At 38.7% G+C, this 72,089-nt stretch overlaps 2 protein-coding genes and 3 non-coding genes across 8 annotated transcripts in view; 3 read left to right on the top strand and 2 right to left on the bottom strand.

Moving 5' to 3' along the window:
- The window catches only part of LOC102804054 (major facilitator superfamily domain-containing protein 6-like), a 19,003-nt gene extending 3,882 nt beyond the window's left edge, over nt 1-15,121 (top strand). The window contains exons 1-7 of one of the 2 annotated variants that reach the window (XM_085494566.1): nt 5,402-5,439; nt 7,416-8,428; nt 9,014-9,170; nt 10,871-11,024; nt 13,035-13,238; nt 13,793-14,028; nt 14,358-15,121. In XM_085494566.1, coding sequence (XP_085350692.1) covers nt 7,467-8,428; nt 9,014-9,170; nt 10,871-11,024; nt 13,035-13,238; nt 13,793-14,028; nt 14,358-14,468 — 1,824 coding nt within the window. In that variant the 5' untranslated portion in view covers nt 5,402-5,439; nt 7,416-7,466 and the 3' untranslated portion in view covers nt 14,469-15,121. Of the gene's footprint in view, nt 1-5,401; nt 5,440-7,415; nt 8,429-9,013; nt 9,171-10,870; nt 11,025-13,034; nt 13,239-13,792; nt 14,029-14,357 lie in introns of those variants that run through there. The other variant, XM_085494565.1, reaches the window with a different exon arrangement.
- A 9,480-nt stretch (nt 15,122-24,601) lies between these two features.
- Nucleotides 24,602-48,574, top strand: LOC100367832 (major facilitator superfamily domain-containing protein 6-like). Of its 3 annotated transcripts, none has more exons than XM_085494563.1 (7): nt 24,602-24,864; nt 40,338-41,160; nt 41,293-41,449; nt 42,391-42,541; nt 43,624-43,827; nt 44,611-44,846; nt 46,523-48,574. In XM_085494563.1, exons 2-7 carry the CDS (start codon nt 40,346-40,348, stop codon nt 46,865-46,867), a joined length of 1,908 nt encoding a protein of 635 aa, XP_085350689.1. In that variant the 5' UTR covers nt 24,602-24,864; nt 40,338-40,345; the 3' UTR covers nt 46,868-48,574. The 3 variants fall into 3 exon arrangements, with proteins under 3 accessions (XP_085350689.1, XP_085350690.1, XP_077866659.2); XM_085494564.1 differs by having other exon boundaries at nt 24,602-24,932; XM_078010533.2 differs by lacking the exon at nt 24,602-24,864 and adding an exon at nt 34,127-34,272.
- Nucleotides 48,575-53,319: 4,745 nt separating this feature from the next.
- On the bottom strand, nt 53,320-53,392 carry TRNAK-UUU (transfer RNA lysine (anticodon UUU)). Its single transcript has one exon. It is a non-coding gene; the product is annotated as a tRNA-Lys (tRNA).
- Nucleotides 53,393-55,445: 2,053 nt separating this feature from the next.
- Nucleotides 55,446-55,518, bottom strand: TRNAK-UUU (transfer RNA lysine (anticodon UUU)). Its single transcript has one exon. It is a non-coding gene; the product is annotated as a tRNA-Lys (tRNA).
- Nucleotides 55,519-67,664: 12,146 nt separating this feature from the next.
- On the top strand, nt 67,665-67,737 carry TRNAK-UUU (transfer RNA lysine (anticodon UUU)). Its single transcript has one exon. It is a non-coding gene; the product is annotated as a tRNA-Lys (tRNA).
- Nucleotides 67,738-72,089: the final 4,352 nt, after the last annotated feature.

Here is a 72,089-nt window from a genome sequence, read left to right as displayed (position 1 = left end):
TTATAGTGGCAAGTTGTTGTGCCCCGGCAGTGTGTGGTTGAATCACGTCTTTTTATGTTCGTAATACGACTGTGATTTATTTTCTATTCACGTTGGTTGATATCATGAGATTCATACAATCACCAAAAAAATAAAATTATTGTTTTAAATAGATTCACATTCTACATTATGTTAATAGCATAGCTGTGTACGCCCTGGCATAATATATATATATATAACGTTAAATTGTGTCATGAATTTGTTTTCGCGTATCTGTTAACTGACTTAATTAGCTGATTATTAGCGAATTGCTGTGTTATGTCCCTCATCGTTTAGGTCTATTTGAAGTTTTGGACGGAACTTGGCGCAGTGATTTGGAACTAATTACAAGATACCGTCGCTATTCTGACATCCGTAGTTATTAATGTAGTGAACGATTAATCAAAAGATATGACGTATTCAGTACTTAGTGTGATTGGCTTTATGATTGAAGGTTACGCCCTAGAGTCTTTTTACTGCTTTGTAATTGGTTAGAGTTTTGAAAATGAATAAAGAGAGTTTGAGCTGGTCTTGGCGAATACTCCACGACAGACGCAGTCGAGTGCAGTCCTGGGCAGTCGAAAGTCCGAGAGAGTCCAGGAGCGAGCCTTGAGGCAGTCCAGTCTTGGGCTAGTCTTGGGTCAGCCTTGCGAGAGTCTTGGGGAACTTTTCCCCAGGGCGCTGTGTCTGATAGAGTGCTCGATTGACCGACTAAGACGAGAGCTGAAACGTATTTCGTTGTGTGTGCCTTATTTGACTCTAAAGTTAAAGTGACTTTCCCGATCCCGTACCTCAAGGGGACGAGGTATAGAGACGAGACGAGTTCCCCCCCCCCCCTGACAAGTGTGGAGAACCCGAGAGAAAGAAGATTTACCCCTGATACGTGGTGGAGAACCCGGGCAGGTGTTTAACACACATTGACATCCTGTGAAGAAAAGTGAATGGCGAAGATGTGTCTTTCTTGTGAACCGAACTAACTGGCTCGATGGCAGAGACGAAACCGCGCTCGACGACTAACACCGTTAACAGTATGGCACCGATGAACGACGCTGAAGAGATGAAGACCTCTGAACCCCTTATGAAGGATGAGTACCGGATAGAACTGTATAATTAAGAATTGAGCGACATTAAAGACAAGAAGAAGATGAAAGAACGACCCAGAATAACGCGACAAGAGAAGAGACGCTTATAGACTTTGACTTTAGCTATCTGTGTATTGCTTAGAGAATCGCTCGCTGGACACTGTAAAGGACACTGTGTAACTCAAGGACGTTGAACTCTTTTCCAGAACCCTAACCCTATTGCTTAGTAATGTAATGTATTGTTTGCTTTTTCTATCTTTTTTCTTACCTTTTTTTTGTGATGTCGAATTGTATGTATGTAAGCGCCCAGATCTTTGTTTCGAAGTGATATTTAGTGACGTGCGAGGTCCTTTTTATAACGATTTAAGCGCGCCTCAGTGGACAAGTATTTGCAACACAGTGTTTTGAGTTTTGTGAAGTTTATGGAGTTTTAATGAGTTTATGAGTACGGAATATGATGGGGAAAGTAATGCCCCAATGAGTTTTTCAGAGTTTTGAGATTTGTCGAGTACAGAGATACCGACGTTTTAAGAGTTGTTTTTGTTTACGTGTTGTTTCCGGAATACTTCTGACGCTTTTTGAGTTGAGAGCGCCTTTGTAACGTTTTTTAATGTCTTTTTGAGATGAGAGTTTGGTGCGCTTATAGACGTATTGTTTGATATCGCAAGCTTTTGTTCATGATTGACAGGATTATATGTAACTCAGTAGTGTATATCGTTTTAGTCTTTTCCGTCATTTTGCCAGAGGAGTAATGTATTATGAAAGCGAATTTGTCTTTGCATTCTGTTTCCACGCCGTATGACTTTTGTTTAGATTAACGAATTGTGAGTTCAGTTGAAGTTTATAAGCGTATATGACAGGAGTTTGATTAATAGCTTTTTATTCATTGTTTATTAGTTACCGCTTTGCAATGCTTTAACCGAGAGACGCATCCCTGGTAATCACGTGATCATGCTGTCGACTGCAGCGATTGGCTGATCGCATGGTTACACCGCCACGCCTTAGTTTTTTTGACCTTTTGATATAGAGTTTGTAACCTTAGTAATAGAGACAGTGCAGCGACGGGTTACCTCAGCGAACCGTTTTGAGAAAAGTGAGTCGTTTGGTAGGCTTTCCCTTGTTTTTGATTTATAACCGTTGATATTTGTGACTTTATAACCATTGTATTTAGACTTTATAATCATTGTACTTAATTAGTGTGTTTTTCTCTTTTTGATTTATTCCTTTTATTAGTATTGTATTTAACCTGTATGACGATGAGTAGAGGACGGTATCTTTGATTTATGAACGTGTTATGCCGGGAGGCACAATCTCAGTTTGGGTGAAGGGATGTGTCATGAATTTGTTTTCGCGTATCTGTTAACTGACTTAATTAGCTGATTATTAGCGAATTGCTGTGTTATGTCTGTCATCGTTTAGGTCTATTTGAAGTTTTGGACGGAACTTGGCGCAGTGATTTGGAACTAATTACAAGATACCGTCGCTATTCTGACATCCGTAGTTATTAATGTAGTGAACGATTAATCAAAAGATATGACGTATTCAGTACTTAGTGTGATTGGCTTTATGATTGAAGGTTACGCCCTAGAGTCTTTTTACTGCTTTGTAATTGGTTAGAGTTTTGAAAATGAATAAAGAGAGTTTGAGCTGGTCTTGGCGAATACTCCACGACAGACGCAGTCGAGTGCAGTCCTGGGCAGTCGAAAGTCCGAGAGAGTCCAGGAGCGAGCCTTGAGGCAGTCCAGTCTTGGGCTAGTCTTGGGTCAGCCTTGCGAGAGTCTTGGGGAACTTTTCCCCAGGGCGCTGTGTCTGATAGAGTGCTCGATTGACCGACTAAGACGAGAGCTGAAACGTATTTCGTTGTGTGTGCCTTATTTGACTCTAAAGTTAAAGTGACTTTCCCGATCCCGTACCTCAAGGGGACGAGGTATAGAGACGAGACGAGTTCCCCCCCCCCCTGACAAGTGTGGAGAACCCGAGAGAAAGAAGATTTACCCCTGATACGCTCTGAACGTAAGTGTCGCACATTTAACATGAAATTTTGTATTTCTCGAAATGTTAGTGATTTATAGAAAACAATAATTTTTAATTTCATAAAATAGTCTGGAAAAGGTTCGAGTTTTATATAAATTCAGTGGAGACCCATCGTAAGGTAGAAGAACCTTTAGGCGGATTATCGTTGAGGGTATTCCACGTTGGATGGTAGTCGTGTATCATACAGCAGTTCGACAACGGGGACTTATAATTTTACCTCCGTGCGTGCGTGCGTGCGTGCGTGCGTGCGTGCGTCCGTCCGTCAATACCTGTATCTCAAACACACTTGGGTGGATTTCATCAAAACACACATCACATCATGGTCCAATTCAAGATGGCCGATGGACGGTCATTTTAGTGAATACAGTTTATCAAAATCAAGCACTTCTGCCATTTCGGAACCGGATCTCAGTCATGACATGAACATATTTCGTTCAAAGTGTTTATGTCCATCAAACTAATGGGTCATTGATGCACGTAATTTTTCCTCAAGATTTGATTCAAGTAAAATGGTGTGACTGATGGCCATTGTGTTTTGAAGTCATATTGGACTGGTCATGTTCATATTTACACATTTGCATATGCAACTGTTTCAGAAATTGATTCAAGATGAGTGATGGTCATTTTCATGTTACAAATGCATTATGAATATCATAGAATAAAGAAAGGAAATCACACAACTAAACTAGCTCCACATTGTGTCATGTAATTGGTGCACGCCATTTACCCCCAGAATTGATTCAAAATGACTGACTGATGACCATTTTGTCTGAAACGAATGTTGTTTTAAAGTCGTTTTGCTAACTTGTCCATACGTGCATCATGTAACACATTCGCACATGCAACTGTTTCAGATTCTGATTCAAAATGGCTGATTTTTCGTGCTAGAAATGTATTAAGAATACCATGGGAAGAATAAAAAGGGGATCACACAAAAACTGGCTCCACTTTGTATCAAGTCTGTCACATGAGTGTAAATAATTATTTTGCGCTAATGTCACTAAACACTGGGAGGAGACTTGTCATTGACAATAACTTTTCAAAATATCATATTAGATATATATGTATTTCAAGTTATATGTGCGAAGTTGCATGTATGGCATGGTACATCAGCCTTACTTACTCAGTTTTCTGCTTACCTTACTTAGAATGCGGCATTGCTGGGTACTTAATCCACGTGATAATTACAACTTGCATGTCCACGTTTTACTGACTCAATAGGTCTCACACACAAACGGCCGTCGAAATCTCGTTGAGAGCGAGAGAACCGCGAGACTTGCTTTTGCCCCTTATATAGTTTCCCATTCTCGTTCCCCTGATATATAACCATGGTATTTGGAACAATGGCGACATGCCGAGAAAGAATTAAATTGGGTGGGGGGGGGTGCGGGGTGCGTGGCTTTCTCGCTTTTAACGAGATCTCATAGACACGAACATCAGGCGCCACTGAAATTAGTCTTTGATTAAAAGGCGGTGGTCGTCGCGCAGTGCGTTTTCGAATTTCATGTAAACAAACACGCGTTGTATACGTCACTATGAGTTCCATATCGAACACGACGCGGCACGACGACCACCGCCCTTTAATACACTGTTTACATGAAAATCGAACAAGCGCAGCGCGACGACCACCGCCCTTTAAACATCACTGGTAGCTACAACATTTACATATCGTAACTGCATGCATTGTACATAGAAATTCAGAAATTGTGCACACCTTTAAATATTTTTCTAGAATATATATAATAATTTTTGACCAAAATGACATAATTTTCCATTTACTAGTAGAATTTATGAAAAAATTGGCAATAGTTGATTTTACTTCGCATAGAAGTTGTTTATTAACGTCATATGATACGCGAATCTCTTTCGATATTTGTTTTATTTTGCGTTGGGTAGTCCTGTAACAACTGTCACAGAAGGATTTGACCTTTGACCCGTCCTTTGCATATTTGAATATTATTCATATATTTATATCCACCGACATCGTGTGTAATCAAACGGAAGTAATAGCGAGCATTATACAGCTGTGGTACTTCGACAGAAACTGACCCAGGTTTCACCGACACGTTGGCAAGGATTTATCGAGTATTTATTGCTATTAGAGGTGTAAATTTTAAAGGAAATATCGATTAAGTACGTATGTCTTTCTTTGATTGCACACCGGAAGTATCAATTGAACCGTCCAAAATGCGATTTATCAAAGCCTGGTACGTATGATGGTAACAGAGATATGTGTGTTATTTTCGAGAGCAGCGCGTGATTTGCAGTCGGCTGCCACATGGATGGTATATGGGTGAGCACTGAGGTACGGAATGGTAGCACTATTTAGTTGTCTCGCCATATGCGTTAAATGTCCCTGTGCGATGCAGATACCTCAAAAAATACGTGTTTAAGAGAATTTTGATATGTGTATGATTATTGTTGAACATAATATCTACTGGCGGGGGCGTATTTGGTGTTCATACCAGTTTGCCATGTCCGTTCTCCTCCCATCTCACCTCCAGTAAAGTTCCTCCCATCTCACCTCCAGTAAAGTATTTTGATTACAGTGTCCCAGCCAGATCCAACCAGATTCTAGCCTAGCGACCCTACCCCAATCTGACAATACAAGACAATATGTATAATCGATTGTGCGACATCAGACAAATATTAATTTAATTTAATTTAATTTAATTTAATTTAATTTAATTTAATTTAATTTAATTTAATTTAATTTAATTTAATTTAATTTAATTTAATTTAATTTAATTTAATTTAATTTAATTTAATTTAATTTAATTTAATTTAATTTGGTAAATGTTATTCAACAATATTGGTCAACCAATGCAAGTACATATATGGTGTTGGATTTTTTTTTTGGACAGTTTAAGGCACAACTTATTTTTTTCCCAATTTCTAGTATACATTCGACGGTACTGTGATTTGTTTGATATGATGGTATATTCTCTATATTTTTTTTAATCTATTTATCTTGAATTGTGTTTGAAAGCAGCTGATTGTAAATAATGCAGTGTGCTTAACAACTCGTGTATGATTCAAATTATGATTTCACTTTCGAAAAAATGCCGAAGTTATTGTTTTTGTGCGCAAACGATATTCAGTCGTCAATTCAGTGAATTTACAAGTCAATGACACCAAACTAACTACGATGAATATGCATTTTACAATATAAAATCGTGTAATGTTGAAACCTGTTGCCATTCCATATAAACATCATATTGCCCATATCATGGTAACAAAACAACCACCTGCTGCAGATAGAACATGTAGTGTACAGACGTCAAGCACTGTGCATCCTGTGACGTGTCTAACTGTGTCCATACTAAAACGTAAAACACCAAGAAAGCAGGGCTACTTCACACGTACGATATAAAAAAAATGAAACCGTGGTTTTCCTATTCTCTATGCTAACAAGACAATTCCAAGGTGTGCTTACTCTAATATCATATTTAATATCCCCGAGGGTATTAACAGAATCTGTTACATAGGATAATCCATGATGTAAACTCAGTGCGTATGTCTTTATAATATGGTCACGTGGTTATATATCATGTCATCTTGTGTCGTTTTCTGCAATAATGGCTTACTGTAAAAGGGTTAATTATTCACTGGGTTTTAATTTTGCTTATTTCGCTGGCTGGAAAATGTGCTAAATTAAAACCCAGTGAATATGTCAAATTGAGCATAAAACACATTATCTAAATAATAAAACCGTGAATTTAAAACCCACTATATATACAACCCAATATGCCTGAAATGCTAAATCAGTGAAATTAGTCATTTTACTAGTAAGTTGCAACGGGACCGGAAGCATGCGGTGACGGTCGTACTTGTAATAAAAACCTGATTGTATTTTATTACTTGTGTCTATGTGACTGAATTGAGTCCCAAGCGACAATAACAACGCATGCTAAAGACGCACAGGCTCATGGGTAGACGCTTATTTGTGACACGCTATGGCCATCTGGTGCAGGCGACGACTCCCCCGCTTTAACTAACCACCATATAACCACTTTCCGTAGATTCAACCTGACGAGCCACCCAGTTATTACAACCATCATAGACAATTGTTTACAATAGTGACTTCTCTGTATCATGCAGATTCTCATTTTGCCTGGCTTGTCTACCATTATTAAGTTAGTTACCTACAAAGTTGCTGGTGTGACTATTAGACCCCCTATCTTCCTGATTCGTTTTCTTACAATTCATATGCCCTACGTGTATTTTGACCGTACACAAATTGAATGTAATTTCATTTATTTGTTTATTTTTTTTTCCTAGGTAACAAAATATGACGTTGCTGGTCACTGAAACCAAACCTTTATTCTGAAGATGTCTGCGACCATGGAAGAGAAGGTCCAGGAGGCCAGCAATGCAAATGAGCCACTAGGAGATACGACACAATCAACAAACAAACCTCGAACGCTGGCAGCCATGTTGCATGTATCTATGGGGTTGTTGCCCTACAAACTTTACTACCTCTGCATTGGGGGCGCACTTGGTGCCATTATTCCATACTACGGTGTTTATTTTAAACAGTTAGGCTTCACTGGGTTTGAAATTGGAATAATAATTGGTGCGAGAGCGTTAGTAGGTTTCATCTTCGGGCCTATAATATGTGGAACTGCGAATAAAATACAACAACAGAAAACATTTTTGATAATTTCCCTTCTCTCGCTTCTTGCCATGACAGCTCTTATAGGATTTCTGCCATCGGTGGACAGCATGAAATGTGCAGGAGAAACGTCGAGGCACACGAACTACACAAAAAATGTGACATTCCGCGCAGGGATACAAACACGACCGGTTAACAATACGCGCATTAATACATTGCATTTGGAGGACGTTTCTTTTCCAGGCACATTTGCAAATGAATCAAAATCCAAACGATCGCTGATTCCTAAATACAAAAACGCCGAGCATTACAGAAATGAAAATAATAATAATCTGGCAGCAAAGCTATCGCCGAGGAATTCACATAGGGCGAAGCTTGATATCAAAATAGTAGAATTTGGAGAAACGCATTCTCGAACAATTCAGGCCAGCAGATGGCCTGTTGGATTTAACGGTCTCATACAAGACCGATGGTTTTATGAGAAATCCTCACGGCTGTACGACAAAGCCAGTCTACACCACATTTTCGTCACCGTGTTGATTGTAATCGTAGTTGGAGAGTTGCTATCGAGTGCGCATTTGTGCTTGAGCGGGACAGCGACGCTGAGTCATCTTGGCGAGGAAAACTTTTATAAACTTGGACACCAACTTGTATGGCAAGAAATAATGGCATCTGTAATGTGAGTATATTACTTTATTATCGTATGGTACTAAATAATACAAGAAATATACAATATATTGCATATCACACGCGCTACCAGCCTGACGACACTTTCATGTTGGTGTAATCTTCCCGGCCTTTGATAAGCCAATTATATTTTTTCAGTAAATTACAAAACAAAACAAAAAGTTTCGCGTTACTCATACTGAACTGGATCGATTTCCGCGGGAATAAGTATTTAAAGAACAAAGTCACAATTACACAGCTGTTTAGTTGCCTTTCGTTATGAATTTTATTGGATTGTTCGACATCAACACTGTTTTCTCAATGAAATGTATTCGGACTTAGTAATGTCACCCCATGTCACCTTTTGCATCATCTTCAGAGTATTCAAAATAGCCGGTACGTGACATTTCTGGAACAAATCACGCGTGTTTCTCTCTAGATTCTTTGCTGCTTTTTCTCACGGTGTGCATGCGTCTTGTTGTATACACGATATCACGTCACGCGATGTACGAGTTCAGCACGTCTCCGCATGAGATCATGCAAATTTCTGATAACCTTATACAATTCACTTTTGATTTGACATATTTTTTCCTTTTAGGTCACTCGTGACCGGCGTATTTCTCCAAATAGTTACGTTTTACTGGTTGAAATGCGGAAATACTCTGATCTACACAGACTACAAGATCGCTTTCTACGTCGCCATTGCATGGAACGTGCTGGCGCTTATCATGGTCGTAATGGGTTTTGACTACACGGTAAGACAACGAAAACGAGGCCAACCTCGTTCACGTCAGTATTACTATAATTAATGCATCATCGACTCGATCGTTTAACTCTCGCGATATTGTGACGTCCCATGGCCTGCTCCTGCCCATTTGGGAGCTAATATATTACTAGGTTACACTCGGAAAATGATACATCAGAAATGACCTTAGAGGCGAATGACTTCCGAAATCTCGTTGAGAATGAGACTGTACTAGTTTTGCAAATTATGGAGTTCCTTTTTCTCTCGTCATTGCGCTTACTGATCCAAATGGTTCTGGTTATGGTTACATAAATCAGGCGAAGAATGGACAAATATTTGACGAAAAAAAAATAATCTCGTGACTCGTCCCGCTTTTGACGTTACTTTGGCGGCCATTTTAATCTGAGATCAATTGGTATTGTGGTACTATTATATGACATATTTAGCACAAAACCAATATTTGAAGTCATATGGATGAGTATGTGAAAGTTAAACTGTTAATTGAACATCGAGTTACAATTTGGGCGTGGTCAGTTTTTTAACTCGATGTTTTTCATAACTCCATGTCCGTAACTCGAACACTTCAGCACCTCATCAGAATATATCCCACCTTTTCCCGCTTGTTGACTTGAAAACACAAATAAACAAAAACACGTGTACGTCCGATAACACATACCAGCAACTCTCTCTAACCATCGTACTAAATGCCAGTTCACAAAATAAATAAACAAATAAATTGACCTGACATTCGTGTCATTATTGAAGCATTTTCGTGGCAATTACATCCAGTCACGGTCCAGTGGCTGCACGCTGACACCAAAACACCGATGTACACCTGAATGTATGCACTGTATTAAAATTTGTATTCAAGATCTCCGTTTCGATCCATCAGTCACGGAAATTTCAAACATAAATAGCTTAGATTTGGTTTTAACTATAAATGTTCGCACTGTGTAATTCACGTGTTTATCTGATTATGGGTTAAGTTTGATGTGACGATGATACACACACATCATAGAGTCGGAAGATCTCATAGGGACCAATACTATTTATGTTTGAACTTCTCTGTCCAACGGTAAATCATAAGCTGAGAATCTAATATACATAACCAGGCACACAGAGCAAATATGATGAAATTGTTTTAAATCTCACATAAACTGACCAATTACTGTTTTTATAAAATTTAATCACGGTAAATTAAACTGCATCGTTTTAAAAAAAAATTCATCACACTGCTTTGAAGATTATTTTCTGCGCATTATTTTAATATTTTAATATGCCCCGCTTGCGAATCAGCTCCAAAAGCGTAAACCCAGCACTGTCTAAATATACATGTATAACTTCAATATTATGTTCAACCTTTAAAAATAATTTTACCGGAACTACTTTTGATAAGTGATCTTCTTACATTTCACGGCTTAGCGTTCAATAGATCACATACTAATCCGCGAATATAAATATCAATCAATTGAAATATAATCTCAGCTCCAATATCCTAATTACGTAATAATCAAATGTAGTTTAATTGTTTTAACACTACGATAAAGACTTTCCGTTTTCGACATTGTGAAATTCTTTCGTTCTTTTAGGGAGGCAACAATGCCTGAAAAAGGCTGAATGAAATGTCGAAAACGGAAAGTCTTCAAGTTTATCGTAACGTGTTTTTTTGTAGATCCGCAATTAATAATCATAGATTTTTTTCTTTTCCAGCATGTAATGCCGATTAAATCTCTTCATAGTCTGAAAGCGGTGGCTGCATTTCTCATGTCATTTTATTATATGTCCATCTTGTTGACGTCATTTTTCATGGGTGCTTGTAACGGTGTCATAGTGAGCTTTCTGTACATGTACCTTGAGGATCTAGGTGAGTAATCATTTAACAAACAAACATACCTGACGTCACAATAAGTTGTGTGAATACGTGCAATGCGCGGTCGCATTTGTTATCCATTGGACACACAGACATAGTGAATCTTGTCGGCGTATTGACATTCAAAGGGGAAGATCAAACAGCTTTCCGTGACCCCTATACGAATGAACGTAATGGCGATGCCAGGTGTTCGAAATGGGATGTTGACAATTAGTTCATTGTCAGTTCTCTTTTTTGGGGAAAGACAATATTTCTGTTGGGATATGCTTTTTATATTTTAGTAATGATTATTTTATTTTACTTCCAAAATGTCCAGGTTTGTTATACGCATGTTTTTGTGTTTGTGTTTTAGGCTTTTGTTTTGACGCCCAATTTTCCCCACTGTAAAAATTGTTCTGTCCCTTATGGAATGATATTTCTTATAATTTAATGTAAGTAATTTTACCGAAAGGTTCCGCGGTATTCTGCTTTCAATCACACCCAGTTGAGCTGGATATATCCATATAAATATACATTGTATTTTATACGCGGTGATACGTCACAGAAATCGCAGAAATGCGTCACTTCCTGTGACAGATGAAACAGTATAACACCTCCGTTTGTGTGCCAATTTGATGAATGTGAATATGAAATAATTCGTGTAGTTAGGGCGCGCTAATAGTACAGTATGTTAAGGCAATTTATCAGTGATAATTCAGCGTCTGCTGTCACAACACGTAAAATAACCCATATTTCAATTAATGTTTGTGCCCTCTGTTTTATCGAGGACAATGAAAGCATTGTGCGTGGCGAGCATGTTGACTATTACTCAGTACAGACAGTATGACACGATGAGTTAACATATGTACGCGAAATCGAAGACAAAAGATGGATGTAGGGGGCGGCTATAATGCAAGACTTCACGCTCAACTCACGCGTCATGTAGCGACGGAAGATAACGTATTCATCGAACGATTTTTATTTTTTTTTGGGGGGGGGGTGGAAATCTCGTGCACGAGATTTCAAATAGCCGTGATTCAGAGCGTTTTTGGACTTTCAGAATTAAAACAGTAATAACATTCTTAGAATATAAGCACACTACTATTTTATCGAACTATTTTTGAGGAGTTGGCTGACTATTTCTCAAGTTAAAAACATCGATCATGACCTTGATTCTGGGTGACAGCAAACAATAATAAGGCAGGTATTTCGCGTCGGTTAATTAGTCCGAATTTTTCATTAGAATTGCTCAACCTTCAGTTGGAGATTATTTTATGAGTATTATTTGATTATTTCTAATTGTGACAAAGCTCCAAAATTATCAACCCAGCACTGTCTAAATATACATGTATACCTTCAAAATTATGTTCAACCTTTAAAAATAATTTTACCGGAACTACTTTTGATTAGTTATCTTCTTACATTTCACGGCTTACCGTACGAAAGGTCACATACTAATCCGCGAATATAAATATAAATCAATTGAAATATAATCTCAGCTCCAATTTCCTAATTACGAAATAATAAAAGGATTTTTAATGTTTTAACACAACGAGAAAGACTTTCCGTTTTCGGCATTGTGAATTTTTTTAGTTTTTTAGAGAGACAACTGATTTAAACCTAAAAATAAGAAATCTACATTAAGAAAAAATTATAACAAATTATATTTCATATCAGACATTCCGTTTTCGACATTGTGAATTTTTTTTTGGGGGGGGGGGTCTGAAAACAACTGATTTTAACAAGAAAATTCAGAAATATATGAAAAATAATTCACAACGAAATGTATTCCATATGCACATAAGTAATAATTTTTATAATTACACAAAAATATTGCAGAAAAAAATAATAATTTGCTATAGTCCCCTTTGTCCGAATTTTTCATTAGCATCGATTAAAATATGTTACAAATATGTTACACTTTACTATTTCGACGAGAGGGACTCTAAACAATATGGTCGCGTACGTATTTTCTAAATCACGCGCGATAAACAGGAAACACTGACGTCATATTCACTATTACAGGTGCGGTACCTTTACTGCTGGGAATCGCGAGCTTCATCAGCCTCTCCTCCAACGTGCTTATGTATATATTTGTGCATGACGTCATAGAGGTCATAGGTCACATATGGGTCATAATGTGCGGTCTGGGCGGATACACTGTACGATTCATTATATATTCACAAATTTACAACCCCTGGTTCGTCTTACCGGGAGAGTGTTTACAAGGTACTAGTAACGAACATTCTATTATCACTTCCTGTACCCATGATGCTTTGCAAGATGTGTTCCGGTTTGGAAAATGTCACCTTTACATATCAAATTATCGTATGTTATTGAAACCCGACTGAAAATGAAGGTTTTTTTCGTCTTTATTATACTAGAATGACCATACACAAGCGTGGTTTGGATACAAATAAGTATCTTCATTTATTCTACCCCACCTGAATTTTTATTAAAGCGGGGGAGTCGTCACCTGCGCATGCGTCAGATGGCCATAGTCATTGTTTACAAGCAAACGTCTACCCATGAGCCTTTGCGTTTTTGGCGTGTGTTGTTATCGTCGCTTTGGACTCAATTCCCGCGCTTGCGCAGGTGACGACCCTCCCGCTTTAAATGTTGTGTTGATTCGGATAGTGTGGTCATGGCATAACTACCTGAAACGAATGCTGCCCTCAAACATCAGTGACGTCATTATTTTTTACCATCGTAGAACATCAGCTATTACAACTCAATTTTGGAAAGTGAATCATAGAATCCGGTCATTATTTTTTGTCCTACAGGTATCTCATCGGCAGCTATCAGCATAGCTCTTACGTCATATTTTGCTGCGGATGTTCCTACAGTTTCCATGACAACCATTCAGGGAATTCTATACATGATGCACATGGGTCTTGGCACATTCGCTGGAAATCTTATTGGTGGCGCACTTTACGATCTGTACGGTGCACGAACGATGTTTCTTCTCTTTGGCATCACGAGTTGCACCGTGCTGGTTATTTTCTTCTTCGCACTGAGGGTAGGTGGCGTTGCCTACATTGGTCTATGATTACATTGGACATTACATTGTAGCTTATTTTCGATAGACCTTTGCATTGTGGAATCTTGAAATTTTTATTTCAGCGGCTTTCATCCATCCTAACTTCCGTTACCGGAAGTAATGCCCTCTAGCGACGAAGAACGACGAAATCTGTCGAAGCATTTTTATCGACGGGAAACTATAGATCACTGTGAACTGCTTTCAGACTTTTTACTTATTTACGTCACATCAGCCTTCATCGCTAGAGGGCGCTATTTTGGTGAAGAACTCTGAATAAATCAATTTGCATTGAACTCCGTATTTTACAGGTTACAGAGAAACCGAAGTTTCCGGAGCCTGATTGCAAAACTTACCTAGAGCTTGAAGGTATTAATACCAACAAAAAGAACGTTGGCAAGGAGACTAAAGAAGACAACTGAACAGCACATTTCAAACTGAAGGTCATTTGCATATTACACTGTCTGCAAATGTAGAGTAAATTTCTGATTGGCCACCCAAACTTAAGACTGAATAGTCTGGCCAATCAAAGAGCAGCTTACTTCTTGACAGTGTTTTTCGACGTATTAAATTCTGCCTTGTATCGGTGCTTCGACGCTGTCAGTTAATCTGATTGGTCCGTTGACCAAGGGTTGTATGAATATAAAATCACATCACGGTATGGATGGATGAAAGATATAATATCGTAAATTATTTTTAAATTCAAATTTCATTTACTTATCTTACTTAAATATAAACAATTTTAAATGGATGAATATTACATCGGCATTGTAAATTTAAAATAAAGGAAAGAAATTGGTGTAAATAGATAACATTTACATTTGTAAACATAATTAATACTGACCCCCTAGGTGCGCAATAATTTGTCACATATCCCAGAAAGGACCCTAAGTCTATAACTGTGTCTCCCGTGAACCTCGGTATATTCGTTGTGGCGGCAAAATTATTTCACTAACCTTATTTGGTTAAATGAAATATAGTATATTGGTGTATTTAAAATATACTTTATTAAGACATCAGTGACGTACATGTAATTATTTTGAGAATAAACGGCAGTTTCACGTTTCTGTTTAAACGAGTCATGCGCCCTCTGTTCTACACAAAGCTGATGGCAAATGCACTGTCACTGGAGGGCGCGATTGGAAAAGTGGGACTGTTTCAGCTTTCTCTGAATCACTTTTAGTATTTATAGTTCAATTTAGTAAGAACAATTCTTTTGTTTCAAATTGAATATGTATGTATGTGCGAACATTTAGAGACACGATATACCAGGATGTGTGAACATTTAGAGACACGATATACTAGGATGTGTGAACATTTAAGGTCACGATGTACCAGGATGTGTGAACATTTAGGGTCACGATGTACCAGGATGTGTGAACATTAAGGGTCACGATATACCCGGGTGTGTCAACATTTAGGGACACAATATACCAGGATGTGTGAATATTTAGAGACACGATATACCAGGATGTGTGAACATTTAGAGACACGATATACTAGGATGTGTGAACATTTAAGGTCACGATGTACCAGGATGTGTGAACATTTAGGGTCACGATGTACCAGGATGTGTGAACATTAAGGGTCACGATATACCCGGATGTGTCAACATTTAGGGACACGATATACCAGGATGTGTGAATATTTAGGTTCATGATATACCAGGATGTGTGAACATTTAGGGACACGATATACCAGGATGTGTGAACATTTAGAGACACAATATATCAGGATGTGTGAACATTTAGGAACACGATATACCAGGATATGTGAACAATAAGGAACACGATATACCAGGATGTGTGAACATTTAGGGACACGATGTACCAGGATGTGTGAACATTCAGGGACACGGTATACCAGGATGTGTGAACATTTAGAGTCACGATATACCAGGATGTGTGAACATTTAGGGTCACAATATACCAGGATGTGTGAACATTTAGGGACACGAAATACCAGGATGTGTGAACATTTAGGGACACGATATACCAGGATGTGTGAACATTTAGGGACACGATATACCAGGATGTGTGAACATTTAGGGACACGATGTACCAGGATGTGTGAACATTTAGGTTCACGATATACCAGGATGTGTGAACATTTAGGTTCACGATATACCAGGATGTGTGAACATTTAGGGACACGATATACCAGGATGTGTGAACATTTAGGAACACGATATACCAGGATGTGTGAACATTTAGAGACACGATATACCAGGATGTGTAAACATTTAGGGTCACAGTATATCAGGATGTATGAACATTTAGGGACACGAAATACCAGGATGTATGAACATTTAGGAACACGATATACCAGGATGTATGGACATTTAGGGACACGATATACCAGAATGTGTGAACATTTAGGGTCACAGTATAACAGGATGTATGAACATTTAGAGACACAATGTACAATGAACCAGTATCATGAACATAATACTGAGTAATTTCAACAATAAACGCAAGCAATTATTTTAGTGAAAAAGCAAAATTCGAAAAATTCAAAAATGGGATAACTTGAATGCCTGGTTACCCAAACTTGTCAATCATAATTGGACTTTCCTACCTCCATCCCATAATAGTATATCGTGTTCCAATGCGGCCACTCCTATATTAAATGCTAGCAAATCTGTTAATGTTGAATACTGAAATACATTTCTTTACAGATTCTCGAGTCGAAAAAGGGATAATATTTAGCCGAACATCTGTATACATGTACTCCATTTAGATAAAGGCACTTGCTCCTGACTTTGAACTCGTTGCCAAGGCAGCGTATCAACACATCTTCGTCGCTAGAGGGAGCAAAAGTGAATACTGTGAATGGTTGTTACCATGACTCATCAGTGGTGTTTGTATAAATAGCGCCCTCACACAGCGTGGTTCACTACATGTATCTGTCTTTATACATAATGGTGCCTTTGTGAATCGTAATCACAATAATAACTCTCTGAATCGTGATTAAAGATGGCGGTCGTTCAAGTGGTTGTCGGACAATCAACACAGTCTAATGGCCTTCAAAATGTTTGCAATTTCTACCTCGTGGCATGCAGATGAATTTTCTGATAACATTGTGTCTACTAATTTTGTGTATTTCATTAAAATTGTAAAATAGTCGGGGGGAAATGTTGAAGCCTTGATTTTAATAATGACGTCAAACTAATCATAATCATGTAAATCGCGTGCACCTTAGGTAAGTATAGTATGAATATGTCTAGTGAGGGCGCACTCTGTTAAACGCCACATGGCAGGCCCAATAAGTAGCGAGTTGACGACAGCATTATAAAATTAAATTAAGGGTACGCTTTTTAATTTAAAATTCAATTGATTAATCAGTCTCGGCAGCAGTTTGTTTTAATCCAGATCACACAACCACTAATGAGTTCGTGTTCTTTGTGCAAGTTGAATCGGGGAAGTAGTCACCTGCGCATACGTCAGTTGGCCATAGCGTGTCATTGTTTACAAACAAGCGTCTACCCATGAGCCTTTGCGTTTTTAGTGAGTGTTGTTATCGTCGCTTGGGACTCAACTCTCGCGCTTGCGCAGGTGACGACCCTCCCGCTTTAATTTGCCCAGCTATGCTCTAAAATCACTCACAATCCCCAAGACAAATTCCTTTATATATATATACATATATATATATTCCTCCGCACAAAATATCGAAGAACACATGTGTTTTTTTAACCAACAATCGTATCCGTTAGTAGCTTTGGCCTCCCCCATTAATATACTAGTAAATCCGGGGTAAACTCGCGAGGGTTCCGGTCGGCCTCTTCGTTTGGGATTTGAACTTGACGGTGCATCGTGGTAATAAATAACAGCCACGCTACATGTGTATATAAACCTGAAACAGTCATACTATTACAAATCACAACATTGTATTGAAAATAGTTCCGGTGTATTAATGATGCAGATAATTAAATGGACCAATCGCATCGGTTAAAGCTTTTCTGTTTTTCGTGGGGAAGATATACAAGGGAAGTAGTGGTCATCCTGTAGCGCATGTTCGAATTTCATGTAAATAAACAATGTAATTTACACGCGTTGTATACGTCGCTACGAGTCCCATATCGAACAGGACGCGGCACGACGACTGCCGCCTTATAAGTTCCCACCAATCGTGTGTTACATTCCATCACCATACACCATATCATGTTGATCTCACTCAGATTAGTTATGTGTCTTCACAAACTGTTACATGGGTAAATTATATATATATGAACAAAATCTATAAGCTCCCAACCCTTGACCTTTGATCTTATTTGCTAAAGAATGCCGCAGCTCTGATGGATTTTTTTACATGGCTTCATGTTTTATAGTACATGTATCCTTTATAGTCGGAACGTGGGTTTAAAGAAACGAACAACGTTGCACAATTGTGAATTGTATGCAAGAAAATTGAAAACGGAAACAATCGTGGCGAAATAAACGACACTAACAACAGCTGTGCATTTAAGTCGATTTTTCATATTCAGAATTTGACTTGTTTTAATTTCACAAGCTGTTACAGGAATTAGGGGTCGTCGATAAACTTCGTTCATGTTTAATGTTTACTACTCACATTCCTATGCTGTGCGCAGCTCCTAACAGCGCGTGGCCCGTTTTCGTGTCTCTATGATGAACATCCCGAAGAAGACACAACATTTGTTGCGATGTAGTGGTGAACAAAACACAGTGCATGGCTAATTTGAGTGCAGCGATTCGTAATAGGATTGCATCTCTTTGTTAATCCCGGATTGTTTCATTAAAATGATCCCCCTAAGTGGTCAAGGGTCAAGAGGTCACGATTACGTCGGTGTATTTACGTGTGTATCATACCATGGAGCTAAAATAGTCATACGAATATGCGTCCTGCGTTTGCCCAGGGAGCAATGAGTAAATATTACGTCCAGTAAATTAAATGGCACTCCACCTTCATTTCGTCTGAATATTGTATATGTAGTAAAAATAAGACTTTCGAATTGTTTATTACGTTCCGAGTTAGCACAACTTTTTTTTTTATCTAGTCTTGGTAGTATAAAGCTATCTTATTTGGTCGTAACTGGTTGCAGAATATCCCCGTTTTCGTGCAGCGCGTGCTTGTAAACTATTGGTGCAATACATGTCATATTTTATCTGTGTTTTTACCATTGTCGTTGCAACTTTTCAGTGGAGGAGATGCTGACTTGTTCGAGTTACGAAAAATATCGAGTTACAAAATGGCCACGCCCACTATTGTGAAACCACGCTCAAATTGTAACTTGATTGTCAATTAACAGTTAACCGAAATTCGAGTTACGGGCAGCTTAGATTTTTGTTGTATTGTTTCACGTCGTATATTTCCCGTATTCGAAGTTCGGTTACCTGATAATTAACATTTTATTTTTTTCTTTAGTGTGGCAGGGGGATGGTATTCTTTTAAGTGCTAACCGGTGTCATCGGCCTGCCTACGGGGTTTCAAGGTGTTTTTTACTGTTATGTGATCGTCTTTTATTTTATTTCACCGTAAACCAAAAAGCACAATAACGTATTACAAAGCACAATAAATTATAATAAAGTGCAAGGTACAATAAAATACAACAAAATACAATCAAGTGTAACAAAAACTCTTGATCATCGACCCCGGCTGGCAAAAGTAATAAAACAATCTGATCAAACTCCAGTAAAGATATAGGGTTGATTTTTTTTAGATATAAACAGAAACAAAAATTCGAATATTAGTTTTAAATCAGTTTGTGGAAAGTTGCGCGGGACCCCGGCATCAGGCGCATTAAAACTCATACAACATCCGGCTCTGAACTGGCAATATTTTATTCTGTGTTTGTTAACCTAGGCAATTAGAACTCAATCATGAGCGATTTTTTTCGTGACGTCATTTCAACAGAATAGTTTCCATCACTTCCATTTCAGAAGCAAACAAAACGTGTCCCATGGTACGGTCGCCTTTCTAGTGGCTAGTGCTGAGCCTGAAAATACATTCCCTAGTCGTGCTGCCGAGGGTTGAATCTCGGTAGCTAATATGACGTCACTAATACACCAGACTGTATATCGGCAACATCACTCGTCGCCATCAGTTAGAGATCGTAGCCCCATGATAGCCGAGTAAATTGGGTCATCATAATATATCGGGTCTACAACCGATCGTCAAATAGCATTATTATACATCTGTCACCGTAACGCCATAAGTTACAACGTGTCGTAATTTTGCGGCATTGCACTGGGTATTTTCATCCTACCATATTAGGAAACGCGAATTCCAAATATGGAATGATTATGCGCGTAAGGGTCCTCTAATAATAAAAAAACAAACATGGCTGCCAGAAGGTTTGACCGGACCCCACACAAAGCAGTTCGCTAAATCTGTTCTAAACTTTTTGAATTTCGGCATTCCCATGATGTATTCCTGGGAAGAAAAGATGTAATAATAAGGGTATTACGAGGATACCGCAAAGTATGCACTAAGACAGTACGCCGTGCAGCGACCGACGCGCAAACCTCCGTGGCGGATGCGTTTCTCCCAACGCCAGAGATTGGTATAGAAAGAAGAAATGTGTGAACAAAGGGCTCTATGGAAAAGATTTGAGCCCCCACCCACACCCCCCAAAAACTCCTTCTACAGTTCAATTTTCTAATCCCACAATCCTTTGCAAATCCAATATGGAGTTAACGCATTTATTCCCTATAGATTTCTGTGTGATAACCGCATTCCTTCATATCTACGCGCGACGTATTTTTAGCGGGGCGTCCCCTGTAAACCAAACCCTGGACACTTGTGAACATCTGTCACAGAGTACTCGATAAATAATCTCTTTGTCTATTTTCATTACAGTGTGGCATGTATTATAGATGATCGACATGGCATATGTATCCACGTCATTTTGACAATGCAACCAATCTTACAGAACATGGCTATGCATTAGGAAATGTCTCAATATCTTCTGTTGTTGTTTGTGAAACAGTTTTGCTCTTACTATAGTTGCATGTGCAAATCGCCCTAAAAGGCGCAAACGTTCGCGGAGATCTCGTTCAGAATGAGACAACCACGCGACTTGCTTCGAAATAATTCCTTAGACCAACAAGTGCCTTGTGGGTACGTGATAGTTTAGCGATTTCTATGCAAAATAATACTCCGGCAACTCCGATAGTAATCGGAGAAAATAGCAACCTGTACTAGATTTTTTTTAATATTAGTCTCCTTATCATCCCTCAGAGTAAATGGTTGCGTAGATGTGGCTGTAAAAGTATAATTCATGATTTTAAAACTCGCAAACAGTCACAATGAACGCGAATTCCATTGTTCATCGTGTCATGCGCTTCTTCATAACAACAATAAGCTTAATCCAATTCCATTCATCACTGTAGATTGTTCTATTTTTCCATTATATATTCCATATGCTGTTTGTGTGTATGTTTATATGTATGTTACCATGGTTACGCTGATTGGATTTGTAATTGCTTGTCACACACGACATTTATCTGCCCGACATCCAAAACGTATTTTAATGCATCACAACACGTTCTATGTTGCTAAGACGCAATTGTACAGAGTATTTTAAGGGTAATAACGAGCTGCTGTGAAACGCCAGTCGAAGAGCCGGTGAAACTGTGGAGACTGTTAGTCTAACCTAATTAGACACCCACTGCTGTTGCCACACCCACAGTTATTTCAACCAATCACATCCCGGTGTTACTATTAGTAGTTTGTTTGTTGTTTCATTGTAACTTGCATGTAATCTAGTGAAGTGAATAAACAGTTGAGTTATTGTTACCGCAATCTCTCTATTCCGGGTTTCTACCCACAACCGACTCAACTCACGTGCTCATGCGCACAGAAACACTAAATGTCGAGAAAGCAGAAACTGAAATCTGAGCCAGAATGACCAAATTCAAACATGTTGTACATGAAGGAGTAATCTTGTTACACTATTTGAGAGAGTCTCAGCAACCATCATCCCAAAGTATCGTTTTCTGAGAGTTGTCGGCCTTTGTTTGCCGTGATGATTGCTAAGTGGTAAAAGTGCCTGGATGTCCGCCCCAAGAATTGCACTCACTAGAAAAGGATGGTAACATTATGGCAAGGGATGACGTTTGTGCATTGGTTTAAAGCGGGAGAGTCGTTACCTGCGCATGCGTCAGATGGCCATAGCATGTCATTGTTTATAAACAAGCGTCTACCCATGAGCCTTTGTGTTTTAGCGTATGTTGTTATCGTCGCTTGAGACTCAATTCCCAATCAATACATAACATTACGTATAATGTTATATAATGGCGATTGGACTATGAATGTGTCAGAATTTAAAATAAATACGTTGACATTTTTTAAATATATTTATATCATTAGTATTTTTTGTATGAAGCTCGTAAAAGCATCTTCCATAACCAGATATATTTAAATATCATGAAATATCAACATTATATGTGACATTGGATTTTATTTATTTCCAAATTACTGATTTTATCGTTTGTATCAAAAATCAATATTCATTTGACAATTTGAAACTCGCCGATACCTTCTCATCGGCGTGGAAACCACTGTGAGAGAAATAACCTCAAATGGAATTATTTGAATGTTCTTCTCGTATCACGAAATCACATCCTTACTCCCGCCGGCGGTCACGACGTCATTCGAAAACAAGCATCTTCGGGCCCGGCAAGAAGCTCGTCGAGATCTCGCTGACAACGAGAAAGCCACGGGACTTGCTTTTGTCCCACTCTCAAATGGTGCTATATTCGCTTCCGCCGCCGTCGGGTGCACTGTTTCAAGTACATTGGTCACATAGATCAGCCAGGGGTATATTTGAGGGCAAATACAAGTCTCGCAGCTCTCTCGCTCTCAGCGAGATCTTGACGGCCATTTGCCTCCATTTGCATTTGTATATTGGCAAATGACTTAGTAGTAGTTTTAACTATGACAGTTTTTACTCGCAATAGGAATAATTTCATTACTTGCAAACATCAGACCAAATCGAAATTCGAAAAAAAAAACAAAAAAAAAAAACGGAATTCGTTAACTTAGATGTAAATGTGGCATGTTTAACGTTTCAAATGTCAAAGTCAAAACAATTTTGCATTACCCTTGTAATATTTTTTTTTAAACATGTTGAACATGAATATGGTAAATATGGCTTTTACTAAAAGATTACTTAACTACGTGACCGCTCAATTATTTTCATAAGACGAAATACTTACTGTATTTGGACCAGTGTCTCAAACAATGTGTCACTTCTTTTTCAAACATATTTTTCCCCGCTAATGTATGTGTGTTAATAATTAATTGACCGGCGTGTACAGAGCCACGAAAAACAACACGTTACGTGTGTTCCATTGTTTACAGATGGGAAGAACGATTGTTTACGAGAAGTATATTTATCATATCGACGGAAATGTGTAATTATTTATGTATGACGTAGGTTTTAATTACAATTATTCCTCGGGTTATTTATAAATTAATAAAGAAAATATTATATGGATTATTTCAATAATCACAAATGATTAAATAAATTCGCTCATTTATAACAAATAATGTTACATTAATAGTAGGGTGATATTAAATGCATTAATATGTGATAATACGTAATACTAACAATTATTATAATGTAAATAAGAAGGTTTCTGTATTTAAAAAAACACGATAAAAACAATAAATCAACAATACCTAAATTAGTAGAAAACGACACAATCATGTTTTAAAGTGATAAACTAGAAAATCATTTACTTTTTACAGAAAAGTAATTTTTTACCTTTGATTGAGTAGCCCGTCGTAGAATACAGATACTGGCATATAAAACAGACTTGTGAAAAGCTTGGAGTCTGACGATTCCAAAAATATATACTTTACTGGGTCTTTTTGTAGTCATTTAGTCACAATTAGAAGATGAAAACAAGTATGCAAATAATTGTCTCGCTACCTTAATTTCACTATGTTGATGTTCTGAGCATATCACTGTGTTTTAATTTCACAAATTTGACAAGAAAACAATGAGGTTTACTAGTATTGTTATTTTTTACGTTCACGTAGATTTAATTTAGCAGATTTTAGCGAAATCAGCGATCAGCGAAAATAGCGAAATTAAAACCCAGTGAATAATTATTGCATTTACATTAGTCCTTGTTTTTGTTCAACAGAGATAATGCGTTTACACGTTGTTACAGTTGACATGGTTCATAAAACATAACGAAAATATGATGGATGTATTAACAACGGAATATGTATTTATTTCTTTATTTCTTTATTTATTCATTTATTCATTTATTTATTCTCTGTTCTCTGAGTGTAATATAAAAAAACAGTTTTAAGAACCACAAAAATGTGAAAAAACTAAATTGTTGTCACCATGGTAACAATAATTTAATAATAAGGACTAACTTATCCTTCCACTCGTTCAGTACGTTCATCCCATATTAGTACAAGTGTTAAAAGAACACAATTATCAAATCAGTGTTTTCCTTTACCACTACTAGTATTCACTGGCCTAATCGAACGTGTCAGCCGCGTTCAATGATGACGGACGCTATATGCAAATGAGCTAACACATTTGTTATGCAAATTAGCTGGCAACAGCTGGGCATGTGACGTACAAAAATGTATAGCCGCAGCGTTTCCATCACACCGGCCGAGATGAGTTTTTAATAAAAAAAATAAATCCGACGACGTGGAAATAAGTCTCGACGATCCCTAAATTCTGTATCTCCTTGCCGCTAATATTAATTTTCGACTTAATCGTGAAATGAAACTCCGAAGCTGACGTCGAGCGTTTTCGGTTCGTAGTTGCGTCAATCAGCCCACTGCGTGCAACAAGTGAATCGAGCCGGACATAGCGACAGCAAGAACGTGAGTATATTCTGTCACACTACGATTACGGTGTCCATTATATCATTGCAAATCGCCGGTATTGTAAGGTATGTTGTTGCGGGTCATGATCATGTCTTTTTTTTCTTTTCTTTTTTTATACGAGTTTGAATATTCATATAAGCATGAACACACCCAAATTGTCTTGCCACTTTTAATGGAACCAACATAAATTGACACCACATTCGCGGTGTCTCGTATACATGTATGCGCATCCGACTCCATTTCATTCACATTGTGCCGCTTTCACTAAATCTACACTATTCCGATCAACTATGGTGAAAGCGCTGACATCGTTCCAGGGTTCAGAGCATCAATGTTGACACCAACCGCGACAACATCAACATAACATTATTAAATACAAAACAAAGCCACGTGACCCTAATTTGAACACTGTCCTGAAATACATTGTGGGGACTGCGATCAGGTTCAAAGAATATCGGACATCAACAAACTAGAAACCCACAACTGTATACGGCAACACCTTGTATGTTTTCAGGTCAGACAAACAGAGCCATACGATGTCAATTTCCCCGCTACTTCACGTACACTCGTTTTGTGCCCGCTTATGTGCGAATACAAACAAGGTTTTATTCAACTCGGGAAATATACTAGTATACCGAATACATTTTTAACGTTCCTATACCCGTACACGTCATTATTGGAGATATTGAGATTAACCAAATGTCAAATCGGAGGCCGTGCACAAATACGGCTTTTAATATTATGTTCGAAAGAGACAACACATAATTGGAAACGAATCCAATTTGTCGAATCATCTGTAATCTGTCGCCGACCAACCGATAGCAAATGATAATATTGTTCCGTGAGTTATCGCGAAATCCCCATAGTTTTGACAAGCTGGGACCTCCGCATTGTAATGTCGAGTTTTCTGTCAGTTTGTGTCCATTATTGAAAACGTGAATACAAATAACTGATAATTTCGCGATTCAATGCATGATTTGTAAACACGTCCTATTTCTCGCGATATTGCGTCCTATTTCTCGCGATATTTCGTTCTCAACATCATGATCAAGGTTTAACACAAAATGCCGCTATTAACTATGGACAAGACTGGGGTGTACGTGTGCCCCATTCTCCTTCCCAGAGTTCCTTGCGGTTAGATCACCGAAAGTATCTCTGCCACCACACACCGCCATTTTGTGGTGAAACACCACAAGACTTTTACTACGCGTGTTATTTGCGTATTTTGTTATTAGAGGGATCTAGTGTTGATTTATTCCTACATTTTATCGATAGCTGATAACGATTTTTCCGTAAATGCACTGTCAAGGGGGAAATAGTTATAATTTACAGAAGAAAATAATTTCATGCGGCGGAATAACTGTTGCTAACGTGTTACTCGGTTCATCAAACTGACCGTCCTGTCGATTTCCAGACAAAAAAATATAAAGAAACGATTGCACTTAGGGGTATTGACGGCTAAATCGAAATACTGTCACACCGTTTGTGCTGCAGAAAGAAAAAAAAGCTTCTAACTTTGAAAACGGCCAGTATATACAAACAACGCGTACACATTCGGCGGGTTCGAAAATCAAACACCTGCATGGTAATGTTTTGGTGAGCGTTTTTGAAAGTAGTACCACTCAATCTCCTTCCCAGCGGCCTTTGCGCTTTACGCGTAACGCGCATCGAACTGTGCGGAGTTCGAGTACCACTGTGACGCATCGACCAATCAACGACAAGCATAAGATCGCGTGGCGGCAGAGATATATTCGTAAATAGAACTCTGCCAGGGAGATTGCGTGTGCCCTATACTACATTAAATTTCGAACCCATCCGAGATTAAGGGTACCTGCAAAGGATAAATTTGGAGTGGGCCATTAAATAGATCATATAACAATGTTGTTCATATTGGACAATCAATAACAAACTGTATTCAAACTCTAAATCAAAATGTAAAAATCGATCTTTTTAGAGGGGTGCCTCGTATGAGATTAAACAAATTGAAACGGAAGTCACGGTACGGCGGGAAATGGATTGTAAAAGAGTATACTGTAGAACACGTTGAAATAGCTGCATGCAATTTTAGCGGATTTGACTCTCGGCATGAATTAACAGAATCTTAATTTAGCTAAAGTGTCGACTATCTCCCTGTGAGAATATACTTTCTGTTAAATTGGCTGCATCTTGAATTAGAAAAATTACATACAGATTAGCTAAATTAGCTAAAATAACATGCAAGCTAAAAAGACATGTTTTACATTACATTGAATATGGACCGTAGAGGCGTAAATATTTGTCGCAAAATCTTGTGAAAGAGATTTCTATTTCACTGTTTCGAATGGAGTGGGCGTCTTGAGGTGCTGTGTACTCATATCATACCCTCTGCACACCCGGGAAAACACATTCCGATTCGATTTCTAAATGGTGTTGACGAAGTAGTGGTAATTATACATTACGCGCGCCGGTGTTCTAGATTAACAATCGCTGAATCTTAACAATAATTTGAATCGCAGAAAATTATTCAACATTCACAAAAGATTTACAGTTTCCCACGAGACGCGAAATTATGGCGCCATACTTTGTCGTCACGTGATCGGTATTACAAATTTTAATTTACCTTATACAAGATAACATTACCTAAGCTGAATTGATTTGTTGAAAATACAATTGTTGCAGCACTAAGCCGCCATCTGATACAGAAATAATACGGCATAATTCAAACGAAAGGGAATTAGTCAGAATACCACCGCTTATATTTTTTGGGTTTGTTGGTTATAGTGTATAACTTGAATTCCACCACAGAACAGAACTGAATCCCGATATTTGAACTTCCGATAGTTGTACTTCCGGTAGTTGGGCTTTCGATAGTTGGACTTCTGTTTACTTGACTTCCGTTACTTGAATTTCCGATAGTTGAACCTCCGGTAGTTGGGCTTCCGGTAGTTGAACTTCCGATAGTTGTACTTCCGGTAGTTGGGCTTTCGATAGTTGGACTTCTGTTAACTTGACTTCCGTTACTTGAACTTCCGATAGTTGAACCTCCGGTAGTTGGGCTTCCGGTAGTTGAACTTCCGATAGTTGTACTTCCGGTAGTTGGGCTTTCGATAGTTGGACTTCTGTTAACTTGACTTCCGTTACTTGAACTTCCGATAGTTGAACCTCCGGTAGTTGGGCTTCCGGTAGTTGAACTTCCGATAGTTGGACTCCCGTTAACTCGACTTCCGTTACTTAAACTTCCGATAGTTTCGATAGATAGTCGAGGTTTTTCCATGAAGAGACACTACTACAAAACCTTTCTATTTATACATATTTGTGATGTGCTCCAAAGAAAGCTATAGTAAAATTATTGATACCATTTGACACCCCCAAGTCGTACAAACAAACACCTTCGCACATCGACAAACAGTACCTGTATGATGGACAAGTATTTGTAAAATTATTTCAATTACACACAGCCGCACATTCACCGATATTAAAATAAATAATTTAACTATTTTTCTGTTCAAATCGAATGTCTTCGCGGATAATGGATCTTATTACGTACTATAAAATACTTTATTTTAGCTGGAATTAATTTTCGCTGAAAACACTTTTTGTGTGTTTTGTATGAAATTTATTTTCACTGATTTTTGACAAGTGGATTTTATTTTCACTGAATCATTCCTTCAGCAAAAATTATTTCCAAGGGAAAATAAAGTATTTTACAGTAACACTTAGTGACGTCAATGTCATACTACATCATACATTATAAATATGAATAAACTACGTCATTCGAAATTACCAGTAGTATTGTGTTTAAAAACTGCAACATATTCATTTTAGAGCCAAAGATTACATTGTCGTTGCAGAAGCAACATCCTTTAAGTATGAATAATACCATTTTACAGCTTTAAAGAAAGTTTCGCCTCAGTCTTGTTCTTAACAAGGCAGGTGAAAACGTCAACTACCCACACTAAATAAATTAATTGCGCCCTCTAACGACAACAACTTCTGTGACATATTTGTTTTTATTTTTAAACGCTCAAAATTCGCCTGGGGGAATTCAAACCGTTACATTGAACACAAGATTAAATAAAGGACGAAATACTAACACATCTTAAAAAAGAAAAAAATACTGCTACAATACCGTGAAATACATCTCTACAGAAATGTAAGCTCACACATCAAGCTTAAAACTACAACACTTATAAACAAAAATTCTGCCCGATGGTAAGATAGTAAGAACAATAAACATAAAATGATGGTTATGCCATGTCGACAAGAAACGTTGTTGTCTCATGATCAAGTTTTTTTTTTGTTTATAAATTTGGTCAATGCAATATTTGTATTACTCGTTGGCTCTCTTCAAGTTCTCTAAAATTTGTGAAATCGTTTATTTGTTTTTCTGTCTTCTTCGTAACATTGTATTCGTCCTTTATTTCTTTGAGTAAAGTTTGCATATTTTTTTTTCTGTTGGTAAGTTTGGTTTATTATGCCTCCCTGTTTCGATTTTGAGGTCGTGAAACCGAGAGATTGACTCTTGGGGATCAGTATTTGTTATTTTCCATTTCAAACATTTCCTTGAATTCTTTGTATCTCCCCCAGTTTCCCCCCATGGCTTGTTATTTTTGGTGATATTGCATTTATTTTTTTTGTTCCTGCGAAGGATGAATATTTTTTTTTCTTGAAATACGTGGTACAGTGGTGCGCGTCTTAGCAACGTAGAACGTCCGTGACGTAGCTCCGCCCCCGAGGATACTAGTTATTTTGTTCTTTCTATCACATCCGCTGTTAACGGCGATTGGAAACGTATTTCTATGGGCTTTGTGCGCGCTGCTGTGGAACGCCGGTGGAGCCGGTGAAAACTCGAGAAAACAACATAAACTCATTTTTGAAGTAATCCTGAACAACCAAATTCATATATGCTACACACGTAGGGCTAATCTTGTTACACTGTTCAGGTGACTCTCAACAACCATCGCAAAGTACCATTTTTTGCGAGTTTTTGGTCTTTGTTTTCACCGCGAGGGTTGCCAGGCGGTAGAAAATGCCCTGGTTGTCCGCCCCCGAGGATTGCCAAGCCTAGTCAAGAAGAATCAGAGTCACGTCCTACGCGAATTAATGACATCCTATATGATTCGCGCCCTCTAGCGACAAGGCCCTTAAGTTATTTTAAATAGCGACTACACAGCAAGACAGGAAGCTACGATATTGTTGTCACCCACTAACGTTATTTCACGTCACAGAATCGTTCGTCGCTTGAGGGCGCAACTTATTGCAATGGTATAGTTCTTTCAATTATTAATCGATACTTAAAAATCGGGCTGCGTAGAATTGTACCGTCATTCCTTCCTCTTGCAAACGTATGCATATAATGTTAGAAAACAAACAGTATGACAACCTCTCTGACGGGGTTTAAAGTGGAGTAGTCGTCACCTGCGCATGCGTCAGATGGCCATAGCGTGTAATTGTTTACAAACAAGCGTCTACCCAAAAGCTTTTGCGTTTTTATCGTGTGTTGTTATCATCGCTTGGGACCCAATTCCCGCGCGTGCGCAGGTGACGACCCCTCCGCTTTCATGTTTGCACTACGTGTAGTGTTTAACTCTGGTCGTGGTTTGATGGTCTGATGAGTGTACATACTGGCATTTCTACAGTCATGCACCACGTTACAAAGATACCATTGTATTTTTTGTTCAATCCTTTTCACAACGTAATGATTGAAATAATGATATCATCCTGTTCTACTATGGTGACAGACCGAATTGCAATAGTATGAGTACTAAATATCAGGTGATTTAATAATTCCGAATAATGCTGACAGCCAGATAAATATGCAACAATACAATATAAACAAAAAACGGTTATTTAAAATCACATTTAAGTGGTAACAGCAGGTAATCGTGACTGGAATTTTCAACAGATTTCTATGCATTAAGTGTAGAAGAATTTGAAAACGTACTGTAATCTAGACATAAACATACGGAGCAAACACATGTTTTAGTATACAGTTGTTACCATGGTAAACAAATGATTTGAACATTTTTGTATCTCATAATCATCATCTCAAATCCTGAAAAATAATGTTAAGAAATAGACATACTTCAAATCATCTTCGAGAGTCTCGAATGTCTATGAAAGGGGAGAATGACTAAGGTTCTTACTAAAGATCTGGATGGCTGCGAATTGCATAGTGACTGATGGAATGTGATTTCCCCCAAGACAATATGATTGTTGATAATATAAATTCGAAAAAATTGACAGAAATTGTCATATAGTTCAAGATTTTCTACGGTTGCCAGTAATTTGAAACTGTTAGATGATAAGCTTTCGCATATATTGATAATATTCGCTGAGAAGGGAAGATCGAAAAAAAAACTTAAAAGGAAGACCATGGCTGAGTAAGAACAATGACTTTTTTATTAAAACCACGTAGAAACATTGTTCATCTTTGCAGGCCTATAGATCTTATTCGCAGACAACCTTCGGGGGGCCGCGTTGAAAGCGTGAAAGCTACGCGACTTGTTTTTTGTTCCATTCTCTACAGTGACTACTATCGCCCACTGTTTCCAAATACCATGGTTTCTATGGGGGAATATGATGACTCTCTCTCGCGCGCTTTAACGTTCAAAATTGTCTTTGGCAGAATGAGTTTGTAGGTAAATACAATAACTCTATTATAAAGGTGATCTCAGATGACATCATTATAACTAGTCTGATGACATCATTTTTCATGCAGAAACCGTTTGAGTATGACTCAGAATAATTCGTATGGCTGGTGTCCCACGTGGAGCAGGATGTGTTCTCTCCTTTCGAAATATCTGACGTCACTTCACGCATACTATGGAATCCTATACGACTTTTTTATTTCTGCATCCAAGTATGTTATTTTCAATGTCAAGTTCTGTGAGTCAAATATTACTTGGGACATACAGATTAACAGCAGTATTTTCAATTCTTCTTTTAAAATCTTAAAGATACTACAAAAATAAAGAAAATGCAGTCTGCAAAATCTGTCACATTAGGAACGAAAATGTAGTTTCGTAGATCCCTAAATTCTTACTCGTTAATGGTTTGGTTAGAAGTAAAAAAAAAAAACTACAAGATTCAGTCACGTAAGTTTAGAATTGCACTATAATGTAATTCTACCACAAATTTCTGTACATTTTAAAAAAAATGGTTCCAATATTGCCAATTATTTGATCATAGCGTTGATTTGTTTCTTCAATCATTGGCTTGACTTGCCCGGAATGTCGAACAATTGAATATTCGCCTTGTGAGATTCCAAAGAAAAATAAATAAATAAATAAATAAATAAATAAATAAATAAATAAATAAATAAATAAATAAATAAATAAATAAATGAATGAATGAATGAATGAATAAATGAATGAATGAATAAATAAATAAATAAATAAATAAATAAATAAATAAATAAATAAATAAATAAATAAATAAATAAATAAATAAATAAATAAATAAATAAATAAATAAATAAATAAATAAATAAATAAATCCACACAATTTTTTACATATTTTCCTACCATTTTGATTAATCTCAATGAAAAATTATGTCAGATACAAAATTTTCAGTTTACTGCGAGATCTCGAGTTATGCGTGAAATCGAACGTAAAAACGGACATACAATGGTCGCAATGACTTAAAAACATCGCGTGGGATTCGACAAAAGTAAGTTGGGGGATATTTGCATACTTAATAATGTGCTATACACATTTGATGACGGTTAATTTTAATGAAGTGAGAGTTTCTCAACGCCATATTCCGGGGGCACTGGCCTTTCAGTTTGGTAGGGGTGTGCGGCCGGGAAGTAAAACCCCAGACCCCATCATAGATCATTTTCACCTCAAAACCTCAACACCATACCCCATATAATAGACCAAATAGTGATTTTGTATATCTCATCAGAAACCAAATTGTTACTAAATTTATTCAGTTATAGGTAGAATCTACTCATCACCCGGACACATCAATAAAAGTACTAAAACTCGGTAAATACATGGAAATTAAAAAAAAAAACAGACCCTATCCCCGGCCCCATTCTTGACAAGGAAACCAGATATTGGACCTAAACACAATCAAATCTATGCCCTATTCTAGACCAACCAGCTAAATATTACGACCCCAAAGGGCGGCACGTCCCCATATTGTGATTTGCATTAAGTTACCCACCCCGGGCGCCATATTCGGTATTTAGACATTGAACTAAAAACAATCAAAAATCATCTTATTTTAGCGTTAGGCGGTTGATCCGCACATTTTGTGCATTACGCGAGATCTCGAAGTGAACGAAAAATCTACTATTGCTAAAAAATAAACCCCAAAAATAAATAAAACGAAAATACACAGAAATGTGCAAAATGTTGCGAAAAATGTCTAGCGTTTAAAAAGTTAAACGATCGCCCTTTCAATAATCGCCAGCGCGTGATATTATAATACTATAACAATAATATGGTTCATTCTTTGAAAACACATGGTAAAGGGCGGTGGTCGTCGCACCACGCATGCGTCAGACATGGGTTCCATACAAACACAAATATCAACACAAATCTGGCACATGCATAGCGCGACGACTACCGACTACTCAGAGAAAGGGAACATTTTTAACAGCGGAAAATAGGACGATCTACATCATTGCATACGTTGTCCGGATTAGGATTATAAAGAGGATCGGGACACGTCTGCTATGATGTGTGATAGTAAAATACTGATGACAGCCTGTATGTTGCTTATTAACTGTACAGAAAGCTAAATCAGCTACCAGTGGGGTCAGAGGTCAATATTATTTGATATATTTGTTTTGTCTTATCCGATAAACATACGTCCGATATTATAGCTTAAAATCGATATGGACAATATATTATTGAGAAAATGCAATAATTTTAGAACAGGCGATTTTTCTAATCAACTAGTACAAGTTCAAAACAAGTACTGGATTTTTTCATTAAAGTGTCACAATCGCCGCGTATTCCGTGTAAACGTACAATGTATATTACCGCGTCTTGTAAACGTCGCGTAGAGCGCAAAGAAACGCGCTCGGCGCAGCGCGTAGACTAGGATACGTTGAAAGATATTGCCGGTTGTATATATACATGTACTGTAAACTACATGGGTCCGGCAAAAATACGAAGATTAGTAGTAAAGCGAATTCAACACCAGCTGACAGATACGGCATGTCATCATTCGAAACACTAATGTCTGAGACTTTAATGTGATTGGCTGGATTACAAATTCTTTAGAATGTGTACAAATAATTTTAGTGGATGGAAATAAACGGAGACAACAGCACGCGTAACGTTTAATAGTATCCCAACGTGTACATGAAATTCTCGCTGAAGGAAATACTATTTCGCTTTCTTAAATTGCGCCAATGAACGACGAGGATGTCGAAATGTTGCCGGCAGTTGGATATATATTGGATGGGGGTAAATATTACTAAGTTTATTTTCCACGAGTGATCATGGTGTTTCGCAAAGTCGCAAATAACGCGTAGCCTTTTACAGCGAAGTCACGGATTGCACGTGCAGTAACAAACTTCATGAAACATGGAATCAACTTCCGTTTACACTTCAACCTAATTTCGCAAATTAATAGTTTAAGTTATTTGTCCAAGCCTGTATTTGTTTTTTTTGAAATGATCTGCGTCGATCATAATACTTATATTTTGTTTTGGTGATGTGTATACATGAATAAGATTGTGAAACACTTTAGAAGTCTCTGGTGACTCTCGTGTAGTCGGCGTAACCAGGCTGTTTGTTTTGGGTGACGCCATCTTTGTTCTGCTGCGAAAGCGAGTAAATAAATGAAACAATTTTGAAAAACATTTTAAACTGATTGTTTGTGTTTAGTCTTAATTCAGTATACAGTGCCTAACACAGAAATTGTAAGATTGCAGTCGAATTTATAACGAGCACAATAACTGAATGAAAATATAGTTCTGAACAAAGGATATATACGTTTACGTAAAAAGTGGAAATATGAAATCCGAATTTCACTGTAAGAATAGAAGAACAGCAGTTGTGAGTCATCGACTTAAAAAGCAAATATTTACATATTTACAACTTCGCCGGATGTGAACAGAATCCAAACATATATAATGTACTTATATGGTAGAATAATACATAAGTGGCAGAAGTTAATACTACAATTATACATCTGTCACCGCAATGCCATAAGTCACAGCGTGTCGCGATTCCGTTGTAATTGCACGGGATAGTATTTTTATCTTACCTTATTAGGAAATGTGAATTCCTAATATGGAACGATTGGTGGACATTCATTTCATCTACTGTGCGTATTTTGTAGTAAGCTTTTAGTAGCTTACTAATGTATGCAATAAAAAAACACGTGTTGACTCAGTCTTACTCTATGGTTGTGACAGTTAGGCCACACCGACTTAATTGTATGGATGACATCCACGCGCGCATTAGTTTTGGGGTCTCCAGAGGATGTCATCCATAAAATTAAATCAGTGTGGCCTTAAACAGAAACGTAAGAAAATGGAAAAGAAGTCATTGAAAAGTTGAAAAAGGGAAAGATGGAAAGAGCAACGAGTCTGCGTTGAATACAGTACAACAAATCACTCAAAGCGAACATAATGCAGACGATCATAAGGCGGAAACTTATTCGGGTTGGCGCCATATCAGCAAAGCGGCAAATGTCTGGTTTGACGATACATTGTGTATAGAAATTGAGAAGTTTTAGTTTAAAACATCCTTAGAGGAAAATGTTTCTCGTGCAAAGCAGTCGTTTGATTATGGTGTATGATGTTGACGAGTTATGCATGTGAATTTATAACACTCGCGTCGCTCATTTTCCCCGCCACGGTCAGGCAAACATTGCGTATTTTCATAAGGGGGTTGAAGAGTCTGGTTCAACCATAGTAATTTTAAATTGTATTGATTGGTCTGATTCTAGCATAAAAACAAACAAACTGGGAGACAAGAAAGAGCATCGACTAAGCATGTCCCAATTTCATCTGCACTGCGTGATTTCAAATTGTGGCGTGAGCGTGATATGTAGGCATACGTGACCTGGACATGACCTCAACGCAGATCAATTGCCGAAACAATCTACGAACGTATAACTCAGAGACTCGTTGTCACATCTGTCTAACTGCACCCTGGGCTACGTATCAATAGGTGATTTTCCGTACAATTGCGAGATCTCGCGAGATGCATGATAGACGCGCGTCGAACGTCTGCCGCAAAAATCGAACGATTTGATTTTGAACTCGAATTTCCTTATTTCGTAGCTCACACCGACCGGCCAATCTTCGACAGAAGAATATTGCTTCCGAATACCCTTACTTAATCGAAATTGCCTATCATCAAATGTGGACAGCACATTATTAAGCATGGAAATGTCCCCAAAATACTTTCGCGTTTGTCGAATCCCACGCGATGTTTGACGCCACTACGACGCTATGACCTTTGTTTGTCCTGTTTTTACGTTCGATTTCACGCATAACGCGTGATTCTCGCAGTGAACGGAAAATGGTCTATTGCATGGATTTTCCCCGCTGTCAAATATCAATCACATATTAGGTCAGAGACACTACCGAGGGACATCCGGGTATCGTCGTAAGTCGTAAGTGAACAACGAAACATTACTGATGATATTTTCCCTTACGTCGACTTCATTTTCCGAGAATACAATTCCCGAAGAAATATAAAATGTTTACACAGTAAAATATTAAAGCTTCCCGTCTTTAAGCTCGCCCACGGATTTAACCGCGCTTTCCTCGGTGCGTAAAAACCCACAGACTTCCGTGCTTGGCTTCCAAGACGAAGTTGAAAAGTGCGACGTCAGTCTGCGGTTTACAATCTCGAAACCTTACGATCGAATGTGGCTCGGGAACGTTTATTCCGTTTTGTGTATTTACATCATTAGAAAATTAGAAAACCACTAGCCCGACAACAACACAAATGTAATTCGTGCGATATTTCATTTGGTTAAAGCGCGGTGGTCGTCGCGCAGCGCGTGTTCGAACTTCATGTAAATAAACAATGTATTTTACACGCGTTGTATACGTCGCTATGAGTCCCATGTCGAACAGGACGCGGCGCGACGACCACCGCCCTTTAATGTACAACCTAGAATTCTGTCACGTGATTGCCACTGAATAGAGAAAAAACGCTCCGTGAGACTCTGTGAACTGGTGCCATGTTTTTTGTGATAGTGTCTCAAATACTGTAATACGCTGGGTAGGATCAGTGTAGTCCGCTCCTCCCATTTTGCATTGGGTATAAACGGTAATTCTATAACATATGTGTCTAGCTGTAACAGGGGTGCAGATTAAATTAAAGCGGGAGGGTCGTCACCTGCGCACGCGCGGGAATTGAGTCTCAAGCGACGATAACAACACACGCTAAAAGCGCAAAGGCTCATGAGTAGACGCTTGTTTGTAAACAGTGACACGCTATGGCCGTCTGACGCATGCGTAGGTGACGAATCCCCCGCTTTAAAGGGAAGGTACAACATGACAGAATGATACTAACAGATAAAAGACCTCCATAAATGTAAAGAAATGCAATTTACAGCAATTAGTCCCTTTTTTTACTCTCATCGCTATATCTTTATAAATGTAAAAATGAAAAAAAAAATATATATGTAAGGTTGGCTTTGGCAGGCTACTGTAGTCAACACTTTTACGCAATTTGACGTCTTACTTCTGATAATATAAATGATATAGAATATAGAAATAATTTTCTCAATTCTTCACAACAAATGAGATTTAAATGTCATACTTATTACCCAGAACCCTTTGCTGGAGAATCAAGATGGTGAACTACATATGTACTGATAAAACGTTGAATATCTGGAGAATGATACGAGTTATAAAAAAAATTACTTTATTCTCCTGCATTTGTGAGGCCCTTTCATTTGATAGCGTTATTTTGTCAGCTTCGGTCTACATTTTAAATAGTCCGGTTAGTGACTGCATATACGACCATTCCGCGTCGCTGTATGACGTATATTTGTTATACAATCGTAGCGGCAACTATTAATTATACCCACAATGCATCGCGGCAATGCAATATGGAATGAAGGGCTTATGTGCAACACTATAAATTACCCAGAATTCTCTTATTTGAACCATTGTACATTGCTTTGTACATTGAAATGACTTAGCATTTTGGACAATTCTAAGAAATCTGCTGTTTTCTTTCATAAGTCTGTTTTGCAATGGAGAAAATATAGTAACCAATATATAAGTACTCGTCTCAATCAGTTTGGCAGCTAATATTCATATTTGGTGCTGGGGATTTCCTTAGTTATCTAAGAATTATATAGTTATAAAATAAGATTTACTGTTACAAAACATCACTACTCCAGCAAAACACCAAACTTGTTAGCAATTTGAAGAAAAGAAAAACTTTTTTTTTTAAAAGTGCACGTTTTCAAAATGCATGAAGCATATTCGAAGACGGCTGTTATATTATTGCAAGCCGCATATAATTGTGGGTAATCCAATACACTGAGTTCCGGTTCAAATTATCAGTCCACGTTCAACGTATTTGTGCTTGACAGTGTAATATAAGAACCACACAACAGAATCACATGAAAGATAGACTATTATTATAAGAGGAGGGGAGGCATGATACAAAATGCAGGGGTTTATTAACCGACAGAAAACGGTAGGCCAAAAATTAGGATTTTTTCTAACCACAATTCTATGCTTCTATCCAAAAAAAATAAAAAAAATATCAACCCTTATTTAGTAGAAAGCGTATATCAAAAGTGAAAACACACGTGAAAACACGTAGTGTATGGTATTCAATGTGTGACACACAGACACTCTCCTCGTGTTGTCGCGTTTGTCAATAGCACCGGCTGGTACATTCTTACACAAGAATGTGTCTCTGAACAATCCATTCACTGAATGCACCGACGTGTTGAACATTCAATTCAAATGAAAACGAGGACTCGGTAATATTATAATACTTCAAACAAGTTAATGGATTCCCCAAAACGTGATTGTGACAGCAAGGTCACTACACTTCTGCCTACCGGGATACAGAACTGTAATTTTCACTGACTAAACTTAAAATACAACAGGCTGAGTTACACGCAGGGAGGCACATTATTGTTTTAACTCCAATATCGCGGCAAATATATATTTTTCAGATTATGAGTAGAGTGGGAAACAAACGACGGAGAAAATGTATAACTTATGCGGTCACATTGCTGTTCCAGAAATTGGCATCTCCCCTTTTAAATGGCGGGTGTTTGAATCTTTGGTAGACGTGGCTCGTACCTTCCGAGCATTCCAACAAAGTGACGTGTGAATGGAATGGATTTCCCCCAACTTCTCAACGCTAAATTAATATTCTTTTTTATTTTTTATATGGACGAGATAATGTCAGTGGGATGACCCATGTCTGTGAACATACCCCCAACCCACACACTGGTGTCGTCCGTTGGTTGCGATGACGTCATCATATACAAACGAATCTGATTATCATCTACAAGGCAGTACGTCGTTTTTTGGAGACCCCAACCCATAACTATATTAATATGTTAATGAAATTCACTGTAAAAATAAAATCCAGGTCAACAGGTCACCAGTCTTTATCAATAAACAAAACGAACAAATATTAATGTCACAGCTGACGTGAATAGAGTGAGCCCTCACACATCGCGTTTCAGAGAAACACATCATCCCATTGGTTAGTATGGAGCACGTGATTCGACTACAGTCTGTTGATTGTTTGTTTGGTTGGTTGTAGCCACCGAACTCTTTTTACTGTTTCGCTAGACATCCAATTCCGCCTGTCGTATTATTTTTTTTCAACGGCTTGATTGAGTCACCCCTACCCGAGGCGTTTACCTGTAGTTGTACGTCTAATTTGCATTGGTATTGCAAACCAAGTTTAGTATCTTGAAACAAAAGCAAAACAAAAACAAAAATACAAAATTGCATTGATGACGTGAAAATTATCTCATTTGAATTATTTAATATCTGTGTCAGAGGGACACGAACTGTATTTTTTTTCAATAGTTCATATATTTTAATCAAAGTAATACAGTCAAATCGGCTGTTGTTGTATCAAATCTCAGGCAACCAAGCCAATATTGGATTGGTTGTCTGAGATGAAATGAACACCCAGAGATCAAATGTTAGGAGTCCCTAAGGCAGAACACGTTCCTACCCGATTTTTTTCCAGGCGACAGCACTTTTCCAGGGATTTACGTAAAGGTCGAATGTTAAAGGCGGTGGTTGTCGCGCAGCGCGTGTTCGAATTTCATGTAAACAAAAAATATAATTTGCACGCGTTTTATACGTCGCTATGAGTCCCATATTGAACAGGACGCGGCGTGACGACCACCGCCCTTTAACCGGCAAGAACTTAGTCTCATCCTCGTAGTTACGAACAAGGATGAACAGATGGTAGATATTGATGATGTACTAAGACAAACACACCACCTGACACAGCAAGCCCAAAAAATGGTGCATTGTTATAACAAATTTATCACTTATTTTCAGATCCCGACATGGCAGAAACGGCAACTGAACTCTCGCCCGTTGTTTCCATGGAAGGTGAAGAAAAATACGCTGACAAAAACCCGGAAACGTCCACCCGTAATTGGGGCCTGCTATCCAGTGTTGACGTAAGTCTGTTGCCACAGAAGGCGTACTTCTTTTGTTTCGGGTACGCCTTTGGATCAGTTGCTCCCTTTCTGAATGGGTATTTCAAGCAGCGTGGTATGACCGATGAGCGAATTCGTATCATGACCGGAGTTCGCCCATTCATCGGATTCGTCATGATACCGCTAATCAATATCCTTGCGGACCGTTATCAAAGACGCAAAATTGTTCTTATGGTCGCTCTGGTGTCGCTTATACTTATGATGTCTACAATGGGCATGATACCGCCCCCTACGGAGAAACCATGTAGAGCGATTCAGGAACATTTTGGAAACTCTTCTAACACCACGCGCTCCCACTTCCAGGGCCTCTTGGGTGGAGGAGGTGGCGTGGGCGGCAGGAAGCGTTCTTTGGATCCTTTCGCTCGATACATACGACAATCGGACGAGTACATTCAGGTAGAATTCAACAATGAATCTAATATTGACATCCTGGTGGACGATATGGAAGGAGAAAAACTCCAAGACAGGAGTTGGTTGTATACCGCAAGCAGTCTTAGTAGCTTGTTCGCAGGGTATATGGCTTTGTTTATAATTGGAGAAATGCTGACGTCACCAACCGGAAGTCTTGCCGACACTGCGACTCTGTATTCTCTTGGGAAGGACGACCTTACCTACTATGGCCACCAGAGGGCGTGTGCTGCTATCGCTCATATCCTGTCGTAAGTATGGGTCTGATGGTTGACAAGATGAAATTGAATTGAAGTTTGAAAAATGTATCAGCAAATTCGTTTTGAAGATTAGCGCATCAACAATTGTAACTAACAAGTATGTCCTATCTTATCTTTCTCTAGATGTTTTCCAGCGGTCGCCATTTTGAAACTTTCTCATCTCGTAATGTATAGATGTGATATCACCCTCGATTTCTTTCATTATAAGATTCTATTCTTTATTTTTGATGGATGGATGATAATGACAATACTCATCGTCTACTTCAAATTCGACTATGGGGTGAGTAACCATGTCTGCATTAAATTCATTTACTCAGTGTGTAATGTGCTTACGTGTTGCTAGTAAGAGTGTGGTGTTTCGAGGACTTAGCCTTATCAATGGTGTATCTGATGGGTCTTCTATATATTGGATGTCAGATCAAGTGTGCTACCCCCGAAAACTAGTATATGCATACGTATTAAATGTGTTATTGGCTGGTACATACATACACACCCTTGCCCTAGTAAGCATCTGTGAATAGACTCGATAAATCCAATTGTTAATAATTGTTGAATGGTTGTGAATGGATGGAATAGAATAGATGTGACCCGTTAGTGGCAGTGAATAAGTATCAACATTATTGATCCAAATTTTTCTTTGATAATCTTATATACTTTACATACAGGGGCGGACTGATATTCTGTGCATTCTGGAAAAGTTCATAACGGCCGTCCAGTTTACGACCTTCGGCCTCCGCACTAATTGTTATAGAGGAACGTTAATAGCTAACATTCAGAATGACTGCTCCCCGGTTTTTGTTTGGTAGGCTTATTGGCGGGAAAGTCCAGGGCTGTTTTTTGGTCCCAGTCCGTCCCTTGTTTATATGTGTAAAAAATACATACTGCATGTTGTTGGTGAGATTTGGCTTCTGTACGTCCACCAGGTCACTGTAAATCCGCACACATTACACTTCATTTGAAGCTCCGACTTGGCTTAGTGAGGTACACGTCTGCTCACAATAGTAATGTGCTTTGCCGTGGCTATGGGTGTGAATATGATGTTTAGAATGTTTATATATTTCAAATGTACTAGTTATTTATAATATTTTATCAGATGTACTACATTTTGCGCCCGCTAGTGATAATCCAGCTCTTGGCGGCAATTTGCGCCCTCTATCTGTTGATCACACTATGAATGCTAGTCAATGTTTTCCTAAACTTCTAAACTTCTTACTATTCCAGGATGACAAAAAGACTTCAACTTATAACCCCAAAGGCCTCTTTAAGATGCTGACATCCGCTCATTACGGGTCCATATTGGCTATAGCGTTTTACTTCGGTACATGTAATGGTCTTATTCACGGATTTTTCTTTGGACATATGAGAGACTTAGGTAGGTTATAATATTCATATTCAGCATGTTTCTTTCGACTTCAGGGATTCGATTTGCGCATGTCTAACTATTCATTGTAAGTGCATATTCGCTACACGCTATTTCACAACACGCTATGTGTCGTTGCATAACCCGTGTCAGCTTATAGTGACGAGGCGCATGTGCAGAGTTGCGAGTTCCAATCTTGTTTCTCATGTTTATATATTAGTATATATGCCTGTAATTTCAATAGTCTTATTCAATATTCTCTTGACCTTACAGTTGCACCAATTTATAATGTACTTTAGAATGCCAATCATATTTGCGCGTTTGGCGGTCAATAATTTTGAATATTAATTCTTCAATCTGTGAACGGTTTCATATCATCTTCTGCATTTGTAAAGGAGTTATGACAGATCTAAATAAAATGTCGTTTTCCCCGTTGGAGTTTAATTTGTGAACATGTAAACATGTCGAACAACTGAAAAACACCACTATATCGGTCGGCCACTTTGTATGTTGCTAGCACAACAACTTGAATTAATTTCGCATTGCATTTGAGGATTCGCTGGAGACGTATAATTAATTATAATGTAAACATTTTATAAAAGATAAAATGGTAATTTGGCTTCACCTCATTTGTCGTACTTTTTCATCTTCCAAATTCATCACAAATATCAGCTTTACCTGCTTTGTGATTTATGAAAAACAACATATAAGTAGGAATACTGTTATCTGCCAGCCAGAGACAGATATCAAGAACTATCGCCCTCATGTGTTAACGCCTGAAGCCAAAGACTGAGGCCACTAAAACCCACTATGGAAACAATAGTTCTTAGTGTTGCCGGAAAACATGGTCATTTTGTTATTCAAAAAAGCGTGATTCGAATATTGGGTGAATTTGCACATTTAAACCAAAATTAACCTCCTGCGGGGAAGTGCATTGTGTCACACATCTTCAACAATCTAAGTGTCCTGGTGATGAGGCAAGAAACATGCTGGGACATGCCAATATCAATGTTCATCAAACGATCATGTGACCGGTTTTGACCAATAACATTGGCTGTCTCAAAAAAAATAATAATATAATGCCTCCATTATAGGTGCTGATGACACTCTACTTGGTGTAGCCACATTTATTTTGTATGGTTCGGAAGTATTAATGTTCTTCCTGGCGCACACCATGATAAAGATGTTGGGCTATATTTGGGTGATGTATTTTGGATTAGGGTGTTATGTTGTCCGGTTTCTGATGTACGCTCTAATCACCAACCCATGGGGATTGATACCAGCTGAAATTTTACAAGGTGAGTTGTCAGAATCGCCATTGTGTTTAATAACATGCTATTAATGCATGTAACTGACCAGGCAGTCAGGAAATGCCTTTGATAATCGACATTATGTGCAAAATGGCGGCCAGATCTCGCTGATAGCGAGAAAGTTACATGACTTATATTTACCCCTCACAATTATGCTTTATTATCCAGCATTATCATCATGTTTGCCTGATGTATATTGCCATGGTGATTAGAACAGTGGATATTATAGCGGTAGAAAATGAAACAAAAAGTTAGACTGGGAAAACAAGTTTCTTGGTTCTCAACAAGATCAACAGACAACGATTTGCATTTAAAGTCTGTGTGTTGCATTTGAATGTTACAACTGATGGTAATGAGGGCGTTTACTGGGTACTATGCCGTTACCAAGTACATGGTGCATGCAAGTTGAAACATTTCTTCAACACACGAGACCGTGGCTAAGGACTACATATGTTTGTCTTCTACTGGGCTGGGTCACATAGCCCTGTCACATGTAGTGCCAGACTTCTCACTTGCAATTTCATTTTCGGTGTCATTTGGCTCAGGCATATCTGAAATGATACAGGTGATGTAAATCGGTCGGTTCAAAGCTCGCCCACACCCTCTGGATTCCACATTATTCATATTTCCTATCAGGTTATATTCATTTTTTTGAAAAAAAAATACCACTGTGAGAAAAAAAAATGATTATTTACACACTTGCAAGGTAACCCATTATCAGTCATGCTGTGATCGCATCTCGTCATAATATTGTTTGGAATCTTCTTGCAGGTGTATCTTATGCCGCAGTGTGGGCTTCAATGACGACATATATGGCCAAAGGAGTGTCCTCTGACAACTATGCAACAGTCTTGGGTCTTCTGCATGCTATGTACTGGGGCCTTGGTAACGGTGTTGGCAACTTTGTTGGCGGCGCTATGATAGATGACCTTGGTGCCAAATATACATTCTGGGTTTTCTGCATACTGAGTGCCTTGATTTTGGCCTTGTTTGCATTTATTCAACGGGTAAGTGTGTTTGTGCCTCTGTTTAACCACATTTTTTACAATGTTGTGCTAGCCAGTGTGAACAAGTCCTTTGATTCTTTTTCTTTATTGGAAAAAAATGTTATTAAATCAAAAAGAGGTGAAAAAGTGGATAGCTAGTACAGATTACAGAAAAAATAAACAGTATAATCATGTTTTAATAGTTTACAAATTTGTGCTTGCAAGAATAGGATATGAATTCAGAAAAAAATGTGTTGATTGTATGTTAGGTCATCAACTTCGATGAACAGGTTCGTTTGACTTCCCCTCATATGAATGAACAAGTTGTACATTTCGCTGTTTGATTCGCGTATTTAAATGATTGCTAACCTCTCACCCAGATCGGATTTCACTAACTAAGCTATAATAGTTTGTTGAACTCCATTTACCAATACATGTGTTGTATACAAATATGACGTCATGTATATTAAAGCGCGGTGGTCGTCGCGCAGCGCGTGTTCGAATTTGATGCAAACAAACAATGTATTTTACACGCGTTGTATACGTCGCTATGAGTCCCATATTGAACAGGACGCGGCACGACGACTGCCGCCCTTTAAACATTTTTTGTTTGTGTGTACTATTGTTGCGTATAGTCCATCATTTCAACCAACGTGATTTTCACTGCTATCCCACTCGTAAGCATATTTGCGTGTCATAATAGTTTCAAATACAAGTATAATATAAAATAAAAACATAAACATATGTTTTTACTTTACGCCTGTGTACACAGTTATAATTTATAGCGAATCTGTATCATCTGGGGTGGCACATGCTACCAATGTTTTTTTTAGCATTGTTTGTACCGATCATAAATATAAATTATATAAACAAAATATATTGTCCTCGATGATCATCCTTCAATGTGCATAAATCATTTATCCCAACTTGGCGGAAAAGTTTCAGTTGAAACATTAAAAAACATATCTTATACATGCAGGCAACAATTTCACAAAGTCACAAAATGGGTGCATACACATGTATATCTATTGTTCCACATGTGAAGAGATGGAAACCGGGCAATTGGGCGATAACACATGTAGTTCACATACATTTAAAAAATCACACGCACTGGGTGAGCTTTTTGGGGATATATTTTTTTCACTGGTAAATGATATTTATAATCATAAATACTTAAAAAAATAATTAATAAGCTTTTTTCCCTGAAGACTATCAATGATTTCCTCTAAATCAACAACATGATATTGAACTAATGGTGTATAATCTATTTATATGTTAGGAAATGGTATGTCACAGATTTTTGGAAATTTTAAATTTGACTTTAAAGTTTTTAAAACATCAAAAACAAGAAGTCAAATTCTTTGCCCTAAAAAAACACTTTTTTGCGTTTATATCTTATCATCTTGAAAAATGTATACGCTTTTTTTCTGATTTTAATAATTCTAAACGTCGTACTTACGTAGACTTGTCTATGTGTGACTATCAGCATGTATATCAAGTTCTCCTATCGGGTACGCCTAATACAACGCCCTCTTGTGACTCTTTGGATGAGAGGGAAAGAGATAAAACTAAGAGTCTTATGTTGTCTGGTTTGATTGGATAAAAGGAACCTGAAGGTTACCGCCAACAACAACATTTTCTTCTGATTTCTTCTATACTTGTTACTGTAAGTGACAACCGTTTTAATCTGTCTCCAGATGTACCCAGAAGGACCAACATTTGTGGGTGATTACTCAGAAATCGAAGGGGAAACACTGATCGGCGACACTCAACCGACACTCTATACATCACCCCCTGACAATGATTTTGGCCATGCCATGTTGGACACCGAGGAAGCTCCCCCGCCAATGGAAGAAGCCAAAATGATGCTGAAGCAAACAGACTCGGAGCTTCAGGAAGACCCTGCAGCTGACGAGAAGCAGGACAACCCTTTTGCTGAGGATACTTCCCCGGCGGCTGTGACACAGGAAGAACCTGAAGAAGAAGAAGAAGAAGTAGAAGAAGAGGATTCTCCAGCTGAAGAAAGCGATGATAATGTTTAATTAACCGATGATGATGTTGGCATCAGCTGTTAGACTTTTGATACTAATTATATCACCCGCAATGAATGTGTTCATTGTATTTTTGTAAGTGGATCTACATGATTTAGAATGTGCATGACACTGGTGAGTAGAGCGTTGTCACCAGATGTGGCAGAAAGTTATAGCTTCGGGTAAGTATGACGTAACTAAATAATGGACACCTGCCTGAAATATTGAACTATAGAAAATAAATAAGCAAACTGTGAGCTATTAATATAGCTGCATGACATAGAAGTGCAGGGGACCGTATTTTATTGTAATCATACGTTCAGTTCTGCTATGCGAATTCTACAGAGGAACCTCAAATAGTTGTATGTCCTAAATACGGATTATGGTTTTTCGAATCATTGTGTGTTCATCCGTTATATCTAGTTGGGGACTGATGTCGTAATAGTGTGGTTGTTTAGCATTGTATTATTACAAATTATGACGTAATTGTTCAAATATTTATACAAAAATCATGTTCACCTTTATCATATCCAATCCTCTATGGGGCTGAGCAATTATGACAGATTAGCAATAATTGAAATGAATATAACCACACTATAGCATTCCAAATACAGATATATTATTATAGAACTTTTGTATTTTTTCTAGTCAAAGATAATACACTTTAAAAGTGCAAATTATGTTTCTATGGGAATTATTCTTCAATGAATGCTTAATTTCGAATTTGGCGAATTTGTGAATTATATAACAAAAAACAATCGTCATTCTTTTACTTTATTTTGTTTTGTTTATAATGGTAAAACCCTAATTTATAGGTACCTGACTTTTATCGTTTAAACTACCCACAATGCATTGTGACTAGAAGGCTGAAATGGAAAGGGCTGAAAATTTGGCGGACTGCCAATAAGTGTTAAACTTACAGTTATTTTGTTACATTTTATTTATTATCAAAAATGAAAAATAGAAATGTGCGACAGTAAATGTGCTAAGAACCATATTACTAGTAATTGTGTAAACTTGCAAATGTAACAGTACACATTTTAATAAATTGCGCCCTCTAGCGACGAAGACCTGCCATTACGTAGGTGAAAGACTGTTCACTGTATTGCTTTTCATCCGCTATTTTGATAGGGTTTAAATGATTATGAAGCCAAATTGAATTGTCGTTGTGAACAATAATACTGGGTACATCACAGCAGATATTCGACTATTCGATCGACGTCACAAAAATAAAATTCCCTTCTATCACCTGTCAGCCAACTGTTTGTATTTTCCACCAGGAGTATTTCTGCATCCTATTCTCGCTACTTCCTGGAAATTTGTCTATCTCAATATCAGTATTGTTTTGATTGTGACATAACTTTCACTCATTACGTCATTTTACGTCACGCGTGCGTTTCGTCGCTAGGGGCGCTGTTTATAGGAAGGATGTGCTGCATCGACAGTCGCCCGTTTCAATCAAGTTTTGTCAACCAAGTGTTGTGCCACAGCAAAGTTAAATTTGTTATTCCATCAATATACAAAACGTTGAAGTTATTTAATAAACAACCATGGTGAATTAATGCATGAAATTTACAGTGAAATGTAACATAGTGTCCATAATATATATATATACTTATGATGTATAGATATAAATATGTATATTTCAAACTATATATTTGTAAATAATAACGTCTGTGTAGTATTGGGTGACAATAAAAGTTCATTGAACTGTGAAAAGTTGCACACCTTGCGTCAGTTGTTTGTCACATACACCGGATAGATAAGTAAGCCATAATATCCGGAGATTGTGGCATTTGGTTCCCAGTGACTAGTTACGGTCTGTGCCAAAAATATTACTTCCTACTCGGGTAAGTATCATGATAGAATGATACACAGCATGATGCGTTAGTGACGCAGTGTATACACTGAATGGAAAACAATATATATTCTAGGCTACATAATGAGATATTACTAACATTGAACCTAGGCATAAAATGAGTAGTGTATATGGGTGGAAAACCGCATAAATTCTAGGCTGCATATTTAACTAATAGCATGATACCTAGGCGAAATAGGAGCAAGTTATAGTGAGTAAAACACTGAATAGTTTCTAGGCTACATAAAGAGATATTACTAGCATTGTACCTAGGCATTAGCAAACAGTGTATAGCCTGAGTGAGTGGAAACCCGAACAAATTATTGGCTGCATATTTAGCAAATAGCAAGATACCTAGACGTAAGTGGAGCAGGTTGTAGTGAGTGGAACACTAAATAGATTCAAGTCTACATAATGAGATATTACTAACATTGAACTTAGGCATTAGCGGAGCAGTGTACAGTGGGTGGAAAACTAATAGCATATTTAACTAATAACATGATACTTTGGCATTGGTGGAGCATATTAAAGTAAGTGTTAGATTGGTATCTCAGCGTTAGTGAAACAGTGTGTAGTTGACGGTGTGCTGAACCGGTTCTGTATTCATAACGATATCTCATAATAAGATATTTTTACAGCAAATATTATAATTATCGAAGTTACAATGAGAAACACTGATTATCGTCTATACAATTTTGACCTACGATGTTATGTTGTAAGATGTTATGTTTACCCACAGTGCAATATTTTCGATTTACATTTAGTTCCTGTGTTTAACATAAATCCCGGGAGTACTGCTATAGTTAAGGGAACGGACATCCGGGTATTTTTACCGCCTGGCAAACCATCGCGGTGAATACAAAGGCCGAAAACTCTCGGAAAACGATACTTTGGGATAGTTGTTGAGACCCCCCCCCCCGAATAGAGTAAAAAGATTACTCTCTGCGAGTGCAACATATGTAAATTTGATTGGCATACTCAGGATTACTTCAAAGATTAGTTTGTGCTGTTTCCTCGACTTTAGATGTTTTCATCAGCTGCTCGACCGACGTTCCACAGCAGCACGCGGAGAGCCCATAGAAATGCATGGTACAATCGCGAGCGTCTTAGCAACGTGGGACGACTTGTGACGTACCTCCGCCCTTAAAAATACGGGTATGCGCCGATTTTTTGGACCCCCAATTTTATTGCCGGCACTATTTTGTCGAGAATAAGGCAAAATTGCTCCCCCAACGTCGAATATCACAGGGCCATTTATTTAAATACACAAGTCATGTATTCGATAATTGTGATTTGAATATGCATGAGCAAATGTCACGAAAGCAACGACAAATTACAGCGCGTGCTAGAAATGGGGCACGGATCATCTGCTTCTACAAGTAGTTTGATTTGTTCCTTAGAATTGGAGGCAGGGCCGAGAGTTGTAGTAGTAAGTTACCACGTACTCCTGTAACAATGTTTGCGTATTTTACCACGCATCTACTCTTGTAAACATCAGGTCTCAACAAGAAATCGGAGTTTTGCGACGATGTCAAGACATATATGCGTTCGTAAATTTTGACCTACAAGTTCAAATTCAGAGTTATTCTGTTGTCAAGTTTGGTTGAGTGCTCGCTCGTTTAATCGGTGCAGGTGACGTCGTTCTATTTCGGGGACTCATTCCGACATCCGGGGTGTTTGGTGGATTTGGAACCACGTGTAATTTGAAATTATCATCCTTCACTTCTTCCACATCCGGTGCGACGCCATTTTTCGTGTAGCTTGTGGCGTCAACTGACACGCGTCTGGTTCTAGTCGCTGGCTTTCTTACTGAAATTTTTGGCAACTTAATTTTGCCCTTTACTTCTAAGTACGATTCCAGATGAGTTACACTTTTATCCAGTTTGGGTTGCTCTGTTTCGGTATCTATAATTTCCGTGAATTCTTTCAAATAATCTGCGCTCTCGCGAGTAGAGAAGTGTGCATCATGACGTAATGCCAAAGGCCACCCTAGCAGAGTGAACGGTGGCGGACCATAGGATCGGCTCCTCGTTCGCATGAGAATTTTCTCGGTGTAAACATCGTAGACTTTCTGGTTATCTTTGGCCTCTTTCAGGCGCAGTTGAGGGCGCGATACCTCACTTGATTCGGGCAGCAGGAACACTCCATTTTTATCTTTTTTTAATTTTGCGCTGTCTCCGCGGGATAAATTCTTGGCTTGAAAGTGGTTTGCCGGAAACTGTCGATAGACTGGTGGCCGAATGGATCCGAAGCTCGAATACCGGTATGCTTCTATAATCTGGAGGCTGGTTCGATCCATTGCGGAAAAATGGGTGTCAAGCGTCATTTCATGCGCTGATTGTTTCCGTAAATACGAGGCAGTGGGCGAGGATTCGTCCCCGCCAGAGGTAAGTAATCTCGAGGAAGAATCTTCTTTCTGTTCTGTGTATTTCTGCATCCGCCGCAAAAAATTTCTGATCATAATGGCGTTTTTGCTTAGCCGGCGTCGTCTGCGTCGTCTTCTTTTGGGCACCTTAGCTTGATCTGAAATAGTAATCAGGGGTGACGGTTCTCGCAGCTTGAGCTCCTCTAGTTCTTCTGATATTTCCGCAAATTGAAGAGCTAGGTGAGTTTTGTCATCCCAATTTAGATCGCTCCTTTTTCTCTGTAGCTTGTGGGCCATGACTTTTGTTTCTACAAAAAATATAAGATTATTGTATAGAAACTCGCATTCTCAAAATACCCTGACACAGTTATGTAAATTACGCCCTCCTATGGTGGTTGCTATTTTCAAATGAGGGCGCAACTTACACGATCATGTTAGGCTCCATTGAATTACAAAACAAACCACTAGATGGCGATATTTAATTAGATGTATTGAACAATTTAAATAAATATGTGTAGTCTTTGCTAGTTTTTCTTTACAAAACATTCGAGGTATTGAAAGAAATCATGATTACAATTTCTATGTCGACAGATTCTTTCGCGCCGTCTGGCATCGAAATGCTACTATGATGTTAAAGCGGGGAAGTCGTCACCTGCGCATGCGTCAGATGGCCATAGCGTGTCATTGTTTACAAACAAACGCCTACCCATGAGCCTTTTCAGCGTGTGTTGTTATCGTCGCTTGGGACTCAATTTCCGCGTGTGCGCAGGTGACGACCCTCCCGATTTAACCTTACATACAATTTGCTGTTATAGTGTCGTAAAAAAACAAAAACATTAATGACCATGTGAATGGAATTTGATTAATTGACCGCCAAAATCTCGTTGAGAACGAGAGTAACCGAGACTGGATTTTGCCTAGCAAAGTCAGGACTTCTATTTCGGTTTACAAAAAAGAAAACATAATTACATGTAACTGTCAATTTAGCCTTTTTAACGTGATCGCGAAAACTAGCGTGACTGCGAAAGAAATCCCGACTGTACGCATCTGCATGCGACACCCTGCGTTGGAGTGAAAACCGGAGCGGAATCACTCCGGTAATTATGCTAATTAAATATGTTGACCAGCATTGACAACGAATCAAATTGCAGCTGTATACGTCATCTCTTATCTATGTTAATGTACGTGACCTTTCATTTCTCGGGTCCGGCGATTTTGAAAGACTACTTATATACATTGGAAATTTAAATCGACTTTTTTCAGTAAACATGGATGAAAGTATCGCAGTTGCACTTAAAAAGGTTGAAGTATCCATCTCTGCGATCAAATCGAATCAACCTTTGAAAGGTCACGTTTACTTTCACACACCCACTCATGAATAGTCAATGACATCATGAATAATTAATATCAGTCAAATGCCCGCAGATGCGTCCAGTCGGAATTTCTTTAGCAGTCAGGTTAGTTTTCGCGATCACGCTAAAAGGACTAAAAAACAATTAATTATTTCCGACTTTGCCAGTCTAGATTTTGTCCCTCAAATAGTGTTCCTTTCACTCGGTCGGTATTTTTGTCGCTAACACTGTGAGCGAGCGCGCGTCTGCAAATATTTGCATATCAATAGAATGGAACATCGGGTTAACCAATCACTTGCTAGAATTTGAAATAGGTCACAAGACTTGCGCGCAGTTGTACGCGCATTACTCGTGAAAATAGCTCCTATACCTGGTCATTAAAAATATGCGCCACTTAAAAAAAAAAAAAAAAAAAAACGGTTTAGTCAAAGCACATATACAAGGCAGAATTTAATACGTCGGAAAAAAAATCAACAAACATTCTGCTCTCTGATTGGTCTCACTGTTAGGTTGTGGGTAGCCAATCAGACACGTTCTTGTAAGTAGCTTCGCATTGTCTAAGAAATCCTATATGTCATTGATTGTCACTGCATGTTTCGTAATATAGTACGCTAAGCTGATTGGAGTAGAGATGTGGAATAAATCACAATATACCTTACTCCCCCCAAAGACCTTTGAAAAAAATTTATTTTAATATTGTGTATAGAAACTGCTGCTAAAATGTTGTGACATATTGACAGTGACCAAAAACACCTACTGTTTTCTATTTATTACTAAAATATGCGTGCATGTCATAAACATTCTATATTCAGATGAAATATCGCAAATTGGTGCATAATACACATAAATCTTTGTAAATATTTTTTTTTTCTAATGAGATAAAATATTTCGCCCGCTAAGGGGGTCGAACCCTTGACCTTAGGATTAAAAGTCCCACGCTCTACCGACTGAGCTAACCGGGCTAACATTCCTTAACTTATGCTATGACGGCACTAGACAGTGAAATATTTACAATGATTTCGGGTCACATTAACTGGAGTCTGAGAGAGGGGCGAATTACTGAAAAAAAAAAAAAAAAAACACGTGCAAATAAACACGATTTACGAGCGCGTTAGCCAATAAATCCCTGATACTTCAAATGTTTGATCCACTTGCAGAACTCCGCAATTTGTTTCTTAGCCTAGGTAATCTTTCAAGTGCCGTAAATAAGACCGTGGTTAACGACGGTGATGGGAACATACTGGTATCAAATGGGAGTATACCTTATTCCCGTTCGCAAGTGCCGTAAATAAGACCGTGGTTAACGACGGTGATGGAAACATACTGGAATCAAATGGGAGTATACTAGTACCTTATTCATGTTCGCAAATGGACAACGAGATCTCGCTGAGAGCGAGAGAGCGGCCATCTCGGCGGCCATTTTCGAATAAGGTCTACCGCGGGGAAATATCATGTTCAACGCGACCGAATCATGGCTGTACCTGCCTTCCAATCTTCGCCAAGGTTCATAAATTCGGCCGTCACTAGGCTCATTAGTTCGCGTGGAAGGCCATAGATGATAAGCTTCAAATAAACCGCGTGAATCGGACGATGCCCCTTCCTCTTCCCACTCTAACTCTAAAAGTTTATAATGTAAAGTCAACAATTACGTTGTCTGGAAAACTCCACCCAGTGTGAGCGCTGCTGGCCACCGTTATGTACCTATACGTGTTTCCATCATAGACAACACAGGTTTGGAAGTGTGTGCATATCCAAGAAGAAATTTTGCAAGTCTGAGAGGGCGCGCTTCCGGTGTACCGCAGCGACATTACGTCATTACTCTGACAGGTTATTTCGTGGACGTATATACTAGTAGTTGTACACTTATTTCATCAAACGAATAGCTTACAGTTGTGTAATGTATATTTTGTTATTGATGTAGCTTGAATGAAACCGACCACCCATCAGAGAGCCTTTGCGCTGTTTACGACGTTATCAGTGTTATTGCTGGGAAAGGATTGGCCAGCTTTTTATGTTTGGTAATAATATTCTCGCTACCCATTTTAAATCAAAGCTTGACCCGTATCGCGAGATCTCGCACGAAACGGTAAATAGGTTATTCGTGGCAGCGTGACTGCACTCTGATACGTTTAACGATTTAATGTCACATCCAGCCCATAGTTTCCAATTTAACCACGCGTACTCTCCTCCCGGCGGTGAGCACCGACGTACAACAACATAACATTTATTCAAATATAGTAAAACGGACCTTGATTGTACCATAAAGGTAGAAAAGATTAATTGTATCCAGTAAATGGCAGAGGCGGCTGTCAACCGTGGAACGTGGGGAAAGTGCTCGGATATTACCGGAAGTATTCCAGTGCGTGCCTTTTATCACCATCGCGTAGCAACCAGTGTAGACATTCGTGTGGTCGTGGTTGAAGTGGTCGATATTACTCCGTCAGTGCCCCTCCTTCAGTTTCCATCCTATCATGGACCTAGCTCTATGATCAGGGACGGAGGCACGACAATTGCATGGAGGGGCGAAATCTGCAAATGATCCCTTGCGCCAAAGACGCGAGCTTACTAGGGGGTCCAGGGGCATGCTCCCTGTTAGTACGTCCATGGTTCCAGTTATTGAGTGTGGTTGACTGAAGTGGCCGCACCCAGCAACCTCGCCGTATTATGTGCGTATAATGAATGAATGAATGGATAGTCTAGTCATGTACACCGTATATTGCTGTTCAGATATTTAAAAAAAAAATGGTTTCTGGTCATGGAAAATATTTAAAAAAAATGGTTTAACATGTTTATTCGTTCATTTACATCGTTTTTACAGAGTTTTGGTAGAAACGAGGACAAGCCGTAAGCTGCTACATTTACAAATTAACGCATGCGCACTCTGGAATTAAATTTTTCTTGGCATCTACTTCTGGTAAACACGGCTTCATCGGAACGCTCCCAGATCATGTGTACACGAATTGCTCTTTCTCTGATTTGCACCAACAATCATTTAAAAATGGGATAAAAAAGAAACGCCCGCTAAGGGGGTCGAACCCTTGACCTTAGGATTAAAAGTCCCACGCTCTACCGACTGAGCTAACCGGGCTGCGAGACGGTAAGTGAGTTTAACGTAACGAGACAGTGAGATATTTACAATAACTTTTGGGTCTCAGTAACACTGAGATTGATTGGCGAATTGTATCGAGCCAACGAGCGTCTAAACACCACCCAAATGCTTTAACGTTCAATTTTCGTTAAATCTGTTTCCGGAACTTAGGGGTCTTAATAACGTAAATAAGTAAGATTGAGCGATTAACGACAGTGATGAAATACGAGAAAAAAAAACCACACATATCAGTTTGGAGTATGCTTTTTTTCTTAAATGCCTAACGAGATCCCATTGACTGCGAGAGCCTGAAAGCGGCCATCTCGGCGGCAATTTACGGATGAGGTGCATTGTGGGGAATATCATGTTCAAGTACCTTCATAAATTAAATGAAGTCCACGTCGATAGGTCGGGTGTATTTGCAAATAAATTAAAATCAAATTTCAAACTTCACTCTCATACATCAGCATTAGCATAATCTCACATTAATAATGTTCATATAAACCGTTACATTAAAACGGGAGGGTCGTCACCTGCGCACGCGCGGGAATTGAGTCCCAAGCGACGATAACAACACACGCTAAAAACGCAAAGGTTCATGGGTAGACGCTTGTTTGTAAACAATGACACGCTATGGCCATCGGACGCATGCGCAGGTGACGACTCCCCGCTTTAATAGAGCAATATTTAGAGGAGAAGCGTTTTAGAGCGAGCATTGCCTTGCATGCTTGTTCAGTAGCTACTGCAGGGGAATGTGGTGCCCAAGTAACTAAATGAAGGTACGTCTGGGAGGATAGTACCATTTCAGGGGCACCCCTGAGATCATGATTTTATTTACTTTAAGGTAGTTCCTTGATATTATAAATACAAATCCCCGAAATTTTGCAAGAGGATTTCGTTACTTATGACTCAAGGCTGTTATGTTCAAAATTCTGAAATAAAAATTTAGGATCACCGAACTAATTTTTCCACGAATTTTTTTTTCGAAAATTTATGTGTGTTTTGAGTACTTTACAAATGGTTCCTATTGCAGAAACATATATTCCATCATATCTCATGTTATGTTACAGTGTTAAGATGGCTACGTTTGGCTGTCACGAAAAAGGGTAGAATTTTATATTAGTATGAAGTTATCCACGGAACAATGTGTTTACATGGATTCCTATGAAAACTATTCCAAAATGACCGCTTTTCAGATTATTTTGCATATGTTTTCTTGAAAACACATCCGTCTTTCTCCGTAAATAATAAATATGAATGATGCGCATGCATGTGAAATTTTGAATGATTTACTGTGATATTGTTTTTTCTATGTTTTTTATGGTGGCGAACTAGCTTAAGTTTTCATGCGTCTGAGTAAAACAACACGTCATTTAATAACCTCTGTAAACCCATTCCGTTGAAGATGGACAAAATCAAATCTTCTGCAAACGAAAGGTAAAATATTTCAGCATGTAAACGTGTACACCAGAGAATCGATGCTCGCTGCTCGCAACCCATGAGCTTTTACGTTTCCAGCATGCGTTGTTATCGTAGCTTAGAACTCAATTCCCGCGCGTCCACTTTAAAGCGGGGGACTCGTCACGCATGCGTAAGGTGGTCATAGCGCGTCATTGCTTCCAAACAATCGTCTATCCATAAGCCTTTGCGTTCTTAGGGTGTGTTCTTACCATCGCTTGGGACTCAATTCCCGCGCGTGCGCAGGTGACGATCCTCCCGCTTTAATAATGCAAATACAAAAGTGAGACCATGCTTTATGAATCACGGATATGTATTCAAGCATATCTATGACACTGTTCGCTGTGCGTAAGTAATTGGCTGATTTTCTTCAATTTGCTTCAACAGTCAATTTAAAATGCACTGAATGTGGTAAAATGTGAACGCTCGCTAAGGGGGTCGAACCCTTGACCTTAGGATTAAAAGTCCCACGCTCTACCGACTGAGCTAACCGGGCAGCCATAACAGTTTATGCCGCCAATGGTTATTGGTGACTTATTTTACTTTGTAGAGCGTTTTCTGTTTGATCTATTCTTTGCTTGTTCATTGGTCAAATAACTGAGTTATACATGAGTTATAGTAATGTCGTCGATGAGCTAATTGAGCAATGGTACTTATTACATGAGTTATGGTAATGGCATCGATGAGCTAACCAAGAAATATTACTTATTACATGAGTTATGGTAATGACGTCGATGAGCTAACCGAGCAATGGTACTTATTACATGAGTTATGGTAATGGCATCGATGAGCTAATTGAGCAATATTACTTATTGCATGAGTTATGGTAATGTCGTCGATGAGCTAACCGAGCAATGTTACTTATTACACGAGTTATAGTAATGTCGTCGATGAGTTAACTGAGCAATGGTACTTATTACATGAGTTATGGTAATGACGTCGATGAGCTAACGGAGCAATGTTACTTATTACATGAGTTATGGTAATGACATCGATGAGTTAACCAAGCAATGGTACTTATTACATGAGTTATGGTAATGACGTCGATGAGCTAACTGAGCAATGTTACTTATTACATGAGTTATGGTAATGACATCGATGAGTTAACCGAGCAATGGTACTTATTACATGAGTTATGGTAATGACGTCGATGAGCTAACCGTGCAATATTACTTATTACATGAGTTATGGTAATGACATCGATGAGTTAACCGAGCAATGGTACTTATTACATGAGTTATAGTAATGACGTCGATGAGTTAACCGAGCAATGGTACTTATTACATGAGTTATGGTAATGGCATCGATGAGTTAACCGAGCAATATTACTTATTACATGAGTTATGGTAATGACGTCGATGAGTTAACCGAGCAATATTACTTATTACATGAGTTATAGTAATGACGTTGATGAGCTAGCCGAGCAATGCTACTTATCACATGATTTATGGTAATGACGTCGATGAGCTAACCGAGCAATATTACTTATTACATGAGTTATGGTAATGACGTCGATGAGTTAACCGAGCAATGGTACTTATTACATGAGTTATGGTAATGACGTTGATGAGCTAACCGAGCAATGCTACTTATCACATGATTTATAGTAATGACGTCGATGAGCTAACCGAGCAATGTTACTTATTACATGAGTTATGGTAATGACGTTGATGAGCTAACCGAGCAATGGTACTTATTACATGAGTTATGGTAATGACGTCGATGAGCTAACCGAGCAATGTTACTTATTACATGAGTTATAGTAATGACGTTGATGAGCTAACCGAGCAATGCTACTTATCACATGATTTATAGTAATGACGTCAATGAGCTAACCGAGCAATGGTACTTATTACATGAGTTATGGTAATGACGTCGATGAGCTAACCGAGCAATGTTACTTATTACATGAGTTATAGTAATGACGTCGATGAGCTAACCGAGCAATGTTACTTATTACATGAGTTATGGTAATGACGTCGATGAGCTAACCGAGCAATGGTACTTATTACATGAGTTATGATAATGACGTCGATGAGCTAACCGAGCAATGTTACTTATTACATGAGTTATAGTAATGACGTTGATGAGCTAACCGAGCAATGCTACTTATCACATGATTTATGGTAATGATGTCGATGAGCTAACTGAGCAATGGTACTTATTACATGAGTTATGGTAATGACGTCAATGAGTTAACCAAGCAATGTTACTTATTACATGAGTTATAGTAATGACGTCGATGAGCTAACCGAGCAATGTTACTTATTACATGAGTTATGGTAATGACGTCGATGAGCTAACCGAGCAATGGTACTTATTACATGAGTTATGGTAATGACGTCGATGAGCTAACCGAGCAATGTTACTTATTACATGAGTTATAGTAATGACGTTGATGAGCTAACCGAGCAATGCTACTTATCACATGATTTATGGTAATGACGTCGATGAGCTAACCGAGCAATATTACTTATTACATGAGTTATGGTAATGACGTCGATGAGTTAACCGAGCAATGGTACTTATTACATGAGTTATGGTAATGACGTTGATGAGCTAACCGAGCAATGCTACTTATCACATGATTTATAGTAATGACGTCGATGAGCTAACCGAGCAATGTTACTTATTACATGAGTTATGGTAATGACGTCGATGAGCTAACCGAGCAATGGTACTTATTACATGAGTTATGGTAATGACGTCGATGAGCTAACCGAGCAATGTTACTTATTAGATGAGTTATAGTAATGACGTTGATGAGCTAACCGAGCAATGCTACTTATCACATGATTTATAGTAATGACGTCGATGAGCTAACCGAGCAATGGTACTTATTACATGAGTTATGGTAATGACGTCGATGAGCTAACCGAGCAATGTTACTTATTACATGAGTTATAGTAATGACGTCGATGAGTTAACCGTGCAATATTACTTATTACATGAGTTATGGTAATGACGTCAATGAGCTAACCGAGCAATGCTACTTATCACATGATTTATGGTAATGACGTCGATGAGCTAACCGAGCAATATTACTTATCACATGAGTTATGGCAATGACGTCGATGAGCTAACCGAGCAATGTTACTGTATATTGTAATTTCAATTCAATCTCCAAATTTGCTGTTTTCTAGTATCCAAAACAACTCAAAACAATTCGTGTTACTGCCATGAAATATTGTTTTTTAGATTGATTGTATCTTCGAATGAAGATTTAGTAATTTCGGTTCCACGTATTCGATAAGCCGGAAACAGCTACTCAATTCTAATGTGCATTTTCCGGTGTTGTTAACAAGATACATGTATCAATAAAATATTATTTCAATTTTTTTCCGGATATTGATTTTTTAATTATATGATAAAATTGCATCACTACTTATTTGAACTTATGTATTTGACAGTATTTTCTGAAACTGTTTTTTATTTTCGTCAGAAAGTTGGTTGATATTGTGTTTCATTGTGTTCTTTTGCAGCTGCCCATGATCCAAAGCGTTCGCGCTAGATTTGTGATAAATTAGCGTTATTTGGTTATTAGGTTAAAGACTACTGCACTACTTGAGGTCAAATGGCATTTTTTTTTGTAAGAATCGTTATATTATTATAATAGTATGCTCTCAGACAGTACACGGTCGAGTTAACCTCGGCTACGCCTCGGTGGATCTATATTTCTGCAGTACAATAACAACAACAAATGTATTAATAAAATAACATATTAAGAATTTTGTTTGTCTTTCATCTATCTCTTCTGTTTTGATGTTTACAAAAAATACGTTTATTTGTTATATACAAAATAATCATACACTCCTAACGTCATGCTTGCATACCACACAATGTACATGCCTGCTGAATTGTGGAATGTCTCTTGGCTCTCTTGTCGTCTGTTGGTGGTGAAATATAAACATTTTCATGTTAACATCGTTCAAATTCTAAAATCAAAACACAATTAAAAGTTTCAGTGAAAATTACCCTTTCGATAAATTGGGTTTCAACCAAAACTTTGCCTTATTCCGCGTTTTCACTATTTCACTAGTACCAGACACAAAAAATCCTCCTCCCAGAATACGAAACATGGTCACCAGCATAAGAATTATTCCTATATTTGTCCACGAATATACCGCCCCCTCTTCGAAAGAATATCAAGTATGATGGTCTAAATCTAAGCATGGGAAGATTCTATCAATGCTGTCTCTACCATTTTATAATCGTACACAATCAGTGTATTTTTTTACACGCGTTGTGTACGTCGCTTTGAGTTCCATATGGAATAGGACGCGGTGCGATAACCACCGCCCGTCAATCTTTGAGCGAATACTAAAAGTAAGCTTTTTCCACGTTACTAAAGATTAACCTGTTTCCATATCGTTTAAAAGAAGATCAAGTCAGCTAGGCAATGCAGAGCTTTGCCCAGCCAGAAAAAAAGTTCCAGAAAAAAAAAAACGGACTAATTTGCAAAATGTTGGCGCGTTTATCGCGTTCACCAAACGCAGTGCTTGGGTGTACCGGCAAAACACCGTGGTATAAACAATGTCAACGGAATACGAGTACTTACGTGACAGTAACCAGTGTGTCGTTTTTTACATATATTGTATGGATGACGTCACCATTGCGTAACATCTCATGCTATTGCGATTAATTGTTCCCAGGGTTCAGTGTAATCCGCGCTTCCCTGACCCGGTCTACCTGACTATTGGGATTAAGTAAACCATCCACAGGTCACGTGATCGATTCGTTTTGTTTAATTGTTGACTGGCAGATGTTTATCAGCTGCCCCGCGTTGGCATGGTGATACTGGAGATTCATTTCCGGCGCTTGTGCCCCCGCCGTCATGCCTTGCTCGTTTATCAAAATAATAGCGCCACGAGTTTGCTCCTGAACTAATTTGCATATTGTGTTCCAATTTCACATCGGCCGCGACGAGCAAACCCGCTATACTAGGAGATATGGATGGGGGAATAGTTTTCGTGTAACTAGATTGTACAGCTTTCGTCTCAGAAACGTAAAACCGGCCCTGAGCCTAAATAATGGACTATCGTAACCACGGCGACAACCTTAATTAATGTACTATGTCCAATGTTATCCCGCGTCGGAAATGGGTTTTAAAATAGCATTACTTCGGAGTAATTGGAACGTCTCTTTTATACAAAAACTTTTCAAGCATAAATTAAATCCACGTTAATAGTCTGCTGGTCGTTACGAGTTGCTTCCACTTTGACTGAACTATCAGGGGGAAAATTCTTCTCACTCGGGGTTCTCCACACTTGTCAGGGGGGAATCTCGTCTCGTCTCTATATCTCGTCCCCTTGAGGTACGGGATCGGGAAAGTCACTTATACTTTACAGTCAAATAAGACACACACAACGAAATACGTTTCGGCTCTCGTCTTAGTCGGTCAATCGAGCACTCTATAAGACACAGCGCCCTGGGGAAAAATCCCCAAGACTATCACAAGGCTGACCCAAGACTCTCTTAGACTGCGTCAACACTCGCCCCAAGACTCTCCAGGACTGGACTCGACTGCGTCTGTCGTGGAGTATTCGCCAAGACCGACTCAAACTCTCTTTATTCATTTTCAAAACTCTAACCAATTACAAAGCAGTAAAAAGACTCTAGGGCGTAACCTTCAATCATAAAGCCAATCACACTAAGCACTGAATACGTCATATCTTTTGATTAATCGTTCACTACATTAATAGCTATGGATATAAACTGTCAGAATGAGTAGTCTAAAAAGCGGCGGTTATCTGGTAATTAGTTCCAAATCACTGAGACCTAAACGATGACAGACATAACACAGCAATTCGCTAATAATCAGCTAATTAAGTCGGTCAACAGATACGCAAAAACAAATTCATGACAGAACAAACATTGTCAGAAATGTCTGAAGAGCTTGAATAGTGCACACGAAACGGCCTATGTTTAAAATCATTCTGCAACATGATATTTCGACATGAAAATATGTTGGCCTAAAATCATCTGATATAATATGTAGAAGGATTTTGAACTTCATTATTTATTTATAACTTTCATGTGATATCAAAACATCAATTGTGTTGGCCATTGAATTGTCAGAAACAACCAAAAAAAACGTTTTTTGGTTATGTTCAACTCACAATGTCAACAATCGGCCGCAGACGACAAAACACATACTAGTATTTTGGCCTGGCCTGACATGTAGGTATGAGTGGAGCCCTCGCCGGCCGAACGGCATCAGAACTCACTAATGTGTTGGGTTTGGACCACCGCGGAAGGCGTAACTCACGCGACTTTGTCGGGCTAATGTTGGCCTAAAATTTTCAAAAAAATTTGTATACAAATTCTGCCAATAAACCAGACGCAGACGAAATCGTTAAACACATTTTTTGGCGATGTTTGAGAAGGACCAACAAAATAATGCGATCTAATAAAAAAATATAGCGATAATTTTAGGACCAAGCACTTTCTGAAACATTGTCGATATTTTGAGTTGCTTGTGGTGGCAAACTCTTGTATTCACTGAGTACTTTCTGCACAACAGGGGATAATCCTTTCAGTTTTGTAAATATTTATAAATTTATAAACATAAAGCAGTTATAAATTTGAAAACTACTGTTGACCAATAACAATGATTGCCGTGACGTCACCGCGGATGAATACACGCTCCTAAAAGTGACGTCCCTGATTGCGCGTGTGCGTAGGCATATCGACTCCTCTGACCCGGGGGGGGGGTCACTCTATATGCTGTTACTACCCCATGTGCGTTCCAAATTTAGCGAGGAAGCGGGGTGTTTTTCACCTTCTAAAGCGGGCCCGCGCGGGAAGCAAATAGGCCCCCTTTAAAATGCTAATGTCTGCAATAGGCCCGCTGTAGGCCCCTTCTTGCAACAACCACTCCCATACACCGCCCTAGGCCCCGAATTGGCGGACCCATAGCCCCGACCAGGCCGCAAACGTCTGCCCGAACTTTCCCACCGAGACTTTCCCGCCACTTCCAACACGAGCATACGGAGGCTTATTGTAATCGAAGAAACGAAACAAAACGGAACGAAACGAAACGGTATAACACACATAATAAAAATTAAACTGTATTCAGTGAAAATGGGTTTTATACGCACAATATTTAAAAAATATTCGCTGAAAATAATATTTAAGCAATAAACCACCGCCGGAGACGAAACTTGACCAGTATTTTTATTTATTTATTTGTTGCTACCCTTTTACATCAGGGGCTCACTAATTAGTAATTAGGAGCTGCAATAAAAAATATTGGAAAAAGCACATACTATATAAATGAAAAGGGAAACAGAAAATTTAAAACTTAAAAGGAAGTACAAAAAATGAAACTTTTTAAAACTTAATGAAATTACAAAAAAATGAAAACTTTGAACTTAAAGTAAATACAGAAAATAAATCTAATCTACATAATCTCTTCTATAATCCATGACATCAAGATATCTTTCCACAATTCTATTGAATATATTTACCTTTCAGTCGTGTATTTAACACCCTAAACATTTTCCGAAAACAACGGGATTTTAATTAGTAAACGCACAGTCCCTCTATAGAAAGAGGGACTGTGGTAAACGGTTCGTTTCGCTAATTAAAGATAATCGGAAATCTGCAATCACGCGGCGAAACAAGGGTCTTACAGGTACAATAATGACAACTATCGGACGAAACTTGAGCAGTATTTTTACCTTTCAGTCGTGTATAAATCTTCATAAAAAATTGTCTATAATTAGCGAAACGAACCATGTTTCATGGTTACACGACTGTTAAATACACGACTGAAAGGTAAATATAGTGTCGTCAGACCTGAATCTGATTACAGATTTTCGATTATCTGTAATTAGCGAAACGAGCCATATGCGTATTGAATATTATTATTTTCGGCAAATATTTTGTAAATATTGTGCGTATAAAACCCATTTTCCCTGATTACAGTTTAATTTTCATTATGTGTGTTATCCCGTTTCGTTTCGTTTCGTCGATACAATAAACCGCATACAGAAAGTCATCCCCCGGAATCATCCACACTTCCGAAACCCCTTTCGCTCCTCGGCCTCATTCGCATTAAGCTCCTGCTTTTTTCTGGGTTTTCTGCCCTGCATTCATGCCAAAGTCTCTCGAAGTTGAATATAAAATGGTAATGATATCTGATGAAAAAAGAATTCTGGCAAAGTTGTGTGCAATGTGTATTAAACTATCAAATAAATGATCATATTCACAATCATGTCAATAGTTCTCATATCTGTCTTCATCAAACAACGAATGACACCCACAGGAGTTGTATACACAGTAACTTGTTTGAGATTATCACACTCCACTTGAGTGCAAAAAACGGCAGAGAATCCTCGCAATAGGGGGTAGGATGTTCTCAATATACGTCTGAAATAGGGGGTGTTTTTTTTCTTCAATATGTCCGCAATAGGGGGTATGGTTTACCAATGTGCTGCCAGCCCTAGGGGCCTATTATTTTTTAGCAAGAACGCACATGGTGTAAGATTTTAATATTGAGTGACCCCCCGGTTTGGTACATATGTTATAAATTAGTTAGAAAACATGCAAACGGATTTTCTGAAAGCACTGTATCGGTCCGGTCGATTGGATAACATCGGATCAAATGCGCACGGTGCTCGTTGATTGCCTGGTTTGATTCAACAGCCATTGAAATTCATAAATATTTTTAAAAAATGGAGGGAATATCTTTGTTGTACCGAGAGTATGTCACTTGTTCCATGGATGTACTAGTACATCCATGCTTGTTCCAACGTATGCCCATAAACGGGTAAACAACTGTGTTTTTTCTAGATTCGGGGGTTGACCATAGATGAGAGTGTGGATTACTTTTGTTTCAATTGACGAATATGTCACGACATGGCTGATTGGCTAGTTAGTGGCCTTAAACGAACTTTTGAAACAAGCTCTTCCATTCGTTGAATATGCGTCGTGGGATGAACGCTGTTGATTGGGTGATTGCTCAGACGGCTCGTGAAGCAGACGAAACGTGGAAAACAATAAACAAGTTGCTAAATTGTTGGATTTATGGAATCGCTGAACGATTTGGTAAATTAGAACGTTTCGTATTCATATATTGAATCATCTGAATCGAACGTCTTTGTGAATAATTAATCATATTTCATAATGCTTAGTGACGTCACACGCGAGACCAACTCACGTCACGCTCGCTGAAAATAACACCACGAAATTATGTATTATTGATCAAATGGCGCCAGCTGCAGAAGTTAACCAAACATCAGATGTTTCTTTCAACTAAAAATATACCACTCCAAGCTGTTTACAAGCAGATTAAAATATGGTACAGATATAAGCTCCTTTTGTTTTGATTCCCATATTTGATTTGGCATTTTATTAGGTTTGATTTATTAGTCACCGCTCGACGTAGTGCGCAAACGGGGAATCATAATTGTGTACCTCCATACGTCCATGTGTCCGTCCGTCCACCCGTAGCAGTAACTGCCTATGCCGAATACATTTGAATTCAATGAAACACTTACATGGTTTCATGTTTGAACACGTGCAATTGTTCCATGCTTAAATTTAAAGTGTCAATTTTAGTTCTGACAAATCAAGCATTTCTTAAATTTCAGAACCTTATCTCAGTCGTGCATGGATATATTTCTTGCAAACTTGGTATGTTCACTGAACATATTACGTCCTTGATGCACGCCCCCAATCCCCCCCCCCCCCGATCCGATTCATGTAGTTCTAGGGTCATATCTCTGACATGCCTTGACCAATCACATTCAAACGGTGCATGTACATACGTCATATCGCACATATTTTCCCCCGGTCGGACTCAAAATAGCTGACTAATGTTTTAACGAAGGTAGTTCTAGGGTCATATCTCTGACACGCCTTAACAATCACATTCAAACAGTGCATGCACATACGTCATGTCGCACATATGCACATGCTCTTTGGTTCATGATTAAATTCAAGATGGCCGAATGGCGGACATTTTAATGTTAAAAATGCATCATAACCAAGCATCTATGCAAAAGTCAGAACCGAGGCTCGGGACATATTTCATTCAAATCTGCACATACATTGAAAATGATGGGACCTTGATTCGCGTCATTTTGTCAGTCGCCTATTTTGTTTTTAACGAATGCCTTTCTAGGGCCATTCACATTCACGCTTTATACACACATCCTGTATCAGTGCAACATAATGCATAAGCACTCGTTTGATGGCCGAATGGTATTTATTTCAATGTTAACAATGAATCAAAATCGATCTGTTTTGCCATTCCTGTTCGCGCATATTCACATTACTGTAAAACCATGTATTACCGCTGACAATTAATTTCACTACTTTGATCATGCTTTGAGCATATTCAATGTGTTTTAATTTCACGAATTTCTCAAGAAACTAATATAATTAATGGTTATTTTACATGTTCACGTAGATTTGATTTAGCCGATTTTACGAAATTAAAATCCAGTGAATAATTAATTCATTTACAGTATCAAATTTGGTACGTACATTGAACATGATGGGACCTCGATGCATATGCATATCATTTTTCCCATCTCGGATTCAAAATGGCTGACTGGTCATTAAAATCAAGTTGTATATTTAATTCGTGGGTAGTGGTATACTTAATTCTTACCTTCTTTGCAATGAATGTAGAATACATTACGCCGTGAACAAAGGTGACGGTGGAAAAAAGTGTGACTGCCCGGTTAGCTCAGTCGGTAGAGCGTGGGACTTTTAATCCTAAGGTCAAGGGTTCGACCCCCTTAGCGGGCGTTAATTTTTTTTTTATCCTTTTTAAAAGTAAATTTCAACTCCTTTCAAGTGATTGTTGATGCAAATCAGAGAAAGATCAGCCAATGCCGTACGCACACCGAATATTGTCTTAGATGTGTTGTTAAATACCAATGCGGGGTTCAGCAAGAATGGTGTCCCTTTTGTATTTGCATTAATAAAGCGGACGGGGTCGTCACCTGCGCAAGCGCGGGACATGGAGTCGTTGGCGACTATAGCAACGCACGCTGAAAATGCAAAGGCTCATGGGAAGACGACTGCTTATGAGGAGAGATGCGCTATGACCGTCTGCCGCTTGGGCAGGTGACGCCCCCGCTTTAAATATAATAATATTGTAGGAAATAGTCCTGGCAAATAGTCAGCAGACAAATAGCGGTAACTTCTTCGAATCATATGCTAATTTATGCAGACTATGCGTATTGTTATCCAGTAAAAACAGTGCTGGCGCACGATTTGGGTTTCTCCGCGTACTGAACGAGCACACACCGCCTGGTGGCGCTTGTCCTGCATACCGCCACGTTCAAAGTGGAATATCAGGGAACCATCACTACAGCTATGTAACATGACCACGTGATAAATAAAATATATTTAATGACCCTCACCGGACTTATTAACCTCGGCTGTGCCTCAATCAATATTTTTTCTTAAATTGGGTCATTATAATTCATATTGATAAACGCAATGTATGGTAAAATATACCAAATCACCCGTTACATACACGTTATTAACAATACCGCATTTATCAATATAATTTGTTTAATTATAATAACCTCATTATAACCATGACATTATATTATATACATGCAAGGAAATAAGAATATAGAAAGCCTGGCCAAAAAACATGGTCCTGATTGGCTGAGTACTTAGGTAGAATTTAACAGGCACACTGGTGATCAATTATTAATTCCAGTTGGTAGTCATAGTGATGTCACTGCAACGTACTTGTACTTATAGAAGTATTTTTAGTTGGGTTTTGAATACAAATGTAGTACTAGTCGTACTTATTATAAATATCATTCGGCGCCGTTCGGTTCGCACGGTTTCGCTGAAGCCGACCATCCATGGCCGTTCCCACGAATAACGATAAGGCGACAGCTGAATTGATCTAACTAGCGAACATTTGGGGTACACTTGGAAAGCTGAAACCATATCTAATATTCGAACGCGCTGAAATGATATTTCCCGCAGAGGGGCTGCATTCGGGCCCATTAAAGACCATTTTCAACCATGCGATAAGTTTGTTTGTTGTAGCTGTTGACTTATGGGTGCGTTTGTAGAATTTAAATAACAATACATGTACTAACAACCTAGGTTGCCCGTAACGTCACCTGCGCACGCGCGAGAATTGAGTCCCAAGCGACGACAACAACACACGACTACCCCGCTTTAACTGTTATTTAAAGTACTGGTTACTATTTCGAAGTTCGACTAACTTAATTAAAGTTCAAGCTGCTAAATGGGAACGTTAAAGCGGGAGAGACGTCACCTGCGCATGCGTCAGATGGCAATAGCGTGTCATTAATCCGTTAGTACCTTCCATGTTACAAACAAGCGTCTACCCATGAGCCTTTGCGTTTTTAGCGTGCGTTGTTATCGTCGCCTGGGACTCAATTCCCGCGCGTGCGCAGGTGACGACCCTCCCGCTTTAAACAGAACAAAAATAGAATTTTGTAGGTTTCAAATTTGCAGAGTTTTGCAAATATCACGTGACCGTTGTTTATGTAATACGTAAAATGTAATATGACATATTTTCTATCAGCCGACAACGCTCAACAGTGTCTCCTTAGCGAATATCAAAAATAGTTGAAAAACAATAAAATATCAATTGTTTATTTAATTAAATCCAAATTATTTATGTATAATTTTCTGGTTTAATCAACAAAATGATGTACATAGATTCAAATCTCTGCTAGTGCGTTTTCTTGCATCGCGTTGCATTGAATTACTAGAACGTAAAGTCCACGCATATTGCATGCTGTACTAAAACAGGCCGGAAAAGCGCCGCCTGTGGCGGCGTAGTGGAATTCCGTATGATTTTGTTGATAGGCTACGAAAAACGCGATATTGTACATTTTGTATACGAAGGAGGTCGCTATGTCCACATTACAAACATACTCCCTCCCCCTACACACGTTCAGGGGGGGGGGGGGCTGTACACCTTAAAAGAAAATGGCGTGTTCTAGCCACAAGAGCTTCTATGACGTAGAGATTTGAAATGCAACGTCCTTTATATACCACTTTCCCGGAAAAAGGTAGACTGGGATGCAGAAAAAAGCCCGCCTTTTTCATGCCTTCAAATACAAAACAGTCAGCCCGCTGATATTCAGTAAATAGGGAATTTACATTGCACCCATATCCGGTATGCGCGCGCATGCGAAATTCCATATCTTCGACTTCTGGGAAAGTGGTCTATGGCGTCGTTATTATTTTGACATTTATTTGGCCGTAAAAAGTGAAAAAAACAAACAAATAATGTATTTGGCAGATTTGCTGGATACTACGTACCTAGTGGTAGACATCTAAACGAAGTTATCGCTACGAACGACATTGCTTCCGCCGATCTGCGTCATTAAAGCCTTCATCGCTAGAGGGCGTGTCTTGTAGGAATGATGTTCTAGTATTGTGATTGGATATTTATTAAAGGGCGGCAGTCGTCGTGCTACGTTCTGTTCCATATGGGACTCATAGCGACGTATACAACGCGTGTAAAATACATTGTTCTTTTACATGAAATTCGAACACGCGCTGCGCGACGACCACCGCGCTTTAACTCTTAGCAACTGGTGATTGACAAGGGCTATACAACAATGGCAGCATACTGTCCGGAGTGTTTGGGGGATTGGGGGCGCTAGTTGGTGTCGGAACTCGAAGGTTGTCCTGGGTCATTTTCGTTGACTCGTCTCCGGCATGAATCGCCATGTCACTTCCAGCTCTATCAATCTTAATTGGCAACGCACGCGGCGATAGTTTGTCGGTGACAGCGCGAGATGTTGTTACAGGAGGGCGTGATACGACGAGGCGAGGTGGCGTCATTCTGTGTTGTTCTTCCATTAACGTATTTATTTTGCATCCCTCGAATATTTCTCCCGTTTTTAAATTCTGAATGTGTGTTAGTCGCCCTGGTAACAGTTTTGACTGGTTCTGACCTATTAGCTGCCACCCCAGAGAGTTAGGTTGCGAAAAACTAGAATGTTTCTTAGATCGCAAGAATTCCACTTCTGCATGAATGTTAACAATTCTGCTCTCCTCTCTCCCTATGGCGACCATGTTATTACCCGCGCGGTATTTTGGCGGGAAAATCGCGTCGCGTGGCCATTTCAGTGTTTTTTCTCTATGCGTCGACCGATCGGATTTAGTTTTCCGCGAACATTGAAAGCTATTGTTCGGGAACTGTCGGAAAACCGGAGTCTGTAGCGACCCGAAAGCGGAATTCCGGAAAGCGTCGAGCAGAAATGGGTTCAAGCTTCGGTCGACGATAGACTGCGCAGGCGTAGTGTGCGGTCGTTTAGACGGCGGGTCTTTCAATAGGTGTTTTGGAACTGGTGACGTCATCCTGGTGTAGTCGCTATATCCAACCTGCGTCATCATCTGATAGCGCGTCTCCTCGTCCTTCATTAACCTCACTAAAAACTTCCGGACAGTCACCGGCAATTTTTTATCCACGTCGTATTTCTCTTCGTCCAACGTTCTCGGTTGACTCCCACGCCTTCGTCGTTTTTTTCGTTTCTTCTTTTTGCTCGACGTCTCGTCCTCGAGCAATTTAGCGTTGGCCACTCTCATTTCCGCCAATTCTCTGTGAATCTCCGCCAATGTGTCAGATAAGTATTCTTTTGATTTGTCGATGTCAAATTCAACTTTCGCGTCACTGCTGTCAGGTGACGTCACTTCTGTGACGTCATCAGTTATGTTGGTTGACCCGGAAGTTGACCCCAAATTGTCCATTACGTCGGTAGTTTCGACGGCCGCCATATTTGTGACTCGTGCAATTATGCTATGTACTGTCCAATTCTATTTCACTGCTGCAAATAATCCAACCGCTGGCGGCGCCGTTGCCTAGTTTCTGCTACTACACTTCGCGGAATGATACGCTGAAATATAAAAAATACTTATTATTATCACGAAAATAGAAATGTTTTATTAACTCAAAACAGTTATTTCGGGAAATCTTTATTGACTTTGGTTTATTAATTGTATATCTACCTTGCGATATGTAAGAACATTTGCAAATTGCTTAAATTCTCAACTTGAACTGCATTTCCATTTGGGCCTGTTCTCTAATCCGATTAAAAACAGATCTAAGCTTAGGTTTTTCCCCGCTAAAGTAAAAAAAAAAT

This window comes from Saccoglossus kowalevskii, chromosome 20, assembly GCF_978046115.1.
Source record: "Saccoglossus kowalevskii chromosome 20, keSacKowa6.1, whole genome shotgun sequence".
Taxonomy (NCBI): domain Eukaryota; kingdom Metazoa; phylum Hemichordata; class Enteropneusta; family Harrimaniidae; genus Saccoglossus; species Saccoglossus kowalevskii.
The sequence above is the reverse complement of the archived record's forward strand: the minus strand, read 5'-3'. Positions and strand labels throughout refer to the sequence as shown.

Excerpts from the sequence above, each read along its gene's own strand:
- LOC100367832 (XM_078010533.2), top strand. The coding sequence starts at position 34,218 with ATGAACGACGAGGATGTCGAAATGTTGCCGGCAGTTGGATATATATTG. Across the intron at positions 41,450-42,390 it reads ACTTCAAATTCGACTATGGG|GATGACAAAAAGACTTCAAC; the intron begins GTGAGTAACCAT and ends TTACTATTCCAG. Across the intron at positions 44,847-46,522 it reads TGTTTGCATTTATTCAACGG|ATGTACCCAGAAGGACCAAC; the intron begins GTAAGTGTGTTT and ends ATCTGTCTCCAG.